This window comes from Schistocerca americana, chromosome 2 (assembly GCF_021461395.2).
Source record: "Schistocerca americana isolate TAMUIC-IGC-003095 chromosome 2, iqSchAmer2.1, whole genome shotgun sequence".
Taxonomy (NCBI): Eukaryota; Metazoa; Arthropoda; class Insecta; order Orthoptera; family Acrididae; genus Schistocerca; species Schistocerca americana.
Genome location: NC_060120.1, coordinates 1051180692 through 1051252780, shown reverse-complemented (window position 1 = coordinate 1051252780; position 72089 = coordinate 1051180692). Strand labels below are relative to the sequence as shown.

Here is a 72089-nt window from a genome sequence, read left to right as displayed (position 1 = left end):
TTCGGATGCTAGGGGTAGTCATTGATTTCCTGGTAATTATTATTATTACAGAAATAATCAGATTTTTATTTGTAAAGATTTTTACTGTTACTGTACTTTCAATTGCCATGGCTTTTGTTTTTGTTTTTCTTGGGACTGCCTTCGCTCCTATTTCCATTATCTCCGTTCCAGGAACCTTTTCTGTTTGAACAGTTGGCACTATTTGTTGCATCAGAATTATTTCTGGGGTCTTCTTGGACACACTCTAATGAATCTATCACAGATAAAAATTCCTTAAGATCAGTATCTGTGACGTTAAACAGTTTCTCCCTAATATCTATTGGCAATCTGCCCTTCAATACTTGTAATAAGTCCCGTGTGGTTACTGGTTCATTCCCAGTACTGTGTCATATTAATGTATTTTTCAAAGTATTTTCTCAAAGAGCCTGTCTTTAGGTTATATATTTCTGTGGTATATACAATCTTTCTTAGTCGTATTTGAGTCGATGCTGACCAGAAATGGTCGAGAAACGCCTTCTCAAATTTGTTAAATGTTTTGCATGTTTCTCCTATTTTCAACTCCCAGACAATGAATCTCAGGAAATGTGTGAAACCACAAACTGGATTTTCTGTTCCTCCATCCATGAATTAGAAAGAACACTTCTAAAGTTCCAAATAAAAACTATGGAATGAATATTCTATTTTACTCTCCTCATTGAATACATGGAATTGTCGCTGTTTAATTAAGCTCTCTTCGTCCATTAAGGTACTTAAGTGCATGGAGTAGTTTTCATTAGCAGGTGGCGTACTGACTTTATTACAAGTACACTCTAATTTTAATTCGTGTTTCTTGATGAAACTAATGGCTGTGCTCCATTGTAGCTGAACAGAAAACTTAACATTAAATAGGGCGAGAATCATATTAGAATAAAAATTCAAACACACATATTGATTTCAGTGACACAAAAACTCTTTAATGACCACAGTGCTGCAAGACATCCGCCATGTGCTATAATTACAAAAGTTTGAACAAGAAGAAGGATTATTCTAGAAGAATCATAGATAACAAAAGATGAAGATTTCTATTATCTTTTTCTATGAGTATTGTCTGAAATATGATTTTCACAGGAAATTAAACTATGTGTCTGACAATAATTAATTATTATTATTTTAGTATCGATAAAGTACTTTTTTTATTAACATCACATGAATGTTTGTTCAAATTCCACAAAAAGGACTGTCATGAATATTGTTCTGAATAAAATATAGTTGTGGATATTACAATGAGTCAACCAAAAATAAACAAGGAACTTTCCTTCCTTATAGAAGACATGCATGCCTGCAGGACACTTTCCATTGATTTTGTTGATTCCTACCATTTTTGTTGTCTTATTGCTCCACCATGATCTGAACAAAGGAAACATACTTAAAAGTTGGACAATCGTCAACAAATTTAGTGGCACAGTGTTTGACGAATTTAGGTTATGTAGTGCATTCCATTTCCTTTCCAAAATTTTTTAGAATCCACTAAAAATATATACATCATATAGTTTATTGTTTTATGTTGCATTATGCCATGTGTGTTTCGTTGGTGGCGTTTTACTTTCTTTTACAAATAAAATTCTTGTTGAATATGAAGCACTGGTAGAAACCTGAAGATTCATTATTTGTAACATGAGTTTTGATTTCGTTCAGCTGCTGAGGGTGCACTTTGGAAATATGCTGCTCCAGAGTATTGCTATAATTGTAGTAGTTTCCACAAATGTCACACTTAGAAGTGCTCATTTTAAATACTTTTAGCTACACAAAACGGCTAAGAAGCACATAGTGGTGTTTCTTCTGGAAAACCTGGAAAATCTCAGCGAAAGTCACAAATTTTATAAAATTCTGGCGCATTCTGCATTTTAGTTTAGCAATGAAATTGAATTTTATAAATTGCATATTTCAAAATACTTAATGTTTCTGAGTGTTTTAATTATATGAATATTATTCCATATAAATTAATGATATTTAAAAACTGTGTTTAAATTAGTGCTTATGGTTGGTATACAGTGCAATTGAGATAAAAGAAAAGCCATTATTGTAGTATTTCCCTTTTCCCCTCTTGCCATTGAAATGTCTCTGTGGAGTCATTTCACAGACGATTGTCTTACTGAATTCTGTGCATCATATTCTGTCCACCACCTGATTGTGGTTTAATTTATTAACTCTCCCAGAAAGACTGAGCAATCAAAGTAAAGCTTATTAAATGATATTAGATTTGATTTTTTTGTGTTCCATAGGAAATCATGTCCTTTATTTATTACATTTTTCCCTTCACCCTACCCTATGTGTGTGTGAATGAGACTGAATGAGTGTTTTTATGAGTGGTTGATATATGACATACAATGCTGTTCATCTTGTTAGTGTCTTTAAAAAATTGCATTCCTATTATTAAATTCTTAATTTAATTGAACTGATCATTTCTAGTTTGGTGTTTTCTTAATTGTTAGGAAGGGCTTGGGCTGGTGGCGTCCCTGTATTTTTTAAATTTATAATTGTCCTTGTGAGGTGGCTTAACAAGAAATTGCACAATAAGTGTTACATTTCCATTATTCTTGGTATGTAATGTATGTCGAGCCTTGTCTAGGATCTGTTTACAGTTCTACACACATGCTTTACATATGGCCAACCCTGACCTAGGATACGCTATATCTGCGAAATTCTGATATACAAGTTAGATCTAGCAGTGTCTTAACTATATGCAGTGAGAAAGAGTGTGGCTCAGTGTTGTCAACAGTGTTGTTTGTTGTCTATTGTATTTATAAAAATGTTCTGTTTTTTAAATTTGTGTGTGGTTTTGATATGTTATTGGATTTTTGTGTCTGACAAAATTGAGTACAGGCTGCATTTCACATTGTATTTTTGCACAGTAAAATAATCGTCTGTTGTTGTGGTCAGTAGAAGTGTAAATTATTTTTTTATCGTGTGGATTTTGAATTTTAAACTTATGGATACGCGGAGCCGTGCGAAAGACAACAGTCGTGATTATCAGGACGATAGTATCGGGCCGAATGTAAATAATGAACCTTTAGAACACATAGAAAACGTGATGTAGAACTCAGGTGAGCAAACTGAAGAAGTAGAAAATCGTACAGATCTGGATTGTCAGAAATTACAAGACACAGAGGGTCTTGATAGGGAACGTAATAACGGTGTGCTGTTACACATGGATGCACTATTGCAAAGTATGATGGGGCAATTAAGGAAAATCGACAAGGTACATAAATCCACGAAGGAAACTGAAAAGCGATTGGAGGCGACAGAAAAGCGATTCGATATACTAGGGAATAACGTAGTAAATAATCTGGGAGAATTTCAGACCTCATTACGAGAAAAAATAGCTATATAAATAGGGAAAGCTGTCAGTGTTGTGGAGCAACGTCCCAGCCACGTTGAAAACGAACAGTCAAAACTTAACAAGGTGGTCGAACAACAGCCATGCATAATGACCGAGAAATCCCAGGCTTTGGAAAAGGTGCAGGTAGCGAGCGTGCAGTGTCTGGAGGCTATTAAGATCCAAGTGGACCCGAACAGTGGCGCAATTAGTTCTCTCCAACAAGAGCTGAAGCCAAACAAACAAGAAAATGCTTCTGAAACCCAAGACCTGAGAAATGAGCTTGCGAAGATCGTCGAAATGGTAGGCAACAGTTCGGGGGCAGGTATTTGTGAGAATACTGAAGAGGTGCGGTTTTTGCTGAAGTTTCAGCAAGGGCAATACCTAATCAGCCGACAGCAAGCAGGGGTAACCCGCGATTTGAATGAACGAATGGGGAACCTCGAAACACGTATAGAACATGGTCGAGGGGTGGCCGGACGAAATAAAGCACATGGAAGTGCTGAGATAGACTCTGGGCATGAGGACGGATGGGACTCTAGCGATAACGATCCTGCCAGAAATACATGGGGGCGAACAAGAAACTCATGCAAACGATCTCCGCGAAGAGAAATGCAGGAAGTCGATTTCAAGCACTTTCTTTCGCTGAGAAAATTCTTGTGATGGAATCCATCCTGTCGCTTGGATAGAGCAGTCTGAGTTGCAGTATGAGCAATATGAGTGGCCCAGCACTCATAAAAGGGAGTTCATGTGTAGTTTCCTAGTGGGGGAACCCGCCGCGCGAATGAAAACTGTAGCGCGCAGTTGTGGCACGATGTGTGAGTTTAAACAAGCTTGTCTTTCAGTCTACTGGTCGGAAGCCACGCAGGACAGGATAAAGCATAAGATATTTTTGATACCCTCCCTGAGAAACTCAGGTTTCACGAGCATGGTTCGTCTATTCGATCACATGGTGCAGGCAAATCAATACTTGTACGACCCATTTAGACCAGCAGAGCTGATCCGGATATGTCTAACAGAACAGCCGGCACATATGCGGCACATCGTCCTTGCTGCAAGGTGCAAAGATGATGTGGAAGCTTTCAAAGGAATACTGCAAGAACTAAAAGATGACTCAGAGGCGTATGTGTCTAATTATGCTGGCGAACCCCGTGGTGCGGAAGCGCAAGATTCCAGTAGGGGGCGCAGCAGAAGACGCGAGCAAGAAAGGTCGAGAGGACTCGACCGAAATCGATTACGGGGCCATGATCGACAAAATGGGAATAGTAATAATGGGTGGCATAACTGTGGCAATAACTGGAGCAATAGATTCAATAGGAACTGTCATTTTGGAAATGAGAGGGCGCATGCAAATTATGAGACAAACCCTGGAAACGGTGTAAATCGAGATCAGGAGGTCAGAAACGAGTTACATAGAAAATGTAACGAGGATAGAAATGCGGATGCGCGACCACCACCTGCAGTGGAAATTAGGACTGCAAACCCCCGACAGAATCTTCGTATCGAATATGAGCGGTAAGAACTTTGACTGTTGGACGGCGCGGAAAGGAACAAAATTGCAAGTAAGACTAACATGAGTATTATGTGCATGGAAATCAACGATATACGGGAAGACTTACTACAAGAGACTCCAGGCAGTGAAGTGCCAGTTATTACACCCATTGTCGCGATCTCAATCAGAGAGTTGCAATTGAAGTGAATTTTGGACACAGGTAGTCCATATTCAATTATTGGTGAGTGCACATCCAGGCAGTGTGTGGAGAGTGCAGACTTCTGGTGCGATTTACGGGAAAAGCGTGAAGATCAAATGGTGAGCTAGGATTAACTTCAAATGTCAAGGCTATGAATTTGAGTTTAATTTTTATATAGTACCCCCGATGCAGGTGGCGGTCATACTGTGGACCTACTTTATGTATGCACACAATGCAGTAATCAACGTTTGTGGAGGTTTTATGACAGTGGAGGTTCAAGGTAACCCCGTCAGTTTAATTTTTGATGAGCGCATGCTCCACAATGAAATTGAAGTGAGTTGCCTGAGATTTCCCACTTGCACCGAATTGCAACCTGAACCTGAGTTCAACGTTATCCTGGTGGATGGATCGGTTTCGATGTCTACTGAGCGGTTTGAGAATGATGTTTTTTCCAGTATTCGGAAAGAGAGGATTTCCTCTCCCGGAAATGTGGATGGAGACTGGGAAGCATTGCGTCGGATAATCATAAACCACACAAGCCTGTTAGTAGAAGCACCAGGCACAGTAAACGTTTTCAGTTACAGGTTCAGGATACGTGAGCACAAACCGTTTTTTGTGGAGCCATTCCCTATCCCACTTGCGTACAATGCGAGTGGAGGAGAGGAATGAAAAAAGATGCTAGATTAAGGTATTATTGACAGGACATGAAACTCATACAATTCGCCCTTACTGGTGGTGCCAAAGTGGGATAATTCTGTCCATTTAGTGTTAGACTCCAGTCAAATAAGTACTGTAATAATGCCGGAAATGGACAGACCAGAAAGCCTGGACGAGATTCTCCAATGCTTCCATGGTGTTAAAATATTATCATTGATTGATCCCTGTGACGCGTATTCCACATCCGAATGTTGTGGAAATAGAAGGACTATGCACCCGAAAATCAAAAGGGTTGCTCCACATATCGAATGTGAAACCGCTTTTGGAATAGAGGTATTCGAGAATGAGTTATTGTCGCTTAATGAAGAGGTATTTTCTTTGAATAGACATAATAACGGACTTTCATTAAGCAATCTTTAGCAGTAGGATATTTGTATATTATTTCAGTTGTGTTGTGTCAAGCACTTACGTATAAAGAGGTATTGCGTACAAAATGTAACTGGATCTATAATTTATTGTTTTGATCTGAAGTATATGTTAAACGTAGTCTCCTGCAAGCGGGTTATGTGGCAGCAAATAATTCTGCATGTACTAAGAAAAGAGGATCATGGTGACATGAAGTATAGAATTTAAATTTATTTTTTGTTTGTATGCTAATCAGCAGTTAATCGTAAATTAGTAAATGAATGAAGTAGCTCTGAAAAAATATTAATGAGTTTAATATCATTGTAATAAGAATGATTTTTTTTCAGACATGTTGTTTTGTGTATGTAATCCTATCAGTGAAATAATACATGACATTTATGTATGTTGAAGAGGGTGCCAGTCAATGATTTCAGTTGATATCATGAACTAGTGTTACCTACTCCAGAGAGAGGGACACCACACCACAAACCTGGGTAGTGGTGGTATTCTGTATCATGCATGTAGTGCACACGCCTTAAATTAGCAGACGAGTTCCGTTGTGATAACAAGTAGATTTTGCATTTGATTCTATGTGGAATGCAGTTAAAAGTAGCTAACAGGTGTTGGAAAGTAACTAACCTATTTTCCTTGTGCTGTCTTTATTCCTACTCCAAAAATGTGATCACAATCCCTTTTCAAGGAGCTCGAATAATCTTTCTGGTATCATAATTTAAACTGAATTAAGTAATCGTTACCTTTAAAAGTGTAATTGAAGGAGTAAATCCACAAGATTCTGAGATAACAGTTGTAATTTTAATTATTATTCACAGATTATTGATTTATTTTAAATAGTTTGTATTTGTTGAATTAGCCAAATAAGTTTTCTTTAATGTATGAGCACAACACCCCTATATAATTTACATTGAGTAATTCACTTTGTTCTTGTGACATAGTAATGCTTAAAAAAGATCAGTGCATCAAACACTAGACACAGTTTTGCACAGTGATTACTGAATATCTGTTTAAGAAAATTGTTTGAAGATAAAAAATTTATACTGTTCTATTTTTTTAATTTCTTGCCTTTGGGGCAGGTAAGCATTAAGGATTTAGTCAGAGTTCTATGTCATTCTATTTTATTTTCGATAAATTGGCAATTATGGTTGAAATTTTTAGTCCAAAATGCCTTTATTTTATGAAATCTTGATGGACCAATTAAGTTTTATCCTTTTAACCATGCATTTTAGAAAGAATGCCAGATGGTGGATTCTGAAATGGAAATTGTTTACTGTATTTTCAATTTGTCAGTTCAGAATCGTTTGGGTGGAGCACACTGATGAACGGTGTGGCCAGTTAACAGAGGAAATCTCGGAATGGGAGATAGCAGTGCTCAGAAAACACTATCGCTTGGGCGAGCTGACGGGACACTGCCGCAGCAGAAGGAAGGGTTGGCAGCTGCCACTACCTTCCCCTCCCTCACGCCACACAGGCCGATGGGCCTGCCACATGCGGTCTCTGTGTCTGCGGCAGCCGCTAATGGGACCAACCAGCTGGGTCTGGAGGCCATACACGAACAACAGAGGACAGGTGCTGGTGAGACCGATGAAACTGGGGATAGAGAAGGTCTGGCCAGATGTCAAACCATAACCACGTGGGCATCTGGGCTGACTATGTTTCTAACCTGGTGCGGAGAGGGCGTGCCTGAGAAACTGACAGTCGCACGGGCAAGCTGTGTTACTGAAGGATGGAGAAAATGTGGAATGGTCGATGTCCTCTGCTGCCTAGGATGGTGCACAGAAGAGCCAATTAGCGCAATCCTTGCGCGAGGAAATCCTAACAACCACGAATACTCGCTCAACCACAAAAACGAGCGTGACAAGAAGGGTTGGATCCGCAGTTTCCCGTGGCATTGTGGGATGCTGCTGATGTGCCATCCCACTATGATGTCACCTTATACAGATTGTGAGCAGTTGCTGATAGACAATTGTGGTGGCACTACATATTGGTCGATGCTCTATGTTGCAGAGGGTGGCACAAAGAAGAGCCAGTCAGTGTCGCTCTCGCGCCAGAATATCCACATGACCAAAACAGCATCAAGTCATGAGGATGGAAGAAAAGATTTAGGCAACTTTTTCTGGAATGGGCTGTTCCACGTCGCTGAGACGGCAGTAGCGACAAGAGATTTTTTTGGCATTCTGAGTACTGAGGACGATATAATCGTCGCAAGTGCAAGTTGCGTCGACAAATTGCCCCATGACGTTTAGATGGGCGAGTTCTCACTGATGTTTTTGAGTTCGTAAAACAATAAAATCGTGGGCAAAATGGACAGTTGGATACACCAGTGCGAATCTCTACGTAAATGTGAATATTTGGAAGTGATTGTGCAATGCAATTTTCAGTGTGCCAAGTGATGTTTTCGTAAACGAATGTGCAAAGGTTTTAGAATTTTTTTGTCATGTTCATCATTCTCGTAAGGCCAAATCAAAGAAAGACAGAGTGCCTTTATAAATGATTGGATGTATATTTTTAGGATCTAGATTTCAAATGATGAATTTTGTAATGTTATATGTCTTTGAATTTTAATATCTTAATGATTGGATTAATTAACTCATCAACATATTTGTGTACCTGCAAAGTTTTTTTTGGATATATAGATATAACTTGTTTAGTCGACATACCTTGTTTCCCTTTTTTTGTAACATGGTATGTCAATGGTCCTGTAGCGTTCAAAGGAATCATTTTATTGTTCACATTTTTCTTAGTGGCGTTTTATGTCTGATGATTTGATCCATACTAGTTTTTTTGTAACATGTCAGAACCTTATTTTCATGATACTGCTATGTTTATTACTATGATTTTCGTATGCTGTGTAAGATTATGTTTATGTATTGTCAATGTTTATTACTATGATTTTCTGTATACTGTGTAACATTGTGTATGTGTGCCATATGTTCTTATGAGGGTGTGCATTATCATTTTGTTGTGGTACTCTCCAAACAAATCAATGTCCCTTTTGCTGACCAAATGAAGTCAATATTTAATTCAGTAAATTAGTACCTCATTTAACTTTCACTATAAGTTTTAAATTTCATAATTAGATATGATTGTGGATAACTTGTTTTATTATGTATACTATTTGGATCATACAAACACGTCATATCTCTTGTGGTACTTTCTATATAACTGTTGTTCCATTGCAGACTGAATGAGATCAACATTAAATTCTGGAAATTAGTACCACATGGAAACTAATACGATAGTGTTTTTAGTATAAACTTGTATTTATACTTGAGTTTTGCAAATACTGGTTGCTTGAATTTATGTTTTTTTGTGAAATTTGCAAGGTGAAAGGCCTGTTGGGTAACGTCATAGCAATGGCAATAACGTTCCCTGCACAGTCTTTTTTTTGGGGTGAAGAGGGGGGGGGGGGGGTTCGGTGTGGTGAAACGTCTCTGTGGAGTCGTTTCACTGACACTTGTCTCACTGGATTCTGTGCATCCTATTCTGTCCACCGCCTGATTGCGGTTTAATTTATTAACTCTCCCAGAAAGACTGAGAAATCAAAGAAAGGCTTATTAAATGATGTTATGTTTGATTTTTTTGTGTTCCATAGGAAATCATGTCCTGTATTTATTACGTTTTCCCCTTCACCTTACCCTATGTGTGTGTGAATGTGACTGAATGAGCGTTTTTGTGAGTGGTTTTGGGTTTCTTTTGTGGGAGACACTGAGTTGGTTGTCGCCTGCTAGGAGCAGGTGATGTTTGCTTTCCATTTGGAGGGTACCACAGGATGACCAACTTAGGATCCCAGTACCTGGACAGAGAGGTTTACCACTTTTAGTCTGAGGGTGGTTTGTCTGTAAGGTTGGTGACGGAAGCCTAACCTTCTGCCGGCTGCGGTGGCCATGTGGTTCTAGGCGCTTCAGTGCGGAATCGCGCTGCTGCTACAGTCGCAGGTTCGAATCCTGCCTCAGGCATGGATGTGTGTGATGTCCTTAGGTTAGTTTGGTTTAAGTAGTTCTAAGTTCTCGGGGACTGATGACCTCAGATGTCCCATAGTGCTCAGAGCCATTTGAACCATTTTGAACCTAACCTTCTGGAAGCTTCTGTTGCACTGGTAATTAGGCGAAGCTCGGTGGAGGAAGGACACTCTGCAGCTATCAGTCGGTGAGTACAGTTCGTAGCTCCTAGAGAGGGTTTCTACTGATAGGAAGTAGGTCAAATTAGAATTACCCTTTGTTAAATTCATGGCATATTTAAGTACTTCAGCTTAACTGAAGCGTGTGTAGTTATGTATTTTCGGAATGTGGCATAATTATTTTGTTAAAAATCGGCGATGATGGTGATTGAAATTAAAAGTGTGGAAGTTGCTTTGTTCCTGTCGGACAGTCGTGGGTATGTAGATGTAATGAGTGAATTATTGTATTCCACTTCCCTTTTGTGTGTTTTTCCTTTTTTATTGCGCGATTCTACAATTTTTGAGAATTATTTAGTTACTTTTTTTTATTCAGGCACCAGTCACGTGTTTTTGTAGAATGTGCATCAAATTCAGTAATTAAATAAAGGTCCTTTGTGAAAGATAAACTCTGTGTCCTTTATCTTTCTCATTGACGCCAGTTTTCAAATTAATTGTCTATTCCCCGATATTTTTAAGTTAATCTGCTTGCTTGTGATGAACAAAAATGTGAGAAAAAATTAATTTAATTAGACAAGCTGATTGATATACGACATACAATGCTGTTCATCTTGTTAGTGTCTTTAAAAAATTACATTCTTATTATTGAATTCTTAATTTCATTGAACTGATAACTTCTAGTTCGGTGTTTTCTTACTTGTTAGGAAGGGCTTGGCCTGGTGGCGACAGTGTAATTTTTAAATTTATAATTGTCCTTGTGGGGTGGCTTAACCAGAAATTGTGCACAAGGGTTACATCTCCATTATTCTTAGTACGTAACATATGTCAAGCCTTGTCTAGGATCTGTTTACAAATCTACATACATTGTTTACATAAATACATAATACATAGATGCCTCAATAGATCTGAGGGAGAACATTATTCCACCAGGTTATTATGAAATTACATTGAGGAATAGTGAACTCCTGCAAATGCACTTCAGTTTAACAGTATCAGCTCATCAGGCCAAAGAAAATAACACATGACAGCAATGTTAAGAACTTAATAGCACTAAGCTACTTACAGTGTGGCTATTCAAACTTGGAAATAAAATTCCCTGAGAATTCCAGGTGTGGGACTAATGATTGTGTCAACATGCTGTTGATAAAGTAATAGCAAGAGGGGAAAGGGAAAGTACTATAATAATAGCTTTTCTTTTATCTCAATTACACTATATACCAACCATAAGCAGTAATTTAAACACAGCCTTTAAATATCGATAGTTTATATAGAATAATATACATATAATTAAAACACTTAGAAATATTAAGTATTTTAAAATATGCAATTTATAAAATTCAATTTCATTGAAATATTTACAAGACAAATACACTTGAAAATATTACACTTGCAGCCAGATATTGAAGCACTACTACTTAACGCTGCTGTTATTATAACTGAACTGTTGCTAATTTTTTAAAACGCACACACAATGAATGTCAATTACGTGCATGTGCATGCTTCCAAGCCACAAACAGGAACATCCATTCCTACCTTTTTGTCAGCCGTCAATGGACAGCACAGCTTAAGTTTTCTCAGATGTTCCTCAGAACACTTGAGATGAAGTACAAAGAAGTACAGTAATTTCTCCCGTGTCGGACTGTCAATGTTACATGAAAATAAAATAACATAAATATTATTATTTTGTTATGGTACACTACACCTGTAAAGAATTACAATATTATAATAAATGTTGTGTATTGTGGGCCCCACGTTGGGCGCCAATGAGGCGTGCAAGTATTGTGGTTTGATTGCGTGTTGTACAATTTCAGCAAGATTACAATAAAAATAGTTACTTATTATCAATGTAACATGCGGTTTTATTTAAACACTGCTTTTGCCGGATAATGATCGTTATTTTATTAAAGAAATCTCCAGCTGGGAATATGTAGCAATGTTGTCTGTCTAGCAGTGTAAATGACTCATAGTTGCAGATCGTTTATCGAATTTAATGCTACTGTTATTCAACATGGCAGCACTTTTCTTTAGGCAAAATTAACAGTTTTGTCACACAATACCACATGCACACAACACTAACGTATTTTTCCTGTCAAAATAATTCATAAAAGTTGTTACAAAATAACCAGGCTTCATACATTTATAAGAAGTTATATCACATAAGATGCTATTTGCACTATATTTAAAGATTATTCACAACCCAAGTCGAATTATTTCCTTGAAGTGGGTTCTGGGCCACCAATACACAATTATTATCGCAATTATGACCAACAATATTTATTTCTGTATGGAAAATCAATTTAAAACTGCCACTGCAATATTTCACTAAGATGGCGGCTAACATAAGACAATCACCTAACGAATCTGGTTCAGGCGTTGTTTTGTTCTCAAAAAATAATACATGTTAAATCTTTTCTGTACCTTAACTATGTGCATTAACATTTAAAAGTATTTCTCCATGTTAATCACTCATTATACGGCATTTTACTAATAATTCGCGCTGTTGATCAATAGAACTAATGGCTGTGCTCCATTGTAGCTGAACAGAAAACTTAACATTTATATAGGGCGAGAATCATATTAGAATAAAAATTCAAACACACATATTGATTCAGTGACACAAAAACTTTATTTTTCAAATATTACTTAACAACATAATACAGTTTTTTAATGACCTCAGTGCTGCAGGACATCAGCGATGTCCAATCATTACGAAATTTCGAACAAGATGAAGGATTATACTAGAAGAATCATAGATAACAAAAGATGAAGATTTACATTATCTTTTTCCATGAATATTGTCTGAAATATATTTTTCATAGGAAATTAAATTATGTGTTTGACAATAATTATATATTACTATTTTAGTATCGATGAAATCCCTTTTTTATTAATATCACACAAATTTTTGTTCAAATTCCACAAATAATACTGTCATGAATATTGTTCTTAATAAAATATAGTTGTGGATATTACAATGAGTCTACCAAAGTTAACAAGGCACTTTCCTTCCTTATAGAGGACATTCATGTCTGCAGGAGACTTTCTATTGATTTTTTTGATTCCTACCATTTTTTTGTCTTACCCATTCACCTCGATCTGGACAAAGGCAAATACTTAAAAGTTGAGCAATCGTCAACAAATTTAGTGGCACAGTGTTTGACGAATTTAGGTTATGCAGCGCATTCCATTTCCTCTTTCAATTTATGATCAATCCAAAAAATTTTAGAATCAGCTTAAAATGAATACATCATACAGTTCAAAGTTTTATGTTGCATTATACCATGAATGTTTCGTTGGTGGCGTTTTAATTGCTTTTACAAATAAAATTCTTGTTGAATATGAAGTACTGGTAGAAATCTGAAGATTCATTATTTGTAACATGAGTTTTGATTTCATTTAGCTGATGAGGGTGCACTTTGGAAATATGCTGCTCCAGAGTCTTGCGATAATTGTAGTAGTTTCCTCGAATTTCACGCTTAGAAGTACTGATTTTAAATACTTTTAGCTACACAAAACTGCTGAGAAGTACATGGTGGTGTTTCTTCTTGAAAACCTGGAAAATCTCAGGGAAATTCAAGAATTTTATAAAATCCTGGTGAATTCGGCATTTTAGCTTAGCAATGAAATAGAATTTTATAAATTGCATATTTTAAAATAGTTAATATTTCTAAGTGTTTTAATTATATGAACATAATTCCATATAAATTATTGATATTTAAAAACTGTGTTTAAATTACTGCTTATGGTTGGTATATAGTGCAACTGATATAAAAGAAAAGTCATAACTGTTTCCATTACTTTATCAACAGCATATTGACACAGTCATTAGTCCCACACCTGGGATTCTCAGGGAATTTTATTTCCAAGTTTGAATAGCCACACTGTAAGTAGCTTAGTGCTATTAAATTCTTAACATTGCTGTCATGTGTTATTGTTTTAGTTTTGACTGATAAGCTGATACTGTTAAACTGAAGTACATTTGCAGGAGTTGCACTATTCCTCAATGTAATTTGATGTATAACCTGGTGCAATAATGTTCTCCTTCAGATCTATTGAGGCTGTTGTGACAATCCAAAAGAAATCATCGATGGATTATGTATTTGTTGTTTGCCGTTGTCTACATCTATGAGGTTCTCCTCACTGTAAATGTATATATATGGATCTAAAACTATGTATCTACTCCTGTCTCTATGAGAGCTAATAGTGTGTAGCCTGTTTGTTTCAGTGTAGCACAATGAATGTTAGTTTGATAACTCATTTCTTATTTTTTGATCAATAGTATTTGCAGATCCTATTCCCAATTTATTATATTTTTCGTGCCCAATTTTTTTATTTGATTTATGTAACGTCCATGTGATGGCATGTTCCTATCCTAATTTATTACAATTTGACACCTAACGAAGAGTGTAGTTTAATGTACACATTACTTTCTTTTTTTATTTTTTTTATTTGCCTGATACTTTGTTGTTTTGAGTGAGTTTTACTAAGCAAATAATGATTTTTACTTTTAAATAATTGTAGTTATGAGCAGGTATATTCTTAAATAATTTGTACCTTGTACCTTATTGATTTCACAGAATAAATAATTACCAATTGGAAATAGGAGGTGGAACCATTGAAAGCTCTTCACTTGTGAAGACTGATAAGTATTTATAAATCAAACTGTCATCCTAGCAATGTTTGTAGTGATGTACACCTTACAAATGGTGCTGCATTACTTCTCAGTAGAAGTGCGTAATGTATGGTCCCAGCTCCCACCCATCACAAAAATCCGACTGCTTTATAATGTACTGCCTATATGCTTCTCAGTTCCTGTGGTTGCCTGAGTTATGAACTAGTGTTGACAACGTTCAGTGCCATCTCATTATGTCTCTACTGTACGTAGTTTGTAATGTGTAGTTTTACACTGAACAGCTAAGATGATTCTTTCTGGTTACTCAAACGTGCACTGCAGTGTGCAAATACTTTCAAAATTGAAATCAAACGGTGGAAAATCCAGTATGGAATAACAATGATGTTAAGGATAACAATGATATTCTCACCGCAGTAAGCTGCAGTTCTATCCAATGTCACAAGTATTTCTTCACGAATGTGTTGTAACTTGCCACCGGATTCATGATTTTTATCCCTACTTGCGCGTATTTTAGAATAATTTTAGGAACATCTATGTCTTCTGATACTGCAGAAACTCTTGGAGGCAAAAAAATAATTCAAATATTAATCATAAATCATGTAGGAATAGGATAAACACAAACATTATGCTTACGACACATCTGAGGTTCTCCTTTCTCGCCGCTTGGAGCGCTAGTGTCGCTCAAGCTGTCAAACGGTAATAACTTTTACAGCAGTGAGTGTCGCGACTGTTATCTTGGACTGCCATTCACCTTCCCCCCTATAATGTGTAACATATGAGATGTTTCTACATACACAGTCACAAAATATAAAATGAATAGGCATACAGAATTATGGAATTTACAAATGATTTACTGATAATTTAGCTATTAATCGGTACACGACAGAGATAGCTTGAATCTAAGAAACTAGAGCCAATCGGGGAAATCCATTATCACATTCAGATTCAGCATGCCAAATATACCCAATATAGGTTCAGGTGTCCCTGTGAACAAGATTTTTTTTGTAGGTTTGTGTTATTAGCCTGCTAAGAAACAAAGTCGTGCAGCGCTTCGTTTACCACAAATTGTACCAGTAGCGATGCGGTTTCGTTTCTGACAGTTTTCGAGCTTTTCTTATTAATTTAATAGAAATATGCCCTTCAGTAGTCAACGTTATGTACATACGACAGCACTATCTCAGGAGTAAATTATCATTGTCGATAATTTCCAAATTAACCATGAATTATGTAAATTCAAGTTGATTAGCTAATAATACAACCTTACACTTTGAATAAAAAATATTGAAAAGCCTGACACACTTTAAAATAATTAAAAAGTGGCTTAGTCTCAGTCATCTGTAAATGATGAAAAAAAATTTCAAGTGCACTGTTTTAGGAGACTTATGTTATATGTGTATCAATGAATGGAAAACGCTACTATTACCATTATAGAGGTACTGCAACTAACTGAATATATTATGATATGTAAATAACTTGAGAACATGAATACTGAGAGAAAAATATAAATATAAGTGTAATGTAGAATCTAAATAATTTCCAGGACCTTAAAAATGGCTGAAAAATGCATGCAACATTATTATAAGTATTGCCACTTTGATATATTAAATTGTAATAAATAGGCTAAATATTGAAAGAAAATAGGTTTAAGTTGAGCTGTCCTATATTACAAGTACACGCTTTGTCCAAAATGTAATCAAATGGTACCAAATAAAAATCAATCAATCAATTATTTTGGTGCTGTAGAGTTTTACGGAAGTTTGTAACGGTTGACAGCATCTGATGAACTGTTGAAAAAATTCGATTTGCTGGTTTTCATATAGTTTACATTAAAAAAGGATGATGATATCCCCAAATTAGAACATATGTCACACAACTAAGACATTTGTTTACCACTGGGGAGCTTCGTGTTCAGAACTTTTCGTTATACATATTTAAATAACGAGTATGAAGTAAGCAGCTTCTCACTTTCAAAGAAATAAGAGACAGCAATAGTTTCCAAAATTGTTATAACTGAGCCAGCTGAAGATATAATTAGAGTTTCTACTTTAAATCGTCTGCTACAATGGCTAGCGTAGTTATGACACGACTGTATCTATTAACGTGCCAAAGTGTATCTTTGAAATAAGCCACGGTATCTCTCGTGATGTGTATATAAATAAAGGATCGCATTTTTTTTTACGAGTGATATGGAAATTTGACCAACGATGTACAAAAAAATGTAATGACCATTTTTCGTATAGAACCTATTACAAGTGAAGCGTATTTTTTATAGTATCTGTGTTTACTGAAATGCTGTGTAGAAGATATACTTGTATCCACAGTCTAACATATTTAGACTGTGCTTGTATCATAGTTACTGCACCTGACCATGGCTAAACAGTGTTATATTGCTGAAGCCCAAATAGAATTAAAATAAAAGAAAACGTATGTACCAATGTCATGGGTGTAAAGACAGAGAACTGAAGAAAATATATGACATTCTACGATATTCTATCTCTTTTATCAGATCAGTGCGCTCAAATTCGATCGCTGCAATAGGATCACTTCCATGAGTAGGATCATATCGCCTGCCACACGCAGTCGATACACGGGTTCGGAATCGCTCCTCGAACAAACTAGTATTGTTTGGGCTATTAAGCGCTGTGGATTTGTTTGTGTTACGACAGGAATGTCTATGTTTATGCTACTATAGCTAGATAAAGGCCCGTCCACACGCAACGATCTGTCTGCGCAAATGTCTGCGCACATCACTTCTGCGCAGACAGATCGTTGCGTGTGGACAGTAGATTTGCACCAACCTGAGGTGTGTGCAAACCTGGAAGTTGGAGTTGGAGATTTGAGCAAAGCCCGGTCCACACGCAACGATCTGTCTGCGCAGACATCGGCGCAGATGTTTGTACATGCAAGAGATCGCTGCAAATGTGGTGTGTTCACACGACACAAACCCCAATCTACTACTCGCCCGACATCTGTCGGTGTAGAAAAGAAATATCAGTGGCAAGCGACTACGCTCCCCGTAAACGTCAAAAATTTAATTCAGTTATTTTGAAATATGCAAATGGAGGAAGTTCTGTTGTGGTCTGTGTTCGCAACTTGTGTTGCAAAAAACATTCAGACCAACCGCAGGAAACAGAGAAAGCGGTCAAAATGGTGTAGACAGTGGCTGCTAAAGGGAAAGCAGTTTTCTCACGTAAATTTACTGCGAGAGTTCCAGGGCGAACCTAACGACTGGCGAAATTATTTGCGGATGGATGTCGAAACTTATAATGATCTCTTAAAGCTTGTAACCCCTCATATTATGAGAAAAAATACTTGTATGAGAAGGGCAATTTCTCCTCATGAACGGCTGGCGGTAACATTAAGATTCCTAGCAACAGGAAGGAGCTACAAGGATTTGGAATTTTCAACTGCAATATCGAAACAAGCGTTGAGTGAAATAGTACCCAACACATGTGAAGCTATTTACGCTGTCCTGAAGGAAGAGTTCATGAAGGCAAGTCAAGTAATTTAAGTCTGTCAAGTTACAGATAATATTTTTGGTGCTGTAGGCGTGTTTGAAACACAGTAGGCCTATATTATTAGAGATTATATACCTACATGGCCAATGAGCTATTGTTTACTTTGTTTCTGAGTAGGCATTTTCAGTTCGCTACTGTGTAGAAGCAACCTGTTACAAACTTTTGTTCTAGGATACAAAACTCCTACACCAGATCTTCTAGATTTCTGAACTTTTGATAACTCTTTTCGGTAAACAGTTCGCAACGATTTTTTTTTATTACTGTTTCTCTGTTTGCCAAGGAGTCAACTGCCCGCAATTTTTCAATTAGAGCATTGTATGCTGCTGTCTTTTTGTCTCGGTCACTATATTCTTTACTTTTAATCTTCCACAAACATGTGTGGTTTCTATATATTTCAATTAATTCACTTACAAACTCCCGAGAACACTGACGAGTATCAGCCATTTTAATACCCTGTGCGCACAAATACAAACACTAGACTGAGCAAACAGCTGTTTCGCGCCAGATTTGCGGCGATCTCCCGTCCACACGCTCCATCTTGTCTGCGCAGATGTGGTTTGAACACACAGATTTGAGAGGTTTCGCTCAAACCTCCATCTCCAACTTACAGTTTTGCACACACCTCAGGTTGGTGCAAATCTTCTGTCCACACGCAACGATCTGTCTGCGCAGACAGATCGTTGTGTGTGGACGGGCCTCAAAACCTCTCAAATCTGTGGGTTCAAACCACATCTGCGCAGACAAGTTGGAGCGTGTGTACAGGAGATCGCCGCAAATCTGGCGCGAAACAGCTGTTTGCTCAGTCTAGTGTATGTACTTGTGCGGACAGGGCATTAAATGGCTGATCTCCTCAGTGCTCTCGAGAGTTTGTTAGTGCATTCATTGGAATATATAGAAACCTCTAATTGAAAAATTGCCATTCGAGGGTTGGATTCCCTCACTTCCTCATTGAGGACTCGCACTGCCTGGGCTACTCTCAGGGTGTATCGTCGACGTGGAAGAGCCCCAACCGTGCTTGTCGCGTTGTTGCCCGTCTGCACGCCGTCACTGCTGCCCGCCGCCGCCGCCGCCGCCGCCGCCGTCGTCTGTTCGCCGCCGCCCGGTGCTTGCCGCCGCCGCCGCCGCCGCCGCCGCCGCCGCCGCCGCTTGGTCGCCGTCTGTTGGTGCTCGCCGCTTCCTCTTCTGCCGCCGCCACCTGGTCGCCGCTTCTTCAGCCGCCGCCGCCGCCGCCGCCGCCGCCGCCGCCGCTGTCGCCATCTCTTGGTGCTCGCCGCTTCTTCTGCCGCCGTCTCTCGGTGCTCGCCGCTGCCGCCGTCTCTCGGTGTTCGCTGCCGCCTGCGATCATGGACGCCCCAACTACCACCATCATCTACACCTCTCCTTCACCTGTCCCCACTGTAACGTCATGGAGTGCTTCCTCTGGGATTCACCCGTCTCATGCACCTCCCCTACTCACAGTCTCCTCCCCATCTATCTCCTCTCCATCGATGTATCCCCACCTGTACGTCACTCCTGCTCCTACCCCTGCTACTGCCCCTGCTGCTTCTCCCGCTCCTGCCTCTGTCCCTGCTCCCAACCCCCCTCCCCCTCCTGTCGCCCGCCGAGACGACTTTCCCCCTCTCCCCCCTGCGACTACCACTGCTTCCCCTGCCAGAGTCTCCGCCCGCCGCGCCACAGTCGCTGCCACAGAGCGCCCTACCCTCTCATCCGGTGCTACTGCCTCACAGGAGGGCCCTGCCTCCCACCACCTCCCCATCCATCCAGTCCCTCATCCCTCCTCCCAGGCAACACCCACCAAAAAATCTTCCAAACGGCCCAGTGGCGACCTCTCCTCTACTCCTTCCTCCAAAAAGCCACTGCCCGCCCCACCTCCCACTGACCCCGCTATGGATACCACCCCACCTCCCTCCTCTCCAGCCCCCTCCCTGTATACCTTTGTCCTAGCCAACCCTGATCTGAAATTCCTGGATGCCCGCACCCTCACCCTTGAAATCCGGAACTACATCCCCAGTGCACCCATCACCCAACTTATCCCTCGCAGAGACTCTGTCCTCATCAAGTCTCCCTCTCCGTCCTTCCATACTGATCTCCTCCAGCCCCTTCCCCGCATCACCTTTGGGCCCCATGCATCCCTCACCCCATTCCTTACATCCTCCTCTCCTCGTCAACCCCAACCGCCTCGTCGTCTGCCGACCCTCACTGCCGTCATCACAAAACTCAGCCCTGTGGTCACGGAGGCTGAGGTGTTGGCGGAACTGAATGCCCACCCCTCCCTGGAAGTCCGCTCTGCCCGCCGTATTTACAACTCCTCTGCCCCTACTTTCCTCATGCGTATCTTTACGGAGTCCGCCTCCTCCATCGACCACCTCCTCACGCAGGGAGCCCTGATTTTCAACTGCCACCACCCTGTTGACCCGTCTCGTTCCCCTCCTCAATCCCACCGCTGCCAGCGTTGTCTTCTGTACAATGACCACCTCACCCAAAACTGCAAGAACCCACCCACCTGCCCCCATTGTAAAGCCTCCCACTTCCTCAAACAGTGTCCCAACCTTGCCTCCCCCCCCATCCTGCAACACCTGCAATGAACCTCACCCCACCTATTCCTCCAAATGCAAAGCCAAGCCCCCTCCCACCAACCCTGAACTCACTGTCCCCGTTCGCCCCATTGACCCACCTATCCACCCTAACAATTCCCTCCGCCCTCCCCCTACAGCAGAAGACATCATCCGGTTCCTCACCGTCGTCCTGCAGAACATCCACCCCTTCCAGCGCCCCCACACACTCCAGCAGATTTCCCTCGCTGCCCGCTCTGTTTTCCACTTAAACACCTACGCCACATACTCCCACAACCAGGCCCACTTTACCTTCACCCACCTAGACACCCTCGTTTAAGCCCCTCTCTCCCCTTCCCACACCCTTCCCACACCCAACCCCATGGCTCATCAACAGTATCGTCTCCTCTACCTCAATATTCGCTCCCTCCCTGCAAACAAATACCTCTTCATGCATACCCTCTCCCAGCACCAGGTTGACTCCTTCATCCTTAATGAAACCTTCCTCCAACCCCACCATGTGGTCCGCATCTCCCCTTATCTCCTTCACCGCACTGACAATCCCCTTCCCCTAGCTCGAGGCGGGGTCGCTATCGGCCACCTCAGGCATCTCCCTGTCCGGCCACAACCCCTCCTCAATGACCCAACCGAACACCTTCTCCTCAGCCTCTTTTTTCCCTCCCTCACCGTCACCTGTGCCACTATCTATATTCGCCCCGCAGCTCCTCTCCCCTTTGACTTCATTTCCCATGTTGACCGTACCTTCTCCACCTATGTGATCGCCGCTGACCTCAACATCCACAGTCGTGACCCTGCCACCCTTCGGCGGTGGCATCAGTTCCTTGCCACCCTCCATGGTGACCTTGTTCCTCTCCCGCAGCACACCCGTCCTGAAAGTAACTCCACCCCCGATGTTATCCTCGCTTCCCCCAACCTCCTTGGTCGCATTGCCGTTGATGTCCTCGATCCCGTCGGTAGTGACCATCTCCCTGTCCTTCTCACCATCTCCTCTACCCGTCCTGCCACAGCAGCCACCCGCCCACCTGCCCCTCCAAAATCTGTCCATGACTACCACCGTGCCAATTGGGATGCCTACCGGGAATCCATTGCCTTACAGGTCGAAAGCCACCACCTCACTTTCCACCACCCTGATGACATCATCCATGCCTCTTCCTTCCTTCAGAAGACCATCACTGACGCTGTGGAGGTTCATGTCCCTACCAAACTCATCCACCCTCACCACCCTACGCTTCCTCCACAGGCCGTCCTTCTTCTGCGTGAATCCCGCAGGCTCTACCGCTCCTTCCTCCGCACTCGTGAGCGGGATACTCTCACCCGCCACCGGCAATTACAGCGACATATCCGGAACCTCCTTACAGCAAAGAAACGCCGGGACTGGCGTCAGACATGCACACGCCTCAACTCCACCCTCCCTGTCAACTCCTCCAAGTACTGGTCAGCCTTCCACCGCCTTACTGGTAGCCATCCCACCCCGCATTACCCCATACTCCATGACGATCGACCCTTTCCTGACAACCTCAGTAAGGCTAACCATTTTGCTTCCCACCTGTCCGAGGTCTTCTCCATTCCTGACGATCCCCATTTTGATTACTCCCTCTTCCCCACTGTCCTTGACCGCACTGACACCTCTGTCCCCCCGCTCGCCCCTAGCTTCCAGTACTTGGATCGGCTACCCCCCCTCCGACATCAACACTCCCATCACCATGCAATACATCATACTCATCCTCCACTCCAAACGCAACACCGCCCCTGGTCATGATGGCGTCACCTACCGTCACCTCAAGGAATCCCCTCCATCCTTCCTGTCTGTCCTTGCTACCCTGTACAATGTCCTCCTCTCCACTGGATTTTACCCTGACCTGTGGAAGACTTCCCGTGTCCTGCTGTTCCCTAAGCCTAACAAACCCCCCTCTGCTACCTCTTCCTATCGTCCCATCTGCCTCACCTCCGTGTTCAGTAAGGTCTTTGAGGCCATCCTCTCTCGCCGTATCCACCGCCACCTTAACCAGCACCGCCTCCTTCCTCTTACCCAATGTGGCTTCCGGCCTTCCTTCTCTGCTGACGACCAGCTCCTTAACCTTACCCATCTTCTTTCCCTCCAATGTAACTCCCGTCGCTCTGCTATCTTTGTTTCCCTTGATCTCCAGAACGCCTATGACCGTGTCTGGCATCCCGGGCTCCTTTTCAAACTCCAGACCTATGCTCTCCCCATCACCTTCGTCCGTCTCGTTGCTTCCTTCCTCTCCCATCGTCCCTCCTATGTGACTATCCACAATTCTAACTCCCGTACTTTCTACCCCTCTGCCGGCGTGCCCCAAGGTTCTGTCCTTTCCCCTCTCCTCTATCTCCTGTACACTGCTGATATGCCCAAACCTCCCCCTCCTGTTCATCTTCTCCAGTTCGCTGATGACACCGCCTTCCTAGCCCTTTATCCTACCCTTCAATGGTCCCAACGTACCCTCCAAACCCACCTTGACCAATTCACCGCTTGGTGCAACCAGTGGTTCCTCCGTGTTAATCCCTCCAAGACCCAGGCGATCATCATAGGCCGCACCACCCGCTCCTTCCGCCTCCATGATTTCTACCTCACCATTTACGGCCGTCCTATCCACCTCACTCCTACCCTCAAATACCTTGGCCTCACACTCGACCACCACCTCACCTGGACTCCCCATCTCCTTACCATCCAAAACAAAGCTCACAACCGCCTCCGCCTCCTTGAAACTCCTGTCCAGCTGGACGTGGGGTCTGCATCCTTCCACCATCCTTCACACCTACAAATCCATGATCCGCCCCATCCTTTGTTATGCCAGCATCGCTTGGATTTCCGCCCCTCCCCGGTTCTATAAAGCCCTCCAAATCCTCGAACGCCATGCACTCCGCCTCGCCTTCCACATCCGCCTTCCGTCCCCCATGCGCATCCTCTATGACCTCGTCCCCTTCCCCCACCTTCTCCTTTTCCTTGAACACATCCGCACACTATATATTGTCCGCCGCCTTGATCCCCCTCACCCCCTGGTGTCTCCCTTCCTCTCCACTCCCAACCAGTTGCCGCGCCTCTACCGTTGTGTCCCTCCCTCTCTCCATCTCCACACCCTCCATCTCCTTTCCCAACACAACTTCCACCGTCTACCACTCCCGGATGATGAGCTTCGCCCTGACATCTACCCTTCCTACCAACTCTAACCCCCTCTTCCTGCCTCCTCCTCAGGGCTCCCTCTCCTCCCCCTCCCTCCTTCTGAGCGGATTTCCCCTCCTACTCCCCGTCCATCTCTTGTGCCTTCTTTCAGTGTCTCTGCGCTCCCTTCTGCCCTGTCTTCCCTTTTCCTCTCCCGCCCCATGTGTCTCCTGCCTCTTCGTGAACCCACGGTTGCCCCTCCTCTCTTCATCCCGCCGCTTCCCCAGCTGCCTCATGCTCTCCCCTCCTTTTCCATCCTCTCTGACCTTTCCCTCGGCAGGTCCCGCCTGGTAGTTTTATTTTTCGTCGTGTGTGCTCCAAGTGGGTTTTAAGTGTGTTGTTTCGGAGTGTTTTTAATACTGTGGCCAACTTTTAACCTGTGCATACGCATTCAGTGTCTTCTCTGTGTTTTAAGAATCGCCGACTGTGTTTTTTAACTTTCTGGTGACTTTTTTAACTGTCCCCAATGAACGTCTACATGTCAGTGTATTTTTACCTCCATTTTCTCCCCTTACTCTGTTTTATGTTCCCCTTTTTTACCTCCTTATGTATGTATTATTTTATTCTTGTTTTAGTTGTCTTGTCACTCGGCTGAAGAGCGGCGGATTGTGCTGCTGACAGCCCTCCCCTGCCCATATGGGGCAGGGGCATGAAATCACAATAAAGAAAAAAAAATGAAAAATTGCGGGCAGTTGACGCCTCGGCAAAAAGAGAAATAGTAATAAAAAAAATTCGTTGCGAACTGTTTACCGAAAAGAGTTATTCAAAGTTCGGGAATCTAGAAGATCTGGTGTAGGAGTAGATCAAGTATACCAGCCAACGTTATGTTATTTTGATCTGCTTGGCTTTCTTAAGGTTCGCCCTGCAAATTTCACAGTAAATTTACGTGAGAAAACTGCTTTCGCTTTAGCAGCCACTGTCTACACCATTTTGACCGCTTTCTCTGTTTCCTGCGGTTGGTCTGAATGTTTTTTGCAACACAGGTTGCGAACACAGACCACAACAGAACTTCCTCCATTTGCATATTTCAAAATAACTGAATTAAATTTTTGACGTTTACGGGGGACGTAGTCGCCTGCCACTGATATTTCTTTTCTACACCGACAGATGGCGGGCGAGTAGTAGATTGGGGTTTGTGTCGTGTGAACACACCACATTTGCAGCGATCTTTTGCATGTACAAACATCTGCGCCGATGTCTGCGCAGACAAATCGTTGAGTGTGGACCGGGGTTAAGAGTTGAGATTTGTCGAAGTACATGTTTGTGTCACAGGAAAGATGTTAACTGGAGTGGCTGTGCCTTCTGTTAGAAAATGTTATTCTTTTTTGATTGGAAGAAGATTTCATTGTGTCTTAGAACACTGTTGTTATAATCATAACACGGGAAAGAATTATGCTGTGACATCGAGAAAAGATCATACTGGTACTAATGTGGATAGCGATAGTAGTTTGTGTTACCTACATTTCAAAAATGGCTTTAGTGATGATTTAAAAATGCGTGTCGCACAAAATATGATCGTAATTGAAGATTTTGTAACAGAAGGGGAAGAGAAATCGCTGTTTGAAGAAGTGGAACCATATATGAAAAGATTACGATACGAATTTGATCACTGGGACGATGTAAGTTGTCGCATATCCTTGGACAACAGTATGAATTTTCTGATATGCAAGATATTCCATCAGCGCTCTGTTGGCTATCAGTGTGTTTTCAAACGTCTGTATGATTCGGACTTTGTACCTTTTATATGTCAGCAGTTTGTTACTACTTTAAACTTTACATACTTCTGAAGCGTAGAGCCATTTTATCTAGTTCTCTTCATTATATTATTTGCCGAACGACAGACTCATTTCTATTCGTAGCTGAGACTTTAATGCTATCTAATACGAAATAATATTCTAATTTGCTGTATTTATGATAAATCACAATTGAGGTAGTAACTGAGCCAAATGGCTCCAATTTTAAGAATAATATTCTATGTTGTTCATAAAGAGTATTTTTGTGTTAAGTGTTTGATCTTTGTCTGGCTGTTAAGTCTAGGCCCTGTAAATAGTCTCTTACAGGCCATACATGGGTATCGTGAGACCGAACGTTCAAACTGGAATGCAGCAAACTCAGTGATAATACAGAGAGTGAGAGAAGCTGCTTTTCCACCCGGAACACCTCAGCTAAGTTTGGTGCATGTATTGGACCTGGCTGAGGATGGGTTCATAAAAGCACATGTTGACAGTGTAAGGGTGAGTAAGCTTGTTGTTGTGATTTGTACTGATCAGTTATACCACTTTTCTCAACTCTAGCCTTAGCTACACTATCTTGCAAAATCACGTAAAGAGAGAGAGAGAGAGAGAGAACGGCTTGTTCTTATTTGGTTACCACAGCCTAGCTCTGTCTCCCAATCCCAAATCAAAACTTAAACCTTCTCTCCCAAACTCATCAGGATGTCAAAAACTTTGTATGATACATGGTGAGTGCTATATTGCTATCCTATGTGCCTACTGTCACTCTTCCACAGCTCTCTCTCCTCTTCCTAGCTACTTTTTCCCATGACATACTCCACCCATCATAACCCCTTGCTCTAAGTGAGCTGGAGTAAAGACACAATGTAGCCATGTATGTTTGCCCAGTAGCTCTTAAGAAAAGTTTCTTTAAAGCTAGCTTGAATTGTTATCAGTCTTGTTTATATGCCCGTTGACAGCTCAGTGCATCAACTATCTGGTGAGCAGCCACCTTTACTCTTTATACGATTTATATTCCACGTTGGTATTAAGATCACACAGAGTAATTGGAAACTATCTTGAAAAATTTTGAATATCATTTGAAATAATTACTTGCTTGCTAAATTTAAATGAGTTATTTTTATAATTTTAAGAAATAATAGGCTTTAAATTCAAACACTGCTTTTGGGTTTATTAATCTGTTTTCTGAATGATGTCATAAGTTTACGTTACCCCAAATTTGACATTTATCCAGTTAAGTCGGGAGTAAATGGGAAACTGCTGCCTCTGAGTGTAGACTGTTTGTGGATTTTCCAGCAGGGGTAACTGTGCGTCAACACAGTTCTATGACATATGTACATTTTCCTGAGTGATTATAACAGTGTTTATAGTTACCCAACCAAATGTAATAAAAAAATTCATGTCATTCTTTGAAAGGAATTTCTTTAAAATAAGCCATTTTTGAAAGGAATTCATCAAATAATATTAAAACTGAGGTAGTAAGTAACATACTCCTTGTCAGTACACATAAATAGAACACAAATACAAAAGCATGTGGCAAGCTTTTTCCCAATTTGTTTTTAACAGGGCCAAATACACACTTGTCAAGACATTGTAGGGTGTCAGATAAATGTGACGGCAGGCATACTCATTGAATTTTATTTTGTACAATCATTTTACTAGTTGTAGACTGACATGGCTAGGGTGCCTGTCAAATATCAAAATGGCACTTTGAGTGGGTATCTGGTGATTTTTACGACATTTTTGTACGTGTATCAGATGGAAGTCCATTGACTTTGAACTGTGCTACCTTTATATATGATCAGTAGTGTCAAATAAGCAGCAAAGCAGGTTAAAACTGTTGTCGATTCTCTACCCGATCCTGTGGATACCCTATCCAGTGGCTTTCCCTTTCCTCCCAAGAGCTCTTACCATAACTGTGACTTGTCATAATTGTAGGCAATGCAGGATTTTTCATTATGTTTTAGACCAGACATTTCATACAAATTATTCAATTTAGAATGCATTCTGGCCCGAGCTGCTGGAGTTGGCAGTCTTGTGCTTGAATGGTGTGTGTGTTTGTGTTTTGTTCTGACAAAGGCTTTGGCCAGAAGCTTGTGTGTAAGTGTCTTTTAGTTTTGCTTGTTTGCAACTTAGTGTGCCATCTTTAAGATAAGTAGCAATCTCTTTTCTTACATTGTTGAATTAAAGTATTCTCACATACTTTAGTTTTCTAAAATTATGTAGAACAACTGCTTGAAATAACATATAATATGTTACCATAAGGTACAGGTGGCAACCCTACTTTTGGATGGGACAATCTGAAATTCAGGATAGCAAAGCAAAAAAGAAATGCTGAACTCTGTTTCAGTTGTTCCTTTATAAAGGCAGATCTGGGGGAGTTAACTCTTCAGACACTGCAAAGAAAAGTGAACAGACCTAAATGTCAGTGGCATTGAGAAACAGTTATGACCACTAAAATTAAAGGATCCAGAACTTGAATGAATCACTATAGAATTCTATATCTAATTTGTGGTTGACTTGGCCCCACTTTTAACCATAATACCCTGTTCCAAAGAATTAGGGGAACATGTGAATCAGTGTCCGGTATGTTAAATCTATTTTGATACAGGCGGTACTTGTGGTCTTATTGCATGGCTTGAGATCTTCACTGCCAATGAAGGGAACAATTAAAATGGTTCACCATCTATTGACCATACGGTGAGTCAGGTGAGCCCTCAGAAGGAAGTGAGCACCGGTGCCCCATTGCTTTGTAGTGAGTGCATAGCTAGCAGCTGTCATTTGGGGACGTTGTATTAAAGCAAGCACATCCAGTTTGACATCTTAATGCAGTGCAAGTTACAAGGGTGGACTGTGCTATGTAAAAAGGGCAGACTTTTGGTTATGTTGCTGCAGATGCCAATGCCTCTGCATGTGTCATTCGTAGGTTGTGGACATGCTAGAGGGAGATAGGTCAGTACACAAGATGAACTGGCCAATGTGCGTTGGTGGAACATACTTGACAGGTGTGTTTGTGGTCATCCCATTCCACCACAGACCCGCAAAGAACTCTCATTAGCTCTCATTGAAGAATGGGAACAGATACTGCATTACAATCCTACATGAAGACCGATATTGGGCCACCTGTGCATTGCGACATCATATGGTTACTGTCAGAGCACTGCAAGACTGTCACAGAAGAGCTACTGGAGCCACTGTGTCTGATCAGACTGCCATAATCTGATTACGAGAAAGGACCTTATGAGCCAAGTGTCTTGCTCTAGTGCCGCTCATGACACTACAGCATCTTGCAGCTCACCATCAGTACTATCATGCCCATGTCAAGCAGCAACTTCATTACTGGTGAACCGTGTTATTCACAGATGGATGCAGAAATTGTCTGTCATAAGGTGATGGGGGTGTTTGTGTGTAGAGACCCTTGGTGAGCAGTACCTGCCAAATGTTGTCCAGGGAATCGACAATTCCCAATGTTCTGTAAAACTTCGGGAAGGCTTCACTGCTGATAACCATATTGGGCTTCTCATTGTCCATGGTCACCTTACTGCAAGGAAGAACATCGAACAGATAGTGGTGGACTATGTTGGGGCTGCTGCTTATGATTGTGGCCCTAAATTTCTTCTAATGCCAGGGTCTGTGGCAAGCATCAGCAGGGATGTGTTGCCAAGCCTGGACATTGAAGTAATGGAATGGCCAGCAAAGAGTCCCGAACTAAACCCCAATGTGCATAGATGGAACATACTTAACACATGTGACAGATGTGTTTGTAGTTATCCCGTTCCACTACAGACCCTCCAAGAACTCTCATTAGCTCTCATTGAAGAATGGGAACAGATACTGCAGGGTGTCCACCATTGACTTATACAAAGCATGCCATTTTATGTGCCAGACAGTGATGAACGCTCTTGCAGGGGATACACATTATTGGAGCTTTCAAAGTCCAGTGAAAAGCACTCAGGATGATGGAATGAATGATTGTTTCCACTTTGTTTTCTATATCTGTCGGACATTCCAGTTCTTTTTATGTAAATGATTGAGGATGTAATGTTGTTTTGTTGTGCATTTAATGTTTGAGGATGAAGGTGTAATTTGGTTACATACTCAGTCCTCAGTTATAGCTCAGTGGCATATGACAGATGCTCAAAGGCATGTTCATCTAGTTCTTTTGAACAGTGTATATAGTGCATCCCTTGAATAAAAAAAACTGTTCACGATAATTAAAAGGAAGTACAGATCACACCCATCCACAAGAAAGGTTGCAGAAGTGAAACACACAACTACCATTCAGTATCCTTAACATCCATTTCTTGTAGAATCCTAGAACATATTTGGAGCTCAAATGTGCTGATTTTATACTAATGGCCTAGCAGACAGTACCTCAGACTTTTTGAAGATGTGTTGTCTGTAATGAAGTATATGGTGTCTCCACCAAAGTGCCCTATTTTCAATTTGCTCCCAACACAAAATTAAATAAAACAAATCTTTGTCATTCTCAAAAATAAAATAAAATATGTCATGTTAAGTTTTTAAAAAATTATGTCATCAAACCAAAACACTTCCACATCATTCCCAGTGATGATGCAAACAGTTTCTAGTCTGTATTAAATTTTTATTCAGGTGCGTCACAGCATGTCTAGAGGAATGGTACTGATGACTTCCACAGTCCAGGTGTGCAGGTCTTGGAGGTCCTGCACTCCAGCGGTGAACACCTTTTCCTATATTTAGCTCCAGAGAAACAAATCCAATAGTGTAGTGTCAGGAGAACATGGAGGCGAATTCGTGGGTCCATCGCGACCAGTGAGGTGGAGCACCATCTTGCTGAAACCAAAGGTTTGATTGCAGGTGAATATAGACAACCACTTTTTGAAGACCTTTTGAATAGTTGCATGTAGCATCAAAAGTTCCCACTAAGCCAGACAAACTGATTTGCGTGGACTCAGTTGGAAGCTTGTCGGACAGTCTCAGCTTGTTCAGCGGAGACACCCTGAGCTCCTGCACACTGCTTCAGAATGCTACCAGTGTCTAGAAACTGCCCGTTCTTTGCTTTTATCCTCTTGGCAGGTGCTACTTTCTTGTAAACAGAATGAAATTGTGTTTGCATCATAACAATGAATTTAAACTCTCTGCACCCAAGCACTGTTGTGCCTTCTCCTGAACTGTCACTATTTTAGCTTGGAAAGACAAAAGTGAAACAATAAAAATGCACCAAATATTGGCAAAAAATTGGGAGTAACTTTTTAAGTCCTGCTGCAGATAACGGAATAGTTGGAGCTGAAACAGACTGACTTAATATTTTTAAACTGCCTCAAGAAATAGGGCATTTTGTTGTGTAGACCCTGTGGTGTCTGAAACAAATGGTCTAATATTCAGTCATATCCTGATAAGATTTCAAAGTGATGCAATTATTGCCAACTCACTGTAAATATTCAGAAATGTGAAATTGTGCACTTCACAAAACTTAATTGGAATATTCGTTTTGCCCTTTGGTGTTTATGGATTAGCTAGTAACACCCACTGTTCTGTTATGTATTGTGAATGTTAACTCGTGTATTGTCCAATACATTCTTGCTTCTCTAAAGCTTTTGTGTTAGTGCACTTTGCCTTTGCCAAAAAAATTTCTTTGCAAACTTCTTCACTGGTTTACCCTGTGGACCCAGTTTAGGTTGAACTTTGTCAAAAAGTGATGGTCTTTTCCTCCAATATGTTACTTGACGCAACAAGAGTCCAGTTCTGGTATAAACTTTTGAATTATACCCACTGATGACAAAATTTAAGTATATATCCCAATCTGAATGCTGTGCATTCACGCAATGGCTTAACATTTTGGATACCATGTAGTGCACTTGTTCTGGCCATCCATCCATTTGTTTCAGGATGGAACGGGCTGGTATGTAACTTCTCAGTTTTGTCAAGCAACATAATTGTTTCATTAGTTTGGATGCAAAGTTAGTTCATTTGACCCCAATAATGGTTTCAGTAACCACGTTTACCATTGCCTGTGTTAACATACTCTCCTTCTGTTCTGCGATAGCTACCATAACTAGATATTGTGAAAAAATTATATGACACAGTAAAGACATATTTATTATCCACATCTTCTATTATAAGGTGCTAAGGCATCTAATAATAGTACTGAAAATGGTCTGTCAGCTTTGGGTAGCCTCTGTAACTGATTTTCGTAATGACTCCAATCTGCTCTTTGTGCACACATAATGAGCTGCAATGAGTAATATGGTCTACAGTTACATACTCAAGAATCAGCTTTTATGTTGACTGCAACTGCTATTACAGTATTAAATTGACATGCATGGGTCTATTACAAATTACGTGACTCATTTATACACAGTTTAAAACACTGTGATAGGAACGTCTTCATGATATTGTTGCTGTACCAGTCACAGGTAGACATAAAGTAACACAACTGGAAATTTTCTCTGACCACATTTCACTTGGTTAACTGCCTTGCGGCATATTTAGACTTCAAAGCCCTCTGTCTTCTGCTTTCTTTTTCATTCTCCAATACCCTTATTGCGGTCTAGTGATATCATCTAACATCTGGTATCATCTTCTGCCCTTCCCTCTATTCACTGGAATAAAACCTTCCATTGCCTCTTCTTACAGTATCTCCTCATTCCTGACTTTATCAGTCCAACTGATCTTCTCCATTCTGTGTCATATCCACATTTCAGAAGCTTCAATTCTTCTCTTTTCCTGCTTTTCACAGCGTCCACGTTTCTACTCTGTACAGCACCACACTCCATATCAGGCATTTCATTAGCTCCTTTCTTAATTCTGTATTCAGATCACTAGTTAAGAGCCTTTTTTACTTTTGAAATGCCTCTTTCACCAGCACCTTTGTGACTTTGATATACTGTTCACAATGCATATCTCCTCCAACCCACCCTCCGAAATACTAGAACGCTCTTAAATTCTCAATCATTATACTTGTACTTTTCTTTTCTTTAAACCCATAAAAATGCCTTTCATTTTCTTTGTATTTATTTTCATATTGTTTGTTATGTAGGCGTCATTCAAGTCATTTAGCATTTGAATCAGTGTCCCATCATTTTCTGCAAGAATTACCATGTCACGTGCAAATCTTATCCATTCTATTTTCTGTACATGTATCCTGATGTTGCTTGTCCCATCCAAACAACTTTTCGCTGTATCCTCCAAATAAATATTTAGTAGGATCGGCAAGAGACATCAGCCCTATGTGACCCTTCTCCCTATCTTGTTGTCTTTAGATGTCTCATTTACTATTTGTATGCCCTTGCTTTCTGATTAAAGTATAGATTTGCAGTCTGTCTTCCCTTCTTCCACTTTACTCACTTCCTTTTCAAGTTATCTATCAATTTAGCCCACTGCACTCTGTCAAAGGCCTGTTTGAGGCCTATGAAGGCTGGTAATACTTCTTTGCCCTTTGCACCAACAGTCCTTAAAAGTCCAATGGCATCTTATGTCACTTTTCCCTTCTGAAGCCCCATTCCTCCTTATGTGATTCTTCAGTCTTTCCCAGTGATCTGTTGACATCTTGAGGTGTTGTTTATTCTGCCAGATATGAGCATCATACATGCAGAGTACTTCAACAGTGTGATCATGTGCTGCCTGGGCCTGCTCATTTGGTAGATGGGTCCAATATTTGGACCTATGGTCTTCCACCTCGATGGTCAGTCCCAAGCATTCCATTTGCAATCAGCTCCCACTAGAAGTGTCCTTAGGCATTCCCTCTTTGGTCTGTTGGGCTGCGTGTGTTTGTTCCGGAGTGACCATCCATGGGCTGGCATTCCGTTTTTGGTCTGGTGTGGTTCCAGGCATTCTCTCTGCAGTCCGCTCTCGCTAGAAGTGTTGTTAGGCATTCACTCCTCAGTCTGGTGCACCAGGCCAAATGCGGGCACAGTCTGTGGTCTGGTGCACTTGTCCATGTACTGGCACTCTGTTTTCAGTCCAGTGCAATTATAGATGTTCTGTCTGCAGTCCGCTCCTACTAGAAGTGTCCTGCGAAGTTCTGTCTTTGCTCCAGTGTGTCTGGTGCCCTGTCTGGGGTTCGTTCCCCACTCTCAATTATTCTTTCAGTTCTTCTGTTTTTGGAGTTTGGCTGCTGCCCCCATTGCGTTTTCAGCAACTCCAGTGCAGGATCTCTTGCTCTGCTGAGTTGATACCCAGTGTCAGGATTTATGAGGTTTTCTGTCAGCTTTATCTCTATTGACTCTTTTATGACACTGTCCTAGTATCAGGGGAGTCTGTGCCAGAACTCTTGTTTCATCATGTTCTGTGAAATGATGGGTGCCAGACAGTGCTCAGCAGTAGCTGATTTCATTGCCTTTAGTTGGGTGTGCGTCAAATGTTTTGTACATCTGATGTCCACCGCCCTACTTGTTTGGTCAGTGTACGACATGCTACTTTGGTAAGTATATTATAAACTTCTGGTTTTCATTATCCCAGGTCATCATCCACATTTCATGCAAGCCCTCTTGTTTTTTTTTATGTGGACAGAACACACACTTGATTTTATTCTTCATGAGAATTGTGGTGTCACCGCCAGACACCACACTTGCTAGGTGGTAGCTTTTAAATCGGCCGTGGTCCGTTAGTATACGTCGGACGTGTGTGTCGCCACTATCAGTGATTGCAGATCGAGCGCCGCCACATGGCAGGTCTAATCTAGAGAGAGACTCACTAGCACTCGCCCCAGTTGTACAGCTGACTTTGCTAGCGATGGTTCACTGACTACTTACGCTCTCATTTGCTACGACCTAGCAAGGCGCCATATTCAGTTACTATTGATATTGATATTGTGAATCGTGTACCGTCAAGAGCGACGTTCATCATTAATGAATTAAAGTTAAGTATCAAACTAGCTACGTCCGCTTTCTGAATTCTAATTCCTTGTCATGTTCCAGATCTCACGTCAGTATAGTTCTTCCCTCCTCACGCCAGCCTGCGTGAGCTAAACCGCGTGCATTTCGACCTCCTCTAGTAACACGGTGTTGGCTCTTCAGCCAACACAACAAGAATCTTGCTGGTTTTGGCAGAAGATGGTCCTGCAAATGGCAGGTACATCAGTCTTTGCCTCACCTTGCTCTTTGTCTCCATCATGTGGCAGAATGGCTGGTTGAAGGGCCTTCTGAATCTATTCTTCCGTGTACCCATTTACGCAGAACACTGATTGTAGACGCTCTATTTCTGCTGGCAAACCAAGTAGGTCTGACAAGGAATGGCTGGTTGAAGGGCCTTCTGAATCTATTCTTCTGTGTACCCATTTACGCAAAACACTGGTTGTAGACGCTCTATTTCTGCTGGCAAACCAAGTAGGTCTGACAAGGAGTATGCCCTCCATTCTTCCGTGCTGTGACAGCTGCTGATTTCCAGATATTAATCAGTGTATGTAGGTTTGTGATACAAATAGGCCAAAAGACCATCTGCTGTCCCTTTGGCATCTAGAAACAGCCTCTGACCATCCTTTTCCAGTTCCATGGTGAACTTAATATTTAGGTGGAGTGAGTTAAAATGTTCCAAAAACTCATCAGGTCTCTCCCAGCATAAGGCCAGATCAGACTTTTCATCAACATTCCTGAAGAAACATATGGATTTGTATTTATCTGTTCTTATGCCTCCACTTCAAATGTCTCTGTGAACAAATTGGCAACTACTGGGGATGGAGTGCTGCCCATGCCTACACCTTACTCCTTAATATTGGTCCCCTTAAAGTTTCAGTGAGTCTTTCAGTGGAACCCTGGTGAAGAGGAATACCACATCAAAACTGACCACTATATCAGATTTTGTGCTTTGTAATTGCTCGAGATATTGCTGGAAGCCCTCCTGAGTTGAGAAAGTGGTGATTACACTTCCCCCACTTATGGGAACAGCATTTTCTTCAAGTACTTTACTGTTAGGTACATTGATGTGCCAGTGCTGCTGACAGTTGGGCACAATGGCTTGCTCTCTTTGTGTAATTTCAGCAGTCAATGTAGTACAGGTGGAACTTTCTCGCTTGATCATAGTTGTTGATGAGGCATACGTGTTTCCTTCAGGTAAGTGCTGAACTGCTTGTCCACTTTGTCTGTTGCAGGATTGTACTGAAGTTGACACACTTTCACTTGCTGCAAAATGAGTGTGGGGTTCCCTTTTTCTGCTAGCAACTTTACGATGCTGTTGTCTTCCGAGAGCCTCTTGAGTGCAAGCCTCTTATCATTTGAGAAGTTTGATTTTGGAGGCTTTTTCTTGATCAGCAGGCTGCAGGTCTCCCAGTAAATTTCTTCTGCTATGTTTGGTGAAAGTTTGTTGGCTACTTGCTCCACTGAAGTGATGAATCCTGGAATGGGCACATTTCTTGGAGACCACTGCTTGAGTACCTTCAAAGTGGTGTCATCAAACGGCTTGCCACTTAGTTTAATCTGCAAGTGTCTTCCATCTGCTGCACTTTGAATCTGTCAAATTTCACAGGCAGGCAAGCAGAGGCGTTTTTGTAGGCACACTCTTCTAAAGACTGAGGGGCACTGTCTACGCGGTCCCAATCTTCACCTGCTAGGGAGGCTGCACTGTAAAGCTGAAGGTTTAAAAGCTCTCTGACTGCCACATATAACCTGTGCAGCATATCTAGAAACCTTCCTCTCACAAGTGCCACACTAGCCCGAGATTCTATCTTGTTCGTCACTCTGGAATTCATGTGAAGGAAATGTGTATGCCTGACAAGGTTGTGAAACAACTGCAGTCAAGAGAGAAACTTCCACGTAGACTTAATGGGTGCCAAAATTACTCGGAGAATGTGCAACTACACCCAATTGTCACCAATATTGGTACATCAATGTATCAGATAGCCAAGTACGTGAAGAAACTGCTGTTCTCATATGTGGGGAAGTGTATTCACCAAATCCACAGCTCTGAGGACTTCTTGCAACGTCTCAAGAAATTACTTAGCACGGAATCTAATATAGTCAGTTTTGATGTGGTATCCCTGTGCAGCAGGGTTCCACTGAAAGAGTCACTGAAAATAATCACTTTTTAGAGTTACTCCTCTCTGAGATTGGTACTGTTGTGGATACAAGAAAGTTCTTCAGTCTGTTGCACTTGTTATAGGATTAGTTACAAAGAGATGTTAACTCCTTTTAGAATGTTTTCCTTAAACTCTTTAAGATCTCTGCTGGAATATTTTCTACACTACAGTCTTTGTCGTCTTTCATTTCCTCGAACACCTTACTTACTTCTGACCATAGCATAAAGTCTCCCATTTCATTTACATTTTCTGCTTCTTCCTTCTCAATATGCAGATCAGGTCTTTGACCAGCTTCATGAAGACTTTCAATATACTGTTTTCACCTATCCTGAACTTCATGTGGGTTGTTTAAAAGGAGTTTCATCTTTCCTTTTTGTCCCCACATCAGGTTTGTTGTTCTTTCCCTGAAACACTATTTCCTTGGTTGCTTGATGCATCTTTTTGTACTTGCCCTCTTTCTGCAGCGTCTCAATTTCTGATCAGATTTCTATTGTCCATTTTTGTCTGGCCTGATCAATTATTCTTCACAGATATAAAATAAAAATTTCACATGCAGTAGGAAACAACATTGATCACTAAAAATTGAAGAAATTTGAATGTTATTTTTACTAACAGTTGTAGCTGTTAACTCCATTGGAGTTATTCTGCTGCGACACCCTTCTTGCCAACATGCAGTTTGAAACTGTGACATTGTATATAAAATATGTACCTATGGTTTGTTAATAGGCTATAAAGTAGAACATAACTGTACAAGAGTACCATTGTTTAAAACTTTCACTTGTGCTGTGATGTGGCAACAAATATTTTTAAGTGCATGTGTGTTAGCACATTCCCGAGTTGTGAAGGTTGTACTGTTTTTGTCTCCCTATTATAATTATTCTAGGTAGATTCTTCGGAATGGTGTAATGTCAAGATTATAATTGCAGAATAAAGTATTCACAGTATGATATCCTTTAATCAATGCCTACAGCCTTTGTAGACACCTTACAGTAAGTCATCTTGGACTTTTTAAGATATAATAATCTGCACACATTTTTGAGTCTGTTTCCATGAAAGCCTTTGTACGTCACTGTGAACTATGTATCAAGCAAGAGTGCCATATCTGCAAATTGCTTAATGTGTTTTATGAAATCCATCATACGAGGTGTGATTGGAAAGTTTTAAGAAAGGATCCGCTACTGTTTACTGGTTTGTCGGGCAGGTACATTGAGGGTGGGGAGTGAGTCATTGGCTTCTCCTGGAACGCCCTCTGACAGGATATTGTGTTTCCTTTATTCAGTTTGTTGTGGCAGCTATTTGAGTGTGGGTCTTGTTGCCGGATTCTGTCTGCGTGAAAATGGACGTAAAAGCGGAGCAACGAGTTTGTGTGAAATTTTGTTTTAAAACCGGGAAATCTTACGAACTATTAAAAACAGCTTTTGGAGATAATTGTATGAGCCAGTCAAATGTTTTTGTGTGGTTAAAGAGATTTAAAAATGGCCGCGAGTCATTTGAAGATGAACCACTGTCCAGCTGTCCTTCCACCTCAAAAAGAATGAAAATTTTGTTAAAGTTCATGACTTAGTGCGCATTGATTGTAGACTTACAATTAGGGAGATGGCTGATGAACTTAATTTAAGTTTCTATGCAGTTCAGTCTATTTTAACTGGAGATCTGAACAAGCGTCGAGTGTCCGCAAAATTCATTCCAAAAGTGTTGTCAAGTGACCAGAGACAATACCAACTTGAAGTGTGCCAAGGACTGATTAATCGGAATAAAAATGACCCAGATTTGTTAAATAGTGTAATTACAGGTGACGAATTGTGAGTATATGGGTATGATCCTGAAACCAAAGTGCAGTCTTCGCAGTGGAAGGCTCCAGGTTCACCACGACCGAAAAAAGCAGGGCAAAGTTGGTCTAAGGTGAAGACAAAGTTGATTTTTTTTCGATTCTACCAATATTGTGCATCATGAATTTACCCATGGAGGACAGACAATTAACCAATAATACTACAAATGTGTCCTTGATTGTTTGTGCGAAAAGGTGTGAAGAAAAGACCTGCAATGTGGAAAGACAGGAGTTGGGTGCTATACCATGACAATGCTTCAGCTCATCATGGCTTCTCCTTAGTTGAATTTTTGACCAAATTCAAAATTCCTGTGCTTCCACAACCACCATATTACCCTGATTTGGCCTCTGAAAGCTTCTACCTTTTTCCTAAACTGAAATCTTCACTGAAAGGGAAGTGATTTGACTCAATTGAAGACATACAGGCAAATATGGAGAGCATCCTTAACACACTTCAGGAAAAAAAAATCCAGGAATGTTTCCAAAAGTGGAAGTACTGTTGGAGTCAGTGTGTTCGGTCAGAAGGGGTCTATTTTGAAGGAGGTGCATCACAGTAGCATGTAAGTACCACCATTGTAAAATTATAAGCTCATTCTTAAAACTTTCCCATCACACCTTGTATAGTCAGGAGAGTATGTAGCAATTTTATTTCTTGAATATTAGTGTGTCTGTACTTTTGATTACGATTATCAGTTACTGTATGCTCTGTAAGCCCACACACAATTTTATTACCTTTATCATCAGATGAATAAATAATTGTATTGAGGTGCAGTTCTCAGTAACTTATTTTTTGGGCAACATGGCAGATTTTTTACTGTATGTAAGTAATTTTTGATGTGATGACTGAATTAGCTTCTTAAATGAATATATATTGTTTTTAGTTTTTTTGTTTGGCATTGTAAGAAGACTGAAGCGAAATGCAGTGTCATGATGTTTGTGGGACTTGGTCGAATAGTAACAAAAGATCAGCCCTGAAAACTCCTGTTGTCCCACAATCCAGAGAAGAGCTTCCAGAAATGTGTGCACTACCGTACCAAATCCAAGCAAACACGTAACTCAAATGAAGTTCATGTGTTTACTTGCCCTCTCACAGCCCATCAGCCTAAGTTCTGCTGAAGTAGCAATCATACAACTTGGTCGTAAAGCTATTCAAGCCTCACAACATGTAAAAAAAAAAAAAAAAAAAAAAAAAAAAAAAGCAAACTGGAGTTTCTTTTTGTTTATGGTGGTGTAGCCAAGCTGTCACAGTAGCAGTCTGGTTGTATGCTGAAAGCTATCCAGACTGTGCCAAGGGACATTCATAAATCTTTTATTGTTTTATTTGTGATCCCTATCTTTGTTATAGTTATTATTTAACTAGGTATCATTATCCAGAACTGCAACATTATTTTAAAAACATTTACTATCATAAGAATAATCCTTTAAATTTTGAGCATGCATCTGTGCAAACACAAACTTTTCCATTTATATTTCAGCTGTGTAACTTCAGTCCATCCACTCCTACGATAGCCAGATGATGTGCTGTTGAAATATCAGTGGAAAGGCTGGAATTTGCATGGCTGCATGTTCGAAAATTAATGGACTGTTCATTATGCTATGAGGAGCTGAAAATGCACATCATGAGGACAATGCACAAGTGACAAGTAAACCCCATCAGTATATAACAGTGATAATATTAGATATTTAGATGTGTGTATGTTGCAATTGATGTTTACACAGACTTATTTCAGTATTCAGTTTGTAATTTTGAAACATGTAAGATGCTTGGACTTAACTCCATGTTTTCAACTGACATCAGAGGTGGTAGTTAATGGCAGACTGCTGATCTCTTGACTGATTTGTTACTGTCTGAAGAACTACCATAAGTTGTTTTGAATTTCTGTTCATTTTATCAATTTTTGCAAATATTCTTGTGATGTTATTTATGAACAGTTTTATGTCCTGCATTGTCTATACTATGTTGTTTGATTTTTCAGTTCTGTGGGAACACAATTGCAGGGTTGAGCTTGCTGTCAGACTGTGTAATGAGGCTAGTTCACACGGAAGATAAGTCGGCTATTGTTGATGTCTTGTTGAGGAGGAGATCACTTTATATTATGAAGTGAGTGTGTACTATTATCTTGCTTTTTCTAGAAGTGGTTTCTGACTCTACTATTTCCTTATTCATTTCACATTTGCATTTTCTTGTTTGTCTGGTATGAGACTGGAAGTATTTTTAAGCAAGACAGTCCGAATGTGGTGAAACAGGTGTGTTATAATACAGTTTCTGAAATGGTGCCTTTAGCAGCAAGGTCTACTACCTGCAGCTATCCTTTCAACACATCCTGTGCTCCTGCAATCCCCTTGGCCTCACTGTAGTTTTACTAATTGTTCCTACGCTCTCTACCCAAAAGTTTCCCTTCCTCTGATCTGTCCCCACTTCCCAGTCCATGTCTTCACGTCATCTTCATTGTATGCTGCACCGCACCGTCACTATTACACGAGATGTACACTATCTCTTGTGGATATGAGGAGGTCTTTGCACGGGGAATTACTGCTTTGTTTGGGCTCAATCATTCCTTTCTTTTCCTTATGTTACCTTGAAGAGCTCATTTCTTGTCATCAAAGTGTTGTTCACAAGCCAATTGATGACAGGAAAACAGAGATGCACATATGGCCACATGCTAATTTTTGTGATTTTGGCTTAGAGCATGCGGTATCCATACACCTGGTTTTTGAACTTCCTCATTGCATGCAAAAGGTCGCACAGTGTTGGAATGATCATATTTCATAACATTTACCAGTTCTCTTGTACACTGACAGGGATGATTGTGGAGATTAATGCTTTTAAATGATCTTCACAAATCCCCAAAGGTCTTCCTGAATGTGGAGTCACTAATGTCAGAATGATCCTTCTTGAAATGAGGAAACCATTTTCTTGCTGTGCTGTGCTGTGTCCAGTGACATTAACACCGTTCAGGGTGCAAATGTTTCTGGCTGTGTCTGATATTCTCACCCCTCTACTAAACTCAAATAGAAGAATATGGTGGAAATGTTCAGATTTCTCCCCTTGGCAGACCAGTTTCCAGTGTCCACAGCGTCACTATCTCAGATTGACAATACGTAGACTCAAATAGCAACAGTGAACTACAAATAAAAAATGACAATCAATAAATAAACTCAAAACAACAAGAATACCAACACAAAAAACAAAAACACTACGAACTTACGCACTAACCTAAATGTCTACTATTGCCCGAAAACTGCAGATGATTGATTTTATTGTGAATAATGTAAATACTTGGAAAATGTAAAAACGTGTGTGTGTGTGTGTGTGTGTGTGTGTGTGTGTGTGTGTGTGTGTGCTCTGTCTCCTTAAAGGATTTCTTCCAAAAGCTAGTCAAGTTTCCATTATTTTTTGTGTGCCTGTCAACGATTCAACACTCCTGTTATTTAGTGAGTTGTCCCCTTTACTCCTAAATTGTTTGTCAGTATTATCTGTTATATTTCACAGAGAGATGTTTATTAGTTCCTTTCACCTTGAAATACACATAATATTTGTAAAATCAAACTATGGAAAATTCAGAATAGGGTAACAACAATATTATGAGAAAGGATAGACTGTGACACAGTCCATAAGGGCGAGATGTGGAACTACTCCCATACACATGAGCACTGTCTGGCCACTGAAGCAGCATTGAGTTTGGCCCAGTAGCCAGAGACAGTGGTCGTGTGTGTTTTTCTACTTTAGAAGAAGACCTTTTGGCTGAAACAGGGTGTATGTCTATGGGTCGGAGGTATAGGACACAATGCCCATTTTTGGGCAAAATGGAATTATTGGCACAATCCATATGACTTTCTTGTCTCCTACTCAGAGGTATACCTCTATGTCCTACATGGAATATTGTCAGAGTTACGATGCAATGAAATAACACAAAGTCCACTTTACCTTAGAGATACACACCACCAACTGGACGTAGTGCTGTATACTTCTGCACACACTGGTGGCGCTAGTGTGAACTAAGGTCAGTCCAGTGTTTGAAATGGGATTTGACAGCGTTATCTTCAGTGTGTGTTTCGTACAAATTAATAATTATGAATCCAAACCCTCGAAAATTATGACATTACTTAAAGGCAGTAATAGTGCTGCCTCAATAGGTAAGCTATAATGTTTCCTACAGTCATTATATTAATGAATAATGTGGTTGTAAACACAACCTAACCTATGAGGCATTTATATTTCACCAGATGAGGAACCATTATGTGGTCTGTTTTGTTTCATAATCAAATACTAACCAACTAACTATCACACTATTGGCAGTGAAGATGATGTAAGGGAGCATTCGAGTAACGACGAACAGGATGAGACTAAAATTGTGACAAAACCTATGAACCTTCAAGTGGGACAAGTTCTGATTCAGATGACAATAACAGTACACGGAATCAATCAAAGAATAGGTTAAAAAACAGTAATGTTCAAACTGTCGCAAATGAACAACAAATACCGAATATACTAGAGGAAGATTTATACTTAAGCAGTGACAGTGAAAGTGCTGTAAGAAGTTGTGCAGTTTTTGAAACACATGAACGTGTGGGAAGGAAATTAAACAATAAAACTAATATTCCACAGCATGGTAGAAAGGGTGTAGTTCATGCTGACGAATGGAAATGTAATGTCCGTAAATGCAAAGTTGTTGGTGGGAAGGAATATGTCAGTAATAAAGATAAGACTGTTCCTTCTAAAGTACTGCAGCCTCTGTGCATGTGTAGGATGAAATGCTCAGAAAAACTGCCTGAAACTGAAAAACGGAAGATTTTTCATTCATACTGGCGTGAAAAGGCAGATACGAAAGGGCAAATTGTTGGCACATGTGTTGAGCAACGTAGTAAAACTCGTTGAAAAAAAAAGATACTTAACCTTGAATAAGTGTGAAGAAAACACTCTAAGCTACTATTTTACTGTAAACGGTGGATGAGTTAAGGTGTGCAAGATTATGTTTTTGAACACTCTTTCTATCTCAAATACAGTTGTTGTACACATTTAAAAAAAAAAAACATAAGTGGAGTAGTAAGAAAAGATCAAAGGGGTAGGCATACTCCAAGCAGAAAAACGCCTGATCAAAAGCCATATTTCTTCTTTCCCACATTATGAAAGTCACTACCCAGAGTTAAGCAGTAAAAAATGGCTTTGCGCAGACATCTTTAATAAACAGTTCAATTTGTTATTCAAATCACCTGAATATGACACCTGTCATTCGTTTCAGGCAAAGCTGAAAAATAATCTGACTCCAGAAGAAAAAGAATCTGTTGAAGCTGAGCATATTGTTCATCTGAATTAATCAAAAAACAGGTACCTTCTAAAAAGTAATGACACTAACAAGGCAAGAGGAACACCAACACACAGTGTTAACTGGAGACCTTCAGAAATGTTTGCCATCTCCAGTCATATCAAATAGTATTAGTTTCTATAAAAGGAAGCTTTGAGTCTTAATTTTTACCTTGTATGATGCCTAGATTCCTCAGTTCACTGTGTGATGTGGGGTGAGTCAAAAGGAGGGTGAGGCAGAAATGACATTACATCAGCAATTTTGAAGTGGGCAAATAGTGTCATACCCCGACAGTGACGTGGAAGGAATCGCACTTTGGGCAGACAACTGCCGTGGACAAAATAAGAATGTGAATATTATAATGTGTTTTTTCGAGTTACTGCATAATTATCCACAAATTAAGACCATAACTCAGAAATATCTGCTAAAAGGCCATACCCATATGGAATCCGACAGTGTTCATGTATTGATAGAGAGGAAACGGAAGAAATTGAATAATATGAGCATTTTAACACCCTGGGACTGGCAACAATTGGTAAAACACACTTCCAGCAAGTACGTTGTTCATAATATGGAACTTCAAGATTTCAAAAGTTTTAATTCACTGTACGCCACAAAAGACTCTGAAAGGCCTCCCCTTGTTCAGAGGAAAATGGATATGGAGAAATGGCCATTTTTGTAATCAAAGTGTGTGCAATTACAAGTGAAACAGGAAAAGAGAGAAATTCTGTATTTCAAAACATCTTTTGCTGGTGACAACAGACAGGCCGACTTCGTTAGGTTACACAGATATGCACTTACATTTCAGCAGATTTGAACCAACTCTCAGATGTCACAAGACCTATTTTGCTGCAGAAATATAATGATTTAAGGGCACTGTTGCCACATATGCCTTCAGTTTGTCATGCATTTTATAAGAACCTAGAACATACACATAATACAAACATAACAGACTATCCAGAAGAAGACATAGATGTGATTTAGGACCAAATGTGACATTTATGTTCGTGCAGCAAGTTGTACCACAATGTGAGTAATGTTCTGTTCATGTAATATATTCTTACAATGAAATTAATGTGATCGAGTAATGTTATTCATTAAACACCCAGAGCACTATGCCACAAAATGCAACACCATGTCCATTATATACCTGCAAAACTGGTACAAAATGAAAAAAAAAGGCTATTACATGTGATCGAGTAATGTTATTCATTAAACACCTAGAGCACTATGCCACAAAATGCAACACCATGTCCATTATATACCTGCAAAACTGGTACAAAATGAAAAAAAAAGGCTATTACATGTGAAGCAACATGATACTTAATGTTCAAAATGTAAACTGACCAAATTTTGTTATGATGATGCTATTAATAGGCAAGATATTTAAGGGAGAACACAATAAAACACCTTCAAACTGCTCTCCTGTAAAATGTAGTAAATGTGACATAGTGCCCTATACCTCCAACCCACAGATATGACCCGGGAGCTCCAGGAAAAACCTGGGAATTTTTTGATCTGGAAGAAAACCGGGAAAAACCTAGGAATTTTTTAGAATTCTGGGTATTTTTTATTTAGTTTTCCGTTAAATTTCTGTTATTTTGACTGGTAAGAAACAATACTCTAACAAAGGATATTACTGTATCTCGCTACTGTAGAATAATACTACTGCAATGAAACATGAACAAGGGGAAAAAAATGAAAATTAAACTTAAATTGCAAAGGAAATGCGCTATATACAACAACAAAACACTGTGCTCATACAAGCATCTGCCAATGGTAAATGTGTCGAAGCCTTTAGGAAGACTATACAATGCTTCATAACAACAAATTGCCTCCAATGAGTGCGACATCACGACTGTTTACATTAGATTCATTTTAGCAGCTGTTAGCAAGCTCATGCACATGCACAGTTCAGTTGTGCGTGTGTAGTACCTTATCCCGCTTCTGTCTACAGAACTGTGGCTGTTAGCTGTATAAGCAGTAGCAGCAAGATGCTACCCGGAAAATTTTTACTGACACACGGAAGGTGCCAGATTCACTGGGGGGGCAAACCGGGGAATCTGCCCCGTGTGGCAATTTCAGTGGGTGGGGTGCCAAATTCATATTCTTGAGGTAAAAAAGCATTGTATAACAAAATCCCTAATCTCCAGTGGAAATTGGTCTATCAATTATTCATATGATTTTGAAACACATCCCTGTTGGGTTTTTGAACATATCTTAAGTTTATTTATGAACGAATCATAAGTTGATTTTTGAATGTGTGCATAGTGTACGTCATGTCTCTGCCAGGGGAATCCCTGGCACACAGAAGCAGACGGGGCTATACGAGCTGAGCGGAATAAAGCTGAACTGGTGAATGCCAATCACTGTCTGTTTATGTGGTTTATTGGGTTTTCGAATGATCAGTGTTATAATTACCAGTGAAATCCATAGATTCAGACTACCAGAGTGGGAATAAATGACTAACAGGAATAACAGTTAAGAAAGATTACATATCTTCTTGGTGTATCCAAGAAAATGAAATTTTGACAGAAAATTCTTGACCAGACTGTAACACTAGTAAGGGCCAGTTGTTCAGTCCCCGTTAGCAGCCACCTAAGTTCTATTCTGGGAGTAGCACAGAAAACGCGTTGTACGAACACGCAATAACACCCAACCGGAGAATAAACTCGGGATAACTAAACCGGTGATTGTGGCAGGAGAGAGTGAAGTTAACAGCAGAATAAATTTTGACACTGGCGGGAATAGTTACAGAATTAGTGATGACAGAATTGTTTGGTAGAAGAGGAAGGAGAAGAAATGGCGACATCACACAAATTATGGAAGAATATGATGATTCCAAATTTATATAAAAATTTCGTACTACTACTTTTCCGATCTCATGTTTCAGAAGCTCGAACGTATGAATGAAATTTCATTTATAAAATATACAAAAATAAAATAAAATACAATACAAAATACTAAAATAAAATAAAATACATGCTTTTTGTCTCTCGTTATAGTCCGTAAACTTTCTTTACAGTAAAATACACCAGGATTACTGATAAAAATTTTTACTTATTATTTAAGACAAAACTGATCAGATACATCACATAAAAATTGGCAATCCTAAAATACAGAAAATAAGAGAATAGATACATTGCAAGTGGTAGCGGATATGACACTTCAGTTACTAATATAATTTTGGGTATACACATATTTTTTTTTTTATAAAACCTCCTTTACACACTTGTGTATACAAAATGTCAGGGTGGTAAACTCCCATCAAATGTCAAAGGTATTGCTCCTGTAAGCGTTTTTACAATCTGTCATTTGTACATAAAACGTGCTGGAAATTATCTAAAAGTCTTTTATTTTTTAAATCAGTTTGATCATTAAGTAGGTCACTAGGATGATTTTTAGTACAGTTGTAAATGTCTATTTCTTCTAGAATATTCATGATTCTACTTTAAGGCACAGTATGCAGTATTTCAAGGGATGAATCTATGTTGTTGACCATATGTTTACTCTCAGTTAAATATTTGCTGAAGGTAGAGGTATTGCTCTGTCTGCCTGATGTGTTCTTTAAACCTGTCATTAAAAGCCCACCCAGTTTGTCCAGTATAACATTTTGTGCATGAGCCACATTCTATTCAGTAAACCCCTCATCTTGCAAATTGGTTTGTTCTACCTGTTCCATGCCTGTTTTTTTAATTAATGTATTGTCTGTGTGAAATCTGATCCCTATGTTGGTTTTCTTAAACACCTGTGCAATTTTATCTGATACTACTCCTAAATATGGTAATTTGGCAAACTTAGTGTTTTTATAGTTAACATCATTTCTTTGAAGTGTGATTTTATCGGTTATACCTGCCCTGCCTTTTTTAACTTTCCATTCAAATAGTTCTGTTACCATTTCTGCTCTGAAACCATTGTTAATTGCTACTTCCTGCAAGATATCTAGCTCCTTGTTTATTTCATCATCGTCTAGCGGAAAGTTACTTAACCTATGTATCGTAGAGTTAAAATAGGCTCGCTTATGGCACACTGGGTGGCAAGAATCTTTACTTATTAAGCAATCTGTGGTGGTTGGCTTACAGAAAATTCCAAATTTATGCTGGCTGTAAATATTTGAAATTTGGAGGTCCAGGAAATTTATACTTTTGTTAACTTCTATTTCTTTCATAAATTTTATATTTGGATGCAAGCTATTAAGTCGGTCATGCATTTGTCGGTAACAGATCCCTCAAGAAGTACTAAAGTGTCATCGACATAACGTTTATAGTACCGAATTTTCTTGGTTGTCTGGTCAGAATTAGCGAAAAATGTGTCTCTACTGTGTTTTTGAAGTTGTCAGCTAAAGTTAATTATTAATTTAACTAAGCATAAAAAATTGGCAAGATTTGCGAACTTGTTGACTTATTGGAATTAGTCACTTCTCAGAATTACTTCACATTCCAGGGTGCCATTTATGAACAACAGGAGGGTCTCGCAATGGGCAACTGTTTGGTGGGAACTTTAGCTGACATCAGACCTGTATTGGTTAGATCAACAACAATGCATCTGTGAAATAAGGGTTACACAGTTAGGCCGTGTGTGCTCCATACATACCTTTCTATACTTCAAGAACTGTGAACTTTGTGGTTATGTTTTTACTGCACATAGATATGCAACAGTAAACTGTTGTAACGGTATGTGGATGTTTGCCTGCAAACCATTAATGAGGCAGATCGAAAGTTAAACAATAGTGCACTGGCCATATAACTGTGTAATATTGGGGGAGGGGGTTGAACAGTGAAAGTAAAAGACTGAAACACAACTGTGCATCTTTCGGCTACATCATTTACAGTTGACAGTAGTTGTTGCACTTCCATGAACTATTTTTCAACCAGTGTAGCAGCCAGTACGTCAACACTGAGGACAATCAACAAACAAAGAGATAAACAAAGCAGGCGAGCGCTGTCACAAGGTGTTGGTCACTGAGGTAGGTGCGAAATCATTTCAGTGCTGCTGCAGTAACCAGCTACAATGGGACGTGGGGGACTGTTGAGTTTGTGAAGGGTCTTAGCAGGGATTGGAGGGTATGTTTGACTTCTGGGATGGTATCAGTCTGGCAGATTGTAGGTGGATGAGTCAGACAATTGGCAGGGGCCTTCCACCAGGTAGTCACTGCAATTCATCATGACAGCGGTAGAGCCATTGTCTGCAAGGAGGATGATTAGGGCAGGATCTGTTTTGAGATTGTATATGGCTGTTGTTTCCATTGTTAAAAGGTTGGTGTTCTTATGAAGGGTCTTGGGGAAGGATGGTGCGGCCAAGATCGAGGTAAGGAATTCCCAGAAGGTGACCAGGGGGTGGCCAGTGGGAGAGGGGGGGGGTGGAGGGAGATATGGTTGGCTTTGGTTGGAGGGGTTAGTGGCAAAGAAGTGTTTCCATTGCAGGGATCGTGAGGAGTGTAGGTCCAGCTTGGTTAAATTCAGTTGTAGATCTAAAGGTGAGGCCTTTGGATAGGACTGGAACTTCTGTGAGGTTGAGGATTTCGTTGGAAAGGTTAACAACAGTGTTTGGGGATTGTTTAGGCTCTAGAGTGTCGATAGGGAGTTTTGGAAATGTGGCAGGTTGAAAAGGTCTGCTAGGAAGGTTCTGGGTGCTATGAGGGCTTGACAAGGAGGAACACTATGGGTAAGAAAGGGGTTGGATGATGGTGTCCCAAGGTGACTGTAGGATTTCAGCAGGTTGTATAACCTGTGGAGGTGGTGTCCGAATTGCTCTTGTAGGTACTAGAGAGCAAGGGATTCAATTTCAGAGATGTGATGTATTAATAGGAATTGCACAGTAGCAGTATCTTGCTGGGGGAGCAGAGGTTATTCTGGGAGGCCTGTACCATTGAAATGTGTTTTTGCAATACCAGGTTTGTGAGGGATAGGTACTGGCAGAATCTGAAGAGGTGGTTGAAATGGTGGGATCCAGAGAAAGAAGTTTTATGTTAGGCTGTTGGGGACTTTCCTTGGTTTAGTCAGCATTTAAGGAACAGGATTTAGAAGTGGGTTTAAGCCTGGGAAAATTATACTTTTCTGAACTGATGCAGAAAGACGGAGTAGGGGAAAATGGTTGCAGATATGGCATTGTGGAAACAGTAAGTGATACAGAAAATGGGCAAATGAAGGTGTTGAGTGGGTGTGAGGGAAGGTGGATAATAGTAAAAGAAGCATGAAAGTAGGTACAGGAACACAAAAACATTTTCAAACACGCACAGATATGTGAAAATAAGCACAAACTCACACAGTACATAAAAATCAAACAATGGAAAAAACAGGTTGGAATGAAACAATATTATGAAAAGGATAGTTGCTACTCACCATATAGCAGACATGCTGAATCGCAGAGACACTACAGAAATACTGTCAGAAAGTGACCTTTCAGTCAACAAGGCCTTCGTTGGAAATAGACATAAAACACACACACACACACACACACACACACACACACACACACATACACGCAACTCACCCACTCATGACCACAGTCTAGCTGCTGAGTATCAGATTTTCTGAACTGTGCAGGTGGGAATCATCCTTAAGACACATTCTCCATGCCTGAAATTATCCCAGCCTCAACCTATGGTAACCTACTGTCCCCACAGCCTTCACCCAACAGTTTCGGCCCCTGTGTCCTATCACCTTCTCACTTTTCACGTTCCTTAACTCTCTGTGTGCCACTCTCTGCCAGTGTACCTGCCCATCGTTTCCCCTTCACTGCTCCTCTCCTTTTCTGCTGCTTTCCTTTTCCACTCCCTGTTTTTTCCCCCAATACTCAACCTCCCAAAACTGCCTGGCAGTCTGTAGCCTTGCACATCTCCTGTCCCCAACCCACTCCAAATTACTATTCATGTGACAGCCCCAATCTCAACAGAACTGCTAGTTGTAGTGGTCATGCATATGAGGTGTGCCTGCTTGTGTGAATGTACGTGAGAGTTTTCTTTGCTGAAGGCGGCTTCAGCTGAAAGCTGTAATGTGTAACAGTCTTTTCATTGTGCCTGTCTGCAACTCAACAAGTGCTCTTTATGGTGAGCAGTAATCTATCCTTTTTCTAACATTGTTGATATTCCAACCTAGAGGTTCCATTGTTTGACATGTGTTTTTCTGTTCGTTTAAATTATGTTTTTCTGTTTCTTTATTTTATTCTCTGTGATGATTGTTGCTAAAACTGACACTGGTTGAGAATAAAGTGTTTATGTACAAGCTGGTGACTCAAAAGACTTTTCTTGACAGCTGTAAATCGTTACCTACAAAAAGTACTAATTAATATGTTCAGTCTGTGTGTAACAGCAGTCATTGATTTTGAACACTGCTGAATTGTTACTTTCATCTTTTCATTTTCTTTTTCTCTTTATTCATTATTTGAACAATTCCGTGAAGTGGTAATTATTGGTAAAAAGATATTTTGAAGTGTTAATGGGTGCATTGAAACTAATAAATTGATGTGATGTGTTACCTAGTGGATCATGTTACAGTTAAATATATCTTCTTCATTTTTTGCAGGGATATTGCAAGATATGACTTTACTCATGAAGTTTTGGGCAAAAAGAATTCAAAGTTCAGAAATCAAGAAATTGTACGTGGGAGGAGGTTGTCGGTAATCTGCAGAAATGAGCCAGAGCCCACAAAAAAGTGACACAGAAGAAGAAGAAGAAGAAGAAGAAGAAGAAGAAGAAACTAAGTTTACATAGTATCACAGAAAGTGGGGCTCAAATCTCCTCACAGCCATCCCGATTTAGACTTTGCGTGGTCTTCCTATATCACTTAGGCAAATGATGGGATGGTTCCTCAGACAAAACAAGGCATATTTCCTTCCCCATTCTGAGGTTGTTTTTATTTATGTTAATTACCTTGACAGCTAAGGGACATTGAATCCTGATTTCTGCCCATTCTTTAAATATGTTTTGTAAGCTCCTAGACGTTACAAACTCTTTGCTACTACTGTTTACTCGTAACACCTTTTTGGAAAATGGCTGTTATTGATCCAATTACCAGGCTGCTATTGAAATCCATGTTTTGACACACTTGTTTTTTGTTGTTCTGATGTGGAAATGTGTCTCAAGACATTGACATTGTATTGGTCAAAGAGAGAAGCCTTTTTCAATTTAAATGTAGCCATTCTGAATTATTGAAATATGTTATAATGATGAAGATGTGACAGAATTGCCTGTTAAATATGCAACCAATAAGAGATGCTAAGGACAGACAAGCCTTGCTTTTAAATTACAGAAGTGTACCTGATACTGAAAAACATTGTAAAGTGAAATATTCAAGAAAAATGACATCAGCTTGTAGCATTTCACGTATGTTGAATAAATAGTATTATAATTTCTAAACATAGTGGTATAGTGCAATCCACGAACGATTGCAGTTGGTGCATGTCAAGGCACAGGTGAGGATTGGGTTGTTGATGGTTCCAAATGACAGTTGTGATACACCCATGTGTGTGCCTTCCACTTGAAGAAAGCATATATCCTACAAATTCTCTTGCTTCCATATGTGGAATGTATCAATTACCACCAACATCAGCAATGACAGCTCGCAACAAATGGAACAGAAATTCACTAAACAACTCACTACAATAAAGTTTAATGCTCACATTAGCTACAACATTCGGAGCAGAGCGCTCAAAACACTCATTGGCTGTCGGAGAATACGTGATGTAGGCATGCAGAACAAGCCTAAACTCGACTGCCATTGTTTGTGACTCCGTCTACAGGATATTTTTAAATATTGACAAAAATTACTAAAAGTGCTGAGGTGCTGTGATAAAAATCAGGAAAATCTAAGGGAATTTCAGGAATTTAATAACCTAGCATTGAAACTGGGTTTTATTGAGTTTTATAAATCACAAATTTTTAAACACTTAATATCTCAGCATGTTAATTGTATGAATATAGCTCAGCTGAGGAAAGGAAAGAGTCATTATATATTGTGATATGCTGCAACCCCCTTCCCTTCCTTTGCCATTAATTTATAAGAAGCTCCTCACACCTGGAATTCTCACAGAATTTTTTTTCCTCCCATGTTTGGTTAAGCACCCTGAAAATGAATGCAGTGATACAATTAACAGGTGATATGTTGTCTTCTTGCAGTTACTTCAGTATAAATCGAGTATATAACATAATAAACATGATGGATAACATATTAAATCAGTATTTTTATTCTCTATAACAATATTTTCTACCAACTGTCTTCATTAGGCTTCTCTTCAACTTTATTAAAAGATCAGAACTGCCTGAAAACAGTATTAAAACAAGTCACGTCCTAAAATAATTTCAAAGTGCAAGTCTTTGCAGTTATTTTTGTGGGAAATTGCAGCCAAATTTCCACATATTGAAGTAAATAATCCGCACTGGCTGTAGAATACTTAAAAAGAGTCACATCCAGTGTTGCGTCTCCAGACGATGCGTCTCCAGGTGATCTGTAAAGGAAAAATTCTTTTACAAATAATCCTTAACATTGGTGTAAAGAATAAAGGGACACTGAAAAGTAGTATTCATAGCATCCACTACGTGAGAAGGAAAACAAAAGTAAAATAATGCATATGGGAAGAAGCAGGTTTTTGACAAGATAAACATTGTAAAATGTGACTCTCCCTCCTGTAATATTATTACGTTCACTACAGCTGTTTGTCAAAGAATACAAATTGCACGGAATGTCCAGCATAGGGAAGCAGAAGGCATAATGGCAAGTTGAAACTATACTACTATGGTGTATACTGATTATTGCCACTATAAATATTCTTTGTAGTGACAGTAATTGCACAGCAGTTTGTGAACAACAGTGAAGAGCTTTAAGATGGGAGGGGACTTGTGAAAAAATTTTCTTGTGGAAAACTATGTTGGAGAATGTAGCAAACAGAGCCTACTGGAAGAATTTAGCATTCAGTGATTGCCAAGTGTATGAATATTATCATACTTCTTTATAAGCTATTACAAAGGCAGCACTGATTAATTACATTGTTAAACTCTAGAAATGGCTATTACGGCTTTAGGGATATGCGCTTTTAATACCAGATATTTTTAATTTTTAAAACAAAAAACCACAAGTAAAGCAGGATTCTGTAAGTGCACCAAAATGAAGGGGTTGCCTTGTAATAGATCCAGGTGAAGAGCTAGCAGCCATCTATGGTTGATGAGGAGAAAGAATAATTTTAAATTATTGGGATATTAATTAAAAGTACATTTATTTTACAGAATCTTGGATTGGCTGTGATATCTGAAGTATTAATATATTAAAGAATTTGACAAATGAACCTTAGAATCACAATTGTTGTTTTTCAAATGTTCAAATGTGTGTGAATTCCTAAGGGACAAAACTGCTGAGGTCATCGGTCCCTAGACTTACACACACACACACACACACACACACACACACACACACACACACACACACACGCCTGAGGGAGGACTCGAACCTTTGACGGGAGGGGCCACACAGTCCGTGACATGGCGCCTCAAACCATGTAGCGACTTCATGCGGCTGTTGTTTTTCATTGTTGATGACTCTTTATGTACATGTATGCTCATAAAGCCATACTGAAATGACCACTTACTAAAGAGATTCTTCCTGCTCCATTTGTTTATGGAGTGCAGGAAGAATGACTAATTGCTTAAGTGCCTCTGCACATGCTGTAATTAGGCTAATCTTGTCTTTGAGGTCCCTACGGAGAGATATGTAGGGGGTTCTAGTATATTCCTAGATTCCTCACGTAATGCTGGAGCTTGAAATTTGGTAAGTAGGCTTTTGCGGGATAGTTTGTGTATACCTTAAAGCATCCATCACTTCAAATTTTTCAGTGTCTCTGTAGCACTCTACCCATAGGTCAATGACACCTGTCCCGCTACATTGTATATGTTTAGTATCCCCTGGTAATCCTGTTTTGTACAGGTTCTACACACTTCAGCATTATTCTAGGAAGATTGCACAACTGTTTAGTAAGCAACCTTGTGCTGCATTTTCTCAGTATCCTACCAATGACCTGATATCTGCTTCCTGTCTGTAAGACAGTCTATAGGACCATTCCAGTTCATATCCCTACATATTGTTACACTCTGGTATTTATATTAGTTGGCTGATTCTAATTGTGACTCATTGATACTGTAGCCATAGTATTACCTTTTCCATTTTGTGAAGTGCACAATTTTACGTCTTTAAAACGCGTTATCACTCTTTGCATAACATTGAAATTTCATTAACGAGAAGTTACTGAGATTTTTGAAGGGACTGTAGCCCATATCACGTAGGAAGACACTACCATGCATAGAGGCAGAGAAATAAGCATGGATGGAGGGGTGAGATCTGCGCACACATGGCAGCAGAGAGCGGGCAAATAAGACCAAATATCGAATAGTGCGAACAACAGTTGGGTTCATTTGCCTACCGTACATCATATTATACATTCAAATCTACGAGAGGAATAATAAATTTTAAAACTGATTTCGATTGGTCATCATGAGAGAAATGTTATGTCATGTCTTGACGATGTCCACTGCTCCACAGCTTTAACCCACGTGAACAGCTAACACATTTCTGAAGACAAGCAAAATTTTCCTCAAAATTAAAATTTATCTAATGACAATGTCATTGAAACTGCTTGCAATAATTGTCATTTATGGCAATTTGGACTACATTATAAGTAAAAATGCAATATAAAGATCAAATGCACACAAAAATCATTATGCTTGATTGATAACTGCTTCTAAGCCATAGAATTTTTTAAAAAATTGTATAATGCATGTATGTGGGTATTTTTTACTGGAGTTCATTGTAATCATTGTGCATCAAAAGAATTACTGGTTGAAAACACTAATGGAGAAGATTATCGTAAAAATTGTCAGTATGTTGTCATATTGTTTGCTGTCAATGGACATTGAGTGTAAGCTAACTTGTTCGATACTATGGTGACCGACCACATTTATAACCCATAGAGTGAGCGAACAATTAACCATTTTCTGTGAACAACTTGGGAATGGTGACTAGTAATGCCAAAAACCACCAATATTTCAACAGGTAACCCGCCCCATCATTTTAAGACATTTTCCAAAACGTGCCTTGCAAATGCAAGGAAATATTGGAGTTTTTGACAAATTTATCCAGCTGCATTCTCGCTAGTTCTTAGAGCATACAAAACGCTGGGAAAAGCTGAACTCCTCCTTTGGCAATTTGTTGAACATTATAGTCTGCATACTTCATAGGATACAAATTTCTAATCAATAAAATCTAGGAAGTTCTCATATACAATTTATATTTTAACCAACACATTTTTCAAACCACAAGTCTGTAAAACTAAAAAAAATATTACTTTATTTTGTTCCAAGGGCTACATCGTAATGCCATTGTCACTTCTGAGTTTGTGTCTGAACCATCTGATACTAAATTTACAATGATAGCTTCAAGATTTATATCCATCTCCATCTCTTTATCAGTCTTCTTCCTGAAGTTTTCAGCATGCTGCACAGGCTGTCCCCACACTGAAGGGGAGCCAGTGTCTACTGTTTCAGGCAAAACCAATTCAATGTCTTTATCTTGAATTGTTTTGTTTCCGACATAGCCTTTAACCTTTGCCCAAATTGATTTTATGGTATTATACTGATAGTAATATTTGGGTAAACACAAAACTGTGTGATCACATTCACGTGCGACAAACTCAAGGTTGTGCTGTCGCATGAATTCTATAAATTAACAAGTTGCAAGAGTCTGGTTTATACTGTGTGGGATATTTTTATTTTTAGCTAGGGTACAATATTAATTTTCCTGGTGTTTGTACTTTGTATTTTCATTTAACAGCTTAATGATGACTGGGATGGTAAATTACAATGACCATTTTCGAAGCAAGATATGGCAAGAATTGTTCAGTGAACCCCTTCATAAAACAGACATCGTTCACTTCCAAATGGTAATGACTGCTGGTTTTCTTCCACCCAAATACTAGTTTATTCTCAGGAACATCACCGGAAGAAGAGCCAACATGCAGAATATTTATTCCTATGGGAATTTTGAATGTGCCAGTACCATCCAGCAGGCAATCCTGGAATAATTCTTATTCACCTATGTTTCATCAAGGTAATACATTGTTCAACTACCTCCTCCTCTTGTACTGTACATTTTTATAAGGGGATGTGGTTTGTGCTGCGCCTATGGCATTTCTTTTCAGCATATTAGAAACCAATGTCTTCTAAAATTCTTTACATTGACAAATCACTACCTTTGAAGCCAATTTTCTCTTGAATAGCTCTAACAAGTTTTTATTTTGTTGGGCAGTCACAACTCACATGGAGCACTTTAAAACATTGTTGTTGGAACCATCTATTTCTTGCGATTTCGGTGCTTTCAGATGACACAAAAACCAACTTTTCCTAAGGTTTCTACAGCTCTGACACTTTTGTTTACAATTCTCTCTACAGTTCTCTTACTGATACCATGTACTTTTGCAGTCCATTCTTGCGATTTCAGAAGTCAACAGTAGGAGCACTGCTTCCAAATTCATGTTGGCAGTTGAATGAGCAATTCGGTTGTTGCGAAGTACAGCAGCAATGGACCATTTAGGAAAGAGATTCTCACCATCTGGCTGTAACTTGCAACTAGCCACTTAGAAAGAGAATTGCTTTTATTGATTGCCACCGGCTAATGGAGGATGCACAGAATGACTGAAAATTGGGCCACCTTCGTACAGGATGCGGACTTTAATAGACAACTCTGAATGAAACACAGGGGAAAGGAATATTATACACGGGTATGTCAGAAATGTTGTGACAAACTTCTTGGGGATGTGGGGCACATCATAAGGATTGATGATTGCACAGTAACCCATGGCTGCAAATGTCAGGGATAAGTGGTTACAGAGGTCAAAGATCAGAAAGGAAACGAGAAAGTGAGTCATTTATTGGATATAATGAGTGCTCTTGGTGTACAATATGTAGTAGACAAAAAGAGAAGCCTCATTAGAAAACATTACATAACACAGCAGATACTGAATTTTATTGATGAAAGGAGAAAATATTTAAAAAATCAGCAAATGAAATAGGCAAAAGGAAATACTGATGTCTAACAAAAAGACGTTCACAGCAAGTGCAAAATGGCAAAGCAAGTATGTCCAGAGGAGAAATGCTTGATTGGATAAGCATGCATGGGCATGGGAAAGATAGATGCCATCTATCTGTATTAATTGTGGAGGAGAGTATTTTGAAGGAGACCATGCGCAATAAGTAAATGGTGAGTGTAGAAAAATTTTATCGACAAAGTTCTGGAATTTTTTGAACATACCTTGAATAATAATTCCAATCCCAAAGAAGGCAGGTGCTGACAAGCGTGAATATTACTGAACCGCTAGAGTAATCAGTCACAGTTGCAAAATACTGGCATTAGTTATTCACAAAAGAATGGAAGAACAGGTTCTTTAAAGCTACTGTATACAGCAGTATGGTGGGTCGCTACCATTGTGTGCTGTTATGATAGGGACATATCTCCACTATTCCTTTAAACTTGAGCCACAGTTGCTCTACATTCTCAAGGTTAGAGGGCAGCGTAAGGTACTCAGGAAAAGGTTTCACTTTATTTACTGCCACTTTCAAAGGAACATGGGCACTTGATTGGATTGTTGTGTTGTGTTCTCTATGTTGGTGGTGTCCTTCTTCCTGCGTCGGATTGTTGTTCTTCGCTTTTCTGTTACCATAGCTTTTTATTAGCCTTGTACGACTTGCCTTTCCTATATGGATTTTCTTCAGTACTTGTGTAGTTGAGTTTATTTATATGTCTATCTGAGTTATCATCTACATTTTCAGCCACTGCTTTGGAACTTTGTCTTCAGGGCACCTTTTTGGATTAATTCAGTTGTTCTGTGACTCCTTGACTTGTGTATCATCTTGATAAACAGCCCTTTTGCTTGGTCATCGATTTAATGTGCTTGATGTTTTTCTTGTAATTTGGTATAATGTCCCTGGTTCCGGCCCACGTGTGAACTTAATCTGAGGCATTTGTTTTGGAGTAGTTAATGGCTCATTAGCACATTGGCCCCAAGATGTTGATCCATGTAATTGTCACTTTGCATGGTTTTTTGTTTTGTAGCAGGATTTAGATCTTTGCTGGTCAAAAATGGCATTCACAGGTTCCAAAAATGAAGAGAGGTGCAAAATGTGACTGTAACTTGCCCACAGATATCCAGATGAGATACTGGTCACTACATGTGTTTATATCTGTGAGGATCATTTTGATGTACATAAACACTCCATATGAGCACTTTGTCACTTGCAGCATAATAGGTGGCATACTGGACTTCTGATGCAGTGTTTGCAAGAGTTATCCGTATTCAGAGCAAGTTGTTGTAACATTACTATCTTCGTAAGTTTACTTTATTCATAATATAATTATGTAAGAGCTTTAAATTCTATATCCCACTGCATTTTAATATAGACTGATGAGTAATACAAGCACAAGAGAATGTCTCCCATAGCGTAATGCTGCTCCCACCAACCTGTGTCTGTGGTGCATTCAGCACATTTCAAGCCAGCATTCATCTCAATGATAGTGTTCGTGGAGACAACCAGTCCAGCTACCTAGTGTAGCAAAAGTGTGATTCACCCAAAGAACTGACATGTTTCCATTGATCGACAGTCGAATCCTGGTAGTCCCGTGCCTACTGCTGTAGTACTCACGTTTCCAAATAACAAAGTAATTTTTTTTGGATAACAATGCTCCATGTCACTGGGCCACAATTGTTCACAAGTGTTTGAAGAACATTGTGGACAATTTGAGCACATGATTTGGCTACCCGGATCGCAAGATGAGAATCCCATCAAACATTTTTGGGACATGATCGAGTGGTCAGTTCGTGCACAAAATCCTGCAGTGACAACACTTTTAAAATAATGGACAGCTAGAGGGGCAGCATGGCTCAGCATTTCTGCAGCTTGTGACCATATCAGTTGGTTTCTAGACGATTGGAAAACCTTGGCCTGGTCAGATGAATACAAATTTCAGTTAATGAGAGCTCCGGTATGGTTCGAATGTGGTGCAGACCCCATGAAGTCATGGACCCAGCTTGTCAGTGAAGACTTTGGTCAGCAAGTGGTGATCGAAGGAATCACTGTGTCAAAAATCTATGGATATGTCACTGAGTGCTGGTACCTGTTTTGACTGGACAAGAGGTGAGAATCTTCCTACACGTTGGTCAGGTGGTCTGAAGATGGTGTACTATATTGCCAAAACAGGTTGCTCAATAAAATTACAATTGGGAATTTAAACGGCTGAAAGGTGTTTTGATTCAACATTATGCGCTGAACATCCGACTGACATCATCTATATGATGATGGCATATGGGGAAATGGTTACTTTTGGCTACGTGGAGACCATTTACAGCCATCCATGAACTTAATGTTCCTGAACGATGATGGAATGCTCCCAAGGGGCTTGCTGCTCCTTAGTGGGTTCGTGCTTGGCTACCACGGGGCCACATCCTTTGCAGCATCTTTTCCCTTCCTTGCTGCATGTCTATCCTCTAGGTATTCTTTTTTCCCCTCCCTTGGGGAACATCTCTGGGATGTTCTTTGGGATGTGTTCTACATTTTCAGTAGCTGACATCAGAAAAACCTCTCCACTGTTTTTCATTCCTTTCTTCATTCCCTTCTCCTATCCTTCCTCTGCTTTGATGTTTAAGGTTTCTCCTTTTCTTCTTCCTCCCTATGCACTCCTGAAGGCTGACGCACACGTCTGTTGCGTAATAGGTGACTGGGTAACACGTAATACCCAGCCCCAGGGCTACACATAGGGTTCGCACTTATCCCCTTGGTATAGCCCAGGCCCACAGATGGGTGACTGCCTGAGTTGCTACCTTCCAAAACTGCCAATTGGTCCCTATGTCAGGTATCCGGGAGGTGTGGCCTGAGTTGTAAACAATCACTTAAGGCAGGTACGTCTCCTGCCGAAGGGGGGTTAGTTGGAAGGAGCACGCCCTTGGAGATGCTGGTAGTTATGGGGGATTTTCTTGCAATGAGCCAATCATCCATCTTCAAAGTCTTTGTCTACTGAACTACTGAAAGATTCTCCCAGGTGCACTATGGTACCTCGTGGTTTCATGTACTGAAGACGGTCTGTCCTTTGCTATGGTAAATCCATTTATTATTCAAAAATGTGTTGATGCAATTGCCGGCCCTGTGAAATCCTGCTCTTGTTTACGCTGTGGCACTTTTCTTTTGAAGACAACTTCTGATTCTCAAACACAACAACTGCTTGTAGCTTTGCTCCTACATGGCTATCCTGTTCACGCTGAGGCCGATTGAATGCTGAATCCTTCCCATGGTTTTATTTACACTAGGCTGCTCGATGGTCTGACCGAGGCAGAAATCCAAACATACCTCACTGATCAGGGCGTCACTGCAGTCCATTGGGTGATGAAAAATGTAGATGCATCCTTAGTTCTCACATGCTCTCATTTTCTTACTTTTGATAGAGTGGTGCTTCCATCAAAGATCAAAGCAGGCTATGTAGTTATCACAGTCCAGCTGTACATTCCAAACCCAGTGCACTGCTATCAGTGTCATCATTAGAGCCACACTCGAGTACCGTGTTGACACCTGGCCAAATGTGTATGTAACCTGTGGTAGGGATGCTCACAAGGGTGATAGTCTGCTGGCTCCTCCCTGTTGTATCAATTGCAATGGTGACCATGGAGCCACCTCCTGAGATTGTCCTGTGTATCTTGATGGGTGGACTGTCCAGGAGATCTGGGTGAAGGAAAAAGTGTCTTAATCTGTCGCTCGCAAGTTGTTGGGTAGTCAGAAACCCTGCGTTTTACCATCCGGCACTTACATACTGTTCTTCCCACATCTCGCTCCATGAGGGATGTGGCCATGCAGACATGCGATCTCAAATTCAGTACTGCAGTTGTAAAATCTCCCAGTGTCATGGTAGCATCCCCATCTCTCCTCCAGCTGTGCCACAAGCCACCAGACTTCCACATCAGTGAGTGAAGTCATCTGCTACACTACTGGCAGGCTGAAAAGGACAGAAGGGATACTCCTGCGATGACTTTTTACTTCCTTCCAGCCAACAATCATCTGAGTCTTCCTCTGCCAACGGGAAAGTCTCCCAGAAATCAAAGAAAGACATACGGTCTTCAATGGTGTCACCACGTGATACCCTCATCCGGTCAACCTACGTGTCACTGGTGGGCATTGTCAACTGTTTTTCTGCTCTGGACTCTGCAGACTGACAGAGCGAGAATGCCAACACCTCTGTACATCTCATCTCATGGCACAGGCTCCTCCAGACTCTGCGCTCTGTAATAGTGAGTCTTTGAAGGCTGGCACTCGGCAGTCACTAAGGTGATACCCCTTCATTTTTCCCCCCTCCTCTCCTTTCCTCAGCATGACTCTCCTCCAATGGAATGTTTGTTGCCTTAGGTCTAACAATGAGGAATTACAGCTGCTCTTGGAATCACAGCGTCCACGTGTTCTCTGCCTCCAGGAAACAAAAGTGCGTCCTCATGACCACTTTGATCTTTCACATTTCTTTCCAGTCAGCTTTGACATTTCCCCTGAGGATGCTACTCCATCTCATAGGGAAGTCATGCTGCTCATCTGGGATCATGTTCATAATTAACCATCTCCCTGACTACCCGGCTTCAAGCTGTTCCAGTCTGCATTTCCCTTCCTCATTTCACCTTTTCCCTTTATACCGTTTACATCCCTCTGTCATTAGGTATCTTCAGTACAGGCTTCCTCCAGCTTATTGGGGAATTCCCTGACCTCTTTCTGCTGCTTGGTGACTTTAATGTCCACTATTTCCGTTGGGGTTCTCCCAGAACCTGTCGAAGAGGTGGTCTGTTGGCTGACCTTCTCAATTAAGTTAAGCTCATTTGTCTTAACATGGGAGCACCCACATTTCTTTCAGACTCCACACACACCTATTCCCATTTAGACCGCTTCTTTTGCATTGCCCAGCTTGCCCGTCATCTCAAGTGGTCTGTTCTTGCTGACATATACTTGACTGACCATTTCTTGTGTGCTATCTGTCTGCTGACTCCTACCCACCTACATGCTGACTGAAGGCTTTACTCCTCCCTGGTGACATTCGATGAACAAAATTTGCCCAGTTGTGATGATCAGGTAGAATATCTTACAAACATTATCCTTACCTTCATAGAATGTTCCATTCCTTTTCACTTCCTCTTTACCGTACCGTGCCCGCTCCCTTGGTGGACTAAGGCATTTCGCAATGCAAATCGAATGCAGAGATGTGCTCTCCACCTTTTGAACGACCAACCTACGACAGCAAACTGTATTTGTGTGCACATTGTCATCGCATTCTTCAGGATAGCAAAAAAGCTACCTGGATTTCATTTAGTAGTTCTTTTAACACTTCCATTCCCTCCTGTTGTGTGGGCCAACCTCCGTCAGCTCTCTGAGACCAAGGTCCATTCCCCAATTTTCGGCTTGACCGTAGCAGATGATGTCATAGTGGACCCTATTGCTATCTCCAACACCTTGGGCCCCCATTTTGCTGAGATTTCAAGCTCCACCTACTATTATCCTGCCTTCCACCATTGGAAATGAGTGGAGGAGTCTCGGCTATACCCTTCTCTTCTCAGGATTGTGAGTACTACAATGCAGCCTTTACTACGAGGGAACTACACTCCTGGAAATTGAAATAAGAACACCGTGAATTCATTGTCCCAGGAAGGGGAAACTTGATTGACACATTCCTGGGGTCAGATACATCACATGATCACACTGACAGAACCACAGGCACATAGACACAGGCAACAGAGCATGCACAATGTCGGCACTAGTACAGTGTATATCCACCTTTCGCAGCAATGCAGGCTGCTATTCTCCCATGGAGACGATCGTAGAGATGCTGGATGTAGTCCTGTGGAACGGCTTGCCATGCCATTTCCACCTGGCGCCTCAGTTGGACCAGCGTTCGTGCTGGACGTGCAGACCGCGTGAGACGACGCTTCATCCAGTCCCAAACATGCTCAATGGGGGACAGATCCGGAGATCTTGCTGGCCAGGGTAGTTGACTTACACCTTCTAGAGCACGTTGGGTGGCACGGGATACATGCGGACGTGCATTGTCCTGTTGGAACAGCAAGTTCCCTTGCCAGTCTAGGAATGGTAGAACGATGGGTTCGATGACGGTTTGGATGTACCGTGCACTATTCAGTGTCCCCTCGACGATCACCAGTGGTGTACGGCCAGTGTAGGAGATCGCTCCCCACACCATGATGCCGGGTGTTGGCCCTGTGTGCCTCGGTCGAATGCAGTCCTCATTGTGGCGCTCACCTGCACGGCGCCAAACACGCATACGACCATCATTGGCACCAAGGCAGAAGCGACTCTCATCGCTGAAGACGACACGTCTCCATTCGTCCCTCCATTCACGCCTGTCGCGACACCACTGGAGGCGGGCTGCACGATGTTGGGGCGTGAGCGGAAGACGGCCTAACGGTGTGCGGGACCGTAGCCCAGCTTCATGGAGACGGTTGCGAATGGTCCTCGCCGATACCCCAGGAGCAACAGTGTCCCTAATTTGCTGGGAAGTGGCGGTGCGGTCCCCTACGGCACTGCGTAGGATCCTACGGTCTTGGCGTGCACCCGTGCGTCGCTGCGGTCCGGTCCCAGGTCGAAGGGCACGTGCACCTTCCGCCGACCACTGGCGACAACATCGATGTACTGTGGAGACCTCATGCCCCACGTGTTGAGCAATTCGGCGGTACGTCCACCCGGCCTCCCGCATGCCCACTATACGTCCTCGCTCAAAGTCCGTCAACTGCACATACGGTTCACGTCCACGCTGTCGCGGCATGCTACCAGTGTTAAAGACTGCGATGGAGCTCCATATGCCACGGCAAACTGGCTGACACTGACGGCGGCGGTGCACAAATGCTGCGCAGCTAGCGCCATTCGACGGCCAACACCGCGGTTCCTGGTGTGTCCGCTGTGCCGTGCGTGTGATCATTGCTTGTACAGCCCTCTCGCAGTGTCCGGAGCAAGTATGGTGGGTCTGACACACCGGTGTCAATGTGTTCTTTTTTCCATTTCCAGGAGTGTAGATAATGTTCTCACTTCATCCCAACCCTCCACCTCAGGGCCGGACGATGTTCACATTCAGGTGTTGCAGAATCTTTACCATGCGGGTAAGCACTTTCTCCTTCATACGTAAAATTGCATCTGGACAGAGGGCACATTTCCCAGATGCTGGTGTGAGCCACTGTCACTCATACCTATGCCCACTAAGGACTGCGAGCTAACATCCCAAAGATATTTGGGCTCACATCCGGCTCCACTTCGTTGAAATGTCTTAACTCAAACTTGTCTAGGGGTTGAACTGTGCATGTTGCATTACATGCCATAAATTACACACGTGTCACCCTTTGGTTAAATTGTGTGGCTGATGGCAAGTTTGCGAAATACAAAGTTAATATAACATATAATAACAGTAATAATAATATTGGGAACTAAATTAACAACCCATAAATAATGTAGGCCACACAGTTGCGATTTGGTTAGAATAATGTTTATTCAGAATTCAAACTAATAGTGAAAGTGATCGTATTTAGAGTTACTGTTACACTCGAGCGCATATCATTTGACGCAGTTCGATCATTCACAATCTTATCGCGAATTACAAGTTCGATACTCCACCTCGTTAACTATATGAAAAGGTAGAGTTCATACCAGGCTCACGGCTGCTCACTGCTCAGAGACTAAGTCCCGCAATACTACACAACGTGAAATTGTCTAAGTTGTTTCACTTCCTAGCTGCATAAAGACTGACTGTCTGCTTTCACGTCTCAATCCCAACTGTACCCTTTGGCGTCTCCAGCCAAACTGCCCCCTTTGGTGTCTTGACCAGAACAGCTCTCTGCCCATCTCCAACTCTGTTTTCTGTGCGCCAAACATGCTCCCTCAACTGACTAGCGCAGTTCCCTTTCCTGAAGCTGTCCATCTGATTGGCTACAGCTTATTCTACATTGCTTTACATTTTAACATTTTTAAATAATCAAAGCTTGAACATGTTCACGATCTAAATAAAGTAACAATAATATCCATTACATAATACACATTAAATTCTTTTACATAAAATCAATACAATTTCCTTCTTAACTATGAATATCACGGACAGTAGCCTTGCACCCATGTGCTTTTTTAATAAATAAGTAAAGAACAAAAGTAACTATTATGCACTAAACTTTACAACAAATATTCTATTACCTAATTATTCAATAAGGTGTCATTCTGTCTATATGAAATGACGATCCTAAAAATCAACCAAAGTGTTCAAATTTTAGCATTCAGGTCTTTGTTACAAAACTTGTTAATTTCATTTTAACCGTAAATCCAAAACTATTACAGATATGATCAATATTCAAGTTCTATTAGGATCACCATGAAAATTTATGAAGGAGGGTAAGTTAAAATAACTGGCTTAATTCCCTGCACTGCTACAGAATTAAATAGTTGTCATAAATGTTTCCCTTTAGGACCAATCTTAGGTATGCCATATTCAACACAGCTACATCTCCCTGGCCACAAAACCTTCTACTGGGTTTTCCTATGACATACGTTCTCGTCTGACTCACTTGCACACTACAGCGCTTAGGCCTCAATAGACGCCTGTGAGTTTCCCCATCTCATGGTGACTCTGCGCCCTTTGTGGCATCCACTCCTGGACAGCAGGGTTCATTTCACAATTCCTGAAGGTTGACTCTTTCGGCCATATACTTAAATGAGGATGAAATGCTCGTTAACTCTCACACCTTCACTTCATAACATATTGGCGTGACATATATGTTATGTAGTAGCACCCAAATTTATAAGACACAAATTCATAATACAATAACATAAATACCCTAAGCACCAGATCAATAGTGTGATTATTTATTGGTTGGTTGGTTGGACTGGAGAAGGGACCAAACTACGTGGTCATCAGTCCCTCTGACCTTGGATTAACTAAAACCGATAAAACCTCACACTATAAGAGGGAACTACAATGGCCATAAACTTACAAACGATTGACAGAAGAGGAAGGAAAAAGGCAGAAGAAGAGAGGAGGGAAAGAAAGCAACAAATGACAGGAGCATGAAGGAAAGTAAGAAGCACAGGTAGACAAGATAGACATGCAAGATAAAACAGACCCCATAAGGAAACGAGTGGGAAGGCAGAGTGCAGGGTGAACCACCAAGCCCAGTAGAAGCCAGCCCAATAGGGGCAAAGGGGGGGAGCAAGACGGCCTACCATCCCCTCCACCCACTGAGAAGGATGAAGGTTCCACCCTTAAATAAAGCAATAAGAAACCGCATCATGAAGAAACTGTAAAATGAGATCAGCCACTGAGGCATTGTCAGCTAATGCCAGGGGTAGCAAGTCAAGAAAGCTAAGAGTCTGTCGCAGGGCGGTTAAGTTGGGACAGTCCAGTAAGAGGTGAACCACAGTCAAAATTGATCCACAACGACGGGGGGGGGGGGGGGGGGGGGGGGGTGCTCACGATGGAGGAGATAACCGTGAGTCAGGCAAGTATGGCCGATGCAGAGCCGGCAAAGAATGACAGAGGCCTTACGAGAGGCACATAAGGCCACACAGTTGTGGAATCCTTTATCGCCCTGAGCTTGTTTGGCGAAGAAAGTGTGTGCCATTCTGCATTCCAAAGTCCCAAAACCTGACAACGTAATGCCGAGTGAAGGTCTATTTCCAGAATGCCAATAGCCTGTTACTAGCCATTTTAGCCAGTCGATACGCAAGTTCATTGCCAGGGATCCCACATGGCCTGGGGTCCAAATGGAAACCACTGAGCATCCACTTTGATCAAAGAGAGAAAGGGAGTCCTGGATAGCTATGACCAACGGGTGTCGAGGAAAGTGCTGGCCTATAGCTTCCAAACTGCTCACGGAGTCACTACAGATAGTGAACGACAGTCCTGAGCAGAAGCAGACATGGTCCAGTGCACGCAAGATGGCTACCAATTCTGCAGTAAAAACACTACAGCCATCTGGCAAGGAACACAGTTCCGTGTGTCTCGCATAGGTGTAAACATAACCAATGTGACCAGCAACCTTGGAGCCATCAATATAAATCACTTTTGAACTCTGAAATGAACTGAGGAGACAGTGGAATTGGTGGTGAATGGCCTCCGGAGGGACAGAATCCTTTGAATTGATGGAGAGATCAAGGCAGAGCTGTGGCCGAGAGACGCACCACAGAGGGGTACATGTGTGAGCGGAGAAAAGGGGCGGTAAAGGGAAGTGAGCTCAGAAAAGAGTGACTGAATGCGGGCAGCCATGGTAAGCCCACATTGTAGCCACCACTGCGGGAGGTTGATCTCCGTGTCTGGATAAAGGAGACCATAATTAGTAATTAAGATGTTTTGGGGTGCAGCGAATGCGGAGCTTATAAGATATCAGCTGTTGTTGGCGCAAAACTCGCAGCGGTGGAATCTCCGTCTCTGCGAGAAGGCTAAGCAGGGGGCTAGTTCAGAAGGCACCAGTTGCAAGTCGTACCCCACAATGGTGGATGGGATCTAGTATGTGCAATGTCAAAGGTGATGCAAAATCACAGACAGGGCTCCTGTAGTCTAAACGAGACTGGACCAACGCTTTGTACAATCACAGTAGAATAGAGCGGTCTGCACCCCAGGTGGTATTGCACAGGCATCTAAGAACATTGAGATGCAACCAAAATGTCCTCTTCAGCTGGCGAAGATGAGGGAGCCGTGTCAACCGGGCAACGAAGACCAGACCCAAGAAGTGATGGGTGTCCACCACCTTGGCCATTGAGGAACAATCCAGATAGGGACGGACTGTACGACGATGGCAGAAATGCACGACACGATTTGGCCACTGAAAACTGAAAACCATGGGTGAGAGCCCAAGATTGCGCCTGGTCGATTGCCCCCTGTAGACGATGTTCTGCAGCGCCCATGACAGCAGAAGCGATGTAGATACAAAAATCATCAGCATACAAAGAGGAGGTCACTGTTGGCCCAGCAGCTGCCACCAGTACATTAATGGCTACGACAAAGGGAGGACGTTCAGCATGGAACCCTGTGGAATCCCATTTTCTTGCTGATGGGAAGTGCTGTTGGAGGAACCAACTTGGACCCGGAAAGAGTGACAAAAAAGAAAGTTATGGATAAAAATGGGCAGAGCGCCACGAAGTTCCCATTCGTGAAGGGTGGTGAGGATGTGGTGGTGCCAGGTGGTGTCGTAGGCTTTATGCAGGTCAAAGAAGACTGCAAAGACATGTTGCCGATGAGTAAAAGCTGAACAGATAGCAGACTCCAGGTGGACCAAGTTATCCACTGTAGAGCAGGAGTAATGAAAAACCACCTTGAGTCGATGACAAAAGGTCACTGGATTCAAGAATCCAAAACAGCTGTCGATTCACCAGGCGTTCAAGGAGCTTGCAGAGGGTGTTGGTAAGGCACACACTGTCAGTATACGATGGTGGCCAGCCACCGATAAGTGTTGGAGCACTTAGTTATGTATTCGATCCAGTCCAGGAGCTGTGTCAGGACAAAAGGCAAGGGCACTGGTGAATTCCCACTCGCTAAATGGAGTATTATAAGGCTCTAAGCAGCGAGAAATGAAAGACAAAGGCAGTCGTTCCGAGCGCTCTTTCAGGAGGAGGACGTGGGCGGATACTGAGTCGATGCAGAGGCTTGGGCAAAGTGTTGAGCGAAATGCTATGCAACAAAGTCTGGATGGGTAAGGACAACACCACACATACAAATTCCTGCAACACCAGTGGCCAAAAATTCGCCTGAGTTTCTCCCAGACTTGTGAAGACAGGGTGTGCAGTCCTATGGCAGCCACATATTGTTCCCAGAAAATCTGTTTCTGAAATATGATTAGGTAACAGGCCCGGGCACAGAATCGTTTGAAGATCAGAAGGAGAGCAGTAGAAGGGTGCTGCTTGAAGTGTTGAAGAGCACGGCAGTGGTCTTTTATGGCCGCAGCAATTTACGGAGTCCACCAAGGGACCATCTTCCGATGGGGGGAACCCGAGGAAGAAGGGATGGCTGAAACAGCTGCGGAAAGAATGGCGGCAGTCATAGTCTATGTAGACTCATCAATACTGCTGTGTGGTAGTACAGGGGGGATGGTAGCAGAGGAGAAGGCACCCCAATCAGCTTTAGAGGAGGACAACCTGGGAGGGTGACGGAGCGAGATACACTAAAGGAAGCTCAAAACAATCGGGTAATGATTGTTGTCACATAAGTCATCGTGGACACCCCACTGAATGGAGGGAAGGATGCCGGGACTGCAGATGGAGAGGTCAATGGCAGAGAAAGTGCTGTGGGCCAAACTAAAGTGTGTGGGAGTGCTGGTGTATAGAAGACAGAGGTCAAGCACTGCCAGAGCAGCTTCAACTGTCATGTGATTACCCCAAAGAGGGTTGTGGGCATTAAAGTCCCCTAGAAGCAGCAAAGAAAAAGGGACTTGTTGAAGAAGGGTGGTTAGGTCAAGGGATGTGGGCGGCCTGTTAGGCGGGAGGTAGAGATTACAGATTGTGATTGGATTGGCCATATGAAGCCTGACAGCAATTGCTTCCAGAGTGGTATAGATGGGGACCCATCTACTAACAATGTCCTTGCGGACTTAAGTTCAAACACCACCAGAAGCCCTCAAGGGGCCAGTTCGGTTTAGACAGAAGGCGTGGAACCCACGATGGGTTGGGAAGTAAGAATTGACAAAATGGGTCTCCTGGAGAGCAATGCAAGCTGCAGAGTAAGAGGAAAGGAGGGGCTGCAACTCCGCGAGGTGATGCAAATATCAATTACAATTCCACTGGAGGACTCTCAAGCTGGAGTCCAAATGGGAAGCGAACGGACTGGAGATGGTTACACCACCGACTCACTATCCATCACCAATAAGGATGGGGTAATGTCCATGTAAGTGGGGTCAGACTCTGTTGGTTCATTGGCTGAAGGAGGGGAAGGCGACACCTCAGGGGGTACCAGAGTGGCCTTGCCCTTGTTCTTGTGTTTCTGCTTCTTCTCTTGTGAAGGAAAAGAAGGGTAGACTGCAGTGAGGTCGGGCATGGAATTACACCTGGCAATCTTGGCGCCCACCGCCCGCAGATCACGCAGCTGATGTGGAGCTGCAGATTGCCTTTCAGGGGGTTGTCGGGAAGTGGAGTCCTGGGAGGGAGCTCCAGCACCGGCAGCTGCCGAAGAAGGGGAGTGCTTCTCAGGTGGGGGAGGGGGAGCAGCACGCGAAGGGATGGGTATAGGTACTGTTGGAGGAGGGGGGGGGGAGAGGAGTGGGAGAGGGAGTGTAAGGAAGAAGGTGTGGGCCGGAGCTGGGAAGAGCAGGGGGTTGGACGGGGAATGGACATAACTGAAACAAAAGTAGAAGTTACAGGCACGGGATGGAGCCGGTCATACTTTCGACAAGTCTCGATGTAGGTAAGTCGATCTAAGGTCTTGTACTCTTGAATCCATTGTTCTTTCACATCCACCGGGCATGCTGGTGAGCGTGGAGGATGCTGCACATTACAATTTACGCACACTGGCGGGGCAGCACAGGCACTCCTCTCATGAAGGGGGCACCCACAGTCACTGCAGAGTGGATCGTGGGTGCAGCAGGAAGGCGTGTCCAAACCGCAAGCATTTAAAGCATCTCATTGGTGCTGGAATGTAAGGTTTTACATCACACTGATGCACCCTTACCTTGACCTTCTCTGGGAGGGTATCCTCCTCGGAGGCCAGGATAAAGGTGCCTGTATCAGTGCGATTGTTTTAAGGGCCTCATTGTACATGGTGGATAAATCGAACTCCTTGCCGCTTGAGGTACGGAGCTCTCCTCATCAGTTTGGAGAAGAAGATCCTGGTGGAAAAAGATGCCCTGTATAGAGTTAAAAGACTAGTGGGGTGCGACGGGGGCTGGGATGTCACTGAGATGGTCACAAGCATGCAGGGCTTCGGATTGGGCAGCAGAATGTGTCTTTATGAGCAAAGAACTGGACCGCATTTTACTCAAGAATTCCACTTCGCCATACTTATCTTCAATCGTCTCCACGAAAAACAAAGGCTTGGTCATGGCAAAACTTTCGCCATCTGTCCTG

The 72089-nt window shown here is 41.4% G+C and overlaps 1 protein-coding gene across 2 annotated transcripts; it reads left to right on the top strand.

The window, feature by feature from the left end:
* Positions 1–25324: 25324 nt before the first annotated feature.
* LOC124596462 (alpha-ketoglutarate-dependent dioxygenase alkB homolog 7, mitochondrial) lies at positions 25325–52358 on the top strand. Of its 2 annotated transcripts, XM_047135597.1 has the most exons (5): positions 25325–25564; positions 25682–25761; positions 26203–26376; positions 40673–40797; positions 51526–52358. In XM_047135597.1, exons 1-5 carry the CDS (start codon positions 25420–25422, stop codon positions 51656–51658), a joined length of 657 nt encoding a protein of 218 aa, XP_046991553.1. In that variant the 5' UTR covers positions 25325–25419; the 3' UTR covers positions 51659–52358. The 2 variants fall into 2 exon arrangements, with proteins under 2 accessions (XP_046991553.1, XP_046991552.1); XM_047135596.1 differs by having other exon boundaries at positions 25326–25761.
* The last annotated feature ends 19731 nt before the right edge of the window (positions 52359–72089 follow it).

Bases quoted from the DNA above. Each gene is read 5' to 3' on its own strand.
- LOC124596462 (XM_047135596.1), top strand. From the start codon at position 25,420: ATGTTAACTGGAGTGGCTGTGCCTTCTGTTAGAAAATGTTATTCTTTT. The intron at 25,762-26,202 runs GTAAGTTGTCGC...AGTCTCTTACAG, and splicing joins AATTTGATCACTGGGACGAT to GCCATACATGGGTATCGTGA. The intron at 26,377-40,672 runs GTGAGTAAGCTT...TTGATTTTTCAG, and splicing joins CACATGTTGACAGTGTAAGG to TTCTGTGGGAACACAATTGC.